This window comes from Pseudochaenichthys georgianus, chromosome 18, assembly GCF_902827115.2.
Source record: "Pseudochaenichthys georgianus chromosome 18, fPseGeo1.2, whole genome shotgun sequence".
Lineage (NCBI taxonomy): Eukaryota > Metazoa > Chordata > Actinopteri > Perciformes > Channichthyidae > Pseudochaenichthys > Pseudochaenichthys georgianus.
Genome location: NC_047520.1, coordinates 21,796,246 through 21,868,334, shown reverse-complemented (window position 1 = coordinate 21,868,334; position 72,089 = coordinate 21,796,246). Strand labels below are relative to the sequence as shown.

The 72,089-nt window shown below is 41.2% G+C and overlaps 4 protein-coding genes across 4 annotated transcripts in view; 3 read left to right on the top strand and 1 right to left on the bottom strand.

Moving 5' to 3' along the window:
* Positions 1-7,648: 7,648 nt before the first annotated feature.
* Positions 7,649-14,578, top strand: rwdd (RWD domain containing 4). The gene is made up of 6 exons (XM_071206491.1): positions 7,649-7,844; positions 12,318-12,398; positions 12,576-12,685; positions 13,223-13,373; positions 13,487-13,580; positions 13,783-14,578. The coding sequence occupies exons 1-6, from the start codon at positions 7,821-7,823 to the stop codon at positions 13,887-13,889; spliced, it is 567 nt and encodes a 188-aa protein (XP_071062592.1). The 5' UTR covers positions 7,649-7,820; the 3' UTR covers positions 13,890-14,578.
* Positions 14,579-36,712: 22,134 nt separating this feature from the next.
* Positions 36,713-40,133, bottom strand: ing2 (inhibitor of growth family, member 2). The gene is made up of 2 exons (XM_034106104.2): positions 39,865-40,133; positions 36,713-38,018 (listed from the first exon to the last, which is right to left on the bottom strand). Exons 1-2 carry the CDS (start codon positions 40,007-40,009, stop codon positions 37,318-37,320), a joined length of 846 nt encoding a protein of 281 aa, XP_033961995.1. The 5' UTR covers positions 40,010-40,133; the 3' UTR covers positions 36,713-37,317.
* Positions 40,134-44,301: 4,168 nt separating this feature from the next.
* LOC117463475 (macrosialin-like) lies at positions 44,302-50,529 on the top strand. Its single transcript, XM_071206610.1, has 7 exons — positions 44,302-44,443; positions 45,635-45,961; positions 46,100-46,287; positions 46,968-47,087; positions 47,939-48,002; positions 48,301-48,474; positions 49,505-50,529. Exons 1-7 carry the CDS (start codon positions 44,395-44,397, stop codon positions 49,642-49,644), a joined length of 1,062 nt encoding a protein of 353 aa, XP_071062711.1. The 5' UTR covers positions 44,302-44,394; the 3' UTR covers positions 49,645-50,529.
* A 19,001-nt stretch (positions 50,530-69,530) lies between these two features.
* LOC117464091 (membrane-spanning 4-domains subfamily A member 4A-like) overlaps positions 69,531-72,089 on the top strand; it is an 8,321-nt gene continuing 5,762 nt past the window's right edge. The window contains exons 1-4 of the mRNA XM_034106627.2: positions 69,531-69,678; positions 69,887-70,008; positions 70,580-70,690; positions 70,983-71,036. Of these exons, the coding sequence (XP_033962518.1) occupies positions 69,597-69,678; positions 69,887-70,008; positions 70,580-70,690; positions 70,983-71,036 (369 nt within the window). The 5' untranslated portion in view covers positions 69,531-69,596. The remainder of the gene's footprint in view (positions 69,679-69,886; positions 70,009-70,579; positions 70,691-70,982; positions 71,037-72,089) is intronic.

Below are 72,089 nucleotides of genomic sequence, written 5' to 3'. Positions count from 1 at the left end.
CTGCCCAATGAGTACAAGTACATTTTGCTGATAATACTTTATAACTTTTACTTAAGTAAGATTTTAAGTGCAAGACTTTTACTTGTAATGAAGTATTTTGAAGTATATTGGTATTTTTACTTTTAAGTAAAGCATCTGAATACTTCTTCCACCGCTGATGAAGACACAAACACATCTATACCTTCCTTTAAAATGAAGGTACCACCTTTCAAATACAATGCTGTCCATTACAAGAGCACCACAAGCTGCAGCCTCCAAAGTGACATTAGACTCAAATCAACCCGTCTGTTATAATGTGAAAAAGTCAGATTGCAATAAACAAAGTAGAGTGCATTATACCAGATGGAAAAACAGAGAAAAGCTTACGTTAATGTTAATCATTCATGTTAACATTATGGATCAACATTTTAATATGTTTTAATATTCTTTTAGTACACATTTTAATATTTGGGTGGGGTTTTTTTTCTTTCATTTTATTTGACCAGACTCTTCACTTTGGAAAGTGTTAAAAGAATCAGCATTTCATCAAGTTAAATATTAAAATGGGCGTAAAACTTCAGCTCTATTTTAAACCAAAGCTCACATATCCATGTGTTCATCTAAATATTGTTGGTTGATTTTCTTCTTCCTTTCTTGATTGTGCATTCAACGAGAGGCGTCAGAAGCTCAAGGTGAAAAATGAGGTTGATAACTTCTGTTAAGTCTCCCTCTGATGCTTCCATGAGGACTCTTAGGTCTCTATATTTTTATTATATTTGATCTAATTATTTGTGGGTGTTTCACAACCTTTAGGGATTACAACACTAAAACCCCATAGCAGATTTTGTTATGCAAATTCCTGTATTTTTTATAAATTGAAATGCCACTGCAATTACACCAGCAGAACTAAATGGAGCTTTAATCGCAATTACGATTTTGGCTTGCAACGATTATGAAAACAGTATAATCGAAATAAAACGATTATTATTATTTATTTATTTTTTGTTCTTTTTTTTTGTATTGGTTTTTCAGTTGAATTATACTTAAAGTTCAGGGTAACTATATAATACTCTATTTACATGTATAGACTCCTGCATTTATTTGTTCAATTAAAAGATTATCTGCAACATTTGGCTTATTGTATTTATTTTTTATTTTGACAGTTATATAGTTTACTTGATCCGCATTACTTGCACATTGGTCTTGAAGGATAATCCTGCACTATATAATTATTTTATTGTACTGTGTTTCTTCTTGCACTATTTTAATGTTTTTTAAATGTGTTTTATTTATGTCATATATATTTATGTTGCAATGTTGGAGGAGCATGGGACGTTACATTACCAGCACTAAACTGTAGCTACTGTGCATATGACAAAAAAGCTTTTAAATCTTGAATATGTCTGAGCTGTTTCTAAATATTCATACCTGCCTCAGGTTAGGGAAGTGGATTGAAAGCACATGAAAATGTATGAAAGGAACATTTTGGATTTGTGATCCTTTCATGTGATTTGCTGACAGTAAGAAACATTTAAAAGAAATGTTTTGTCCTTTAACTAACAATGATTTTGAGAAGAAAAAGTTCTACTCACCTTCAGGTTAGTTTGACCAACCTTTCCTTCTTATCACAAGAGTGCAATAGCTGAACCCACTTACCACTTAAAGCCAGAAGCCTCTCTGATCCTCCTCCTCCACCATGCTTCCTTCTTCACCTGAGGGGAGTCATTCAGAGGATCCACATAATCACAACTCAAACACCATGTGTCATTTTCAGCAGCACTATGGAAATGATCACTGCTTCCCCCACACTGAGTGCTGCTTGCATTTACCATTACAGCCTGCTGTTGGTTTAGTACTTCAAAGCTAATTCACTTTCCACTGTGTCTCTAATGAGGCAGACTTAGGCCCCATTTACACGGGAACGCAAACGAAACGCAAACGAACCAAATTCGATATAAAAAAAGTCTTCCGTTCACACGGATACGGCTCAATAAACGTGTCCCTTCATACCAGCGCCATATAGACTGAGAGTTACGTCATCTCCGTTCACTCCAATGGACCACTTTTTTACAGCAATGGCGGATCGTGGAGCCTCTCTATCGTTCCCCGGAAGTTAGCGCCAAGGCTAGCAGAGCTGTAGAGTTGCAGCATAATAGACCGTTCGTGACGGACTTTTAAAGGTAAGAAGAAGTTTAAAGATTTATATTGCGGATATTATCAGTACATCTGATTCTAATGAGCATGTGTATTAAAGGATGTCAGTGGATTATCCCTAAATTAGTAGATTTAGGGAACGTTTACAGATAACAGATTAAGCTAGGATACCGAATCAAGTTAGCAACACACGTTGAACAGCCTTTTAATTTTACATTCTGTTCTCTTAATGTCATTTCGTCCAACGTTGTTGAATTAGAGAAGAGGGGCTTCTAAACGGGATTGTATGCGGGGGTGGAGGGAGTTAAATATTAGATAAATATAACTTTGGTGCGTGTAAGAGTGAGTGTTTTTAGCAGAGCCATAGTGTGTCCTTGTGATTATGTTGATTATTACCTGTCTGTAAAATGTTGCAGCTCAGCTGATTTTGGATTGATGGCAAAGGGAGAGGGACTTAAGTGAGAGTGAAAACACAAGGTAAGTTTAATACTACTGTTTTATTTAAGTAAACACCTTATCTCCCCAAGGCATTTCCCATCCAATAGGTGTGCTGTGTGTGTATAACCCTTTCTCCTGTCTGTTACTCCCTCTTTCAGCACAAGAACCAGAGGGGGATTCAATGGAGCCTGAATACCTGCACTGAGACCCTCACCCTGCACCCTGAGTCTCAGTGTTTTTAAAGCCTTTCCCTGTTTTTGTTGTGTGGTGTTCGGGTCAAATTGACCCGATTTCCATTTTCAATGAATAAAAATATAAGGACACTTCATCAATACATTTTTCAGATATACTGTATTTTATGAATAGTGACTGTTAATTGTTTTTATTTGCTTTGTGTTTATATCTGTTCTATGTCATTTATATGGATGTTTTATTCCCTCTATATTTCACAGCCAAATACTTTTGGTTCTTGTGTTCCAATTGCTGATAAATTGCTTTATTTCCTTCAGGGCTTTGATTATTATATGACAGATTAAAAATAATAAACATTAATGAAAAAATGTTTAATTTAATTTGTCCTAGAAAAGCATGAGCAAAATGTAAACTTAGTTTTTATTACAGTGTATTTTTTATTTTAAATTACATTTTTATCACAAAAAACGATGGACACTTCCATTGTTACATTTGATCTAGCAAAGAGTATTTTCAAACACTAATCATATATTTCATTTATATTGTTGGGGAATGAGTTAAAGACAATATATATAAGGAATTGTGCATGTTGAATTTAGTTCTGTATTTTTTTTAAACCCTGAAATATGTCCCGGGTCAATTTGACCCGAACATTACCAAAGGGTGCGAAATGTGAACATAACACAAGGGTTAAACAAAACATTAAGCTTTCCCAATGGTGTGGTTTTCGTTTTGTGAAAAAGTGCAAATGTAGTGTTTGTATATAATTACATCACATGTTTTTTTGCTGTTGGTCGTGAAATTGCTCCTGCTGACTTGAGCTAGCCATTTTTTCCTCTGCTCCGTGTCAGTGGGGAAGCCGTCCATTCGTACTCCTTTCTCTGAGCGATTTGAGCATCCCCAGGCAGCACAGCAAACCATGGTGGCGACTAGGAGGCAGCACAGCAAACCAGGACAACACGGAGGAAAAGGCACGACAAACTGCATGATATGCTATTCAATGTTTATTGAATTCCATGTATTTGCAATGGATGTTCCTAAAACAACACATTTAACATCATCATCATCTTCATCATCATCATCATCATCATCATCATCATCATCATCATCATCATCATCATGCTGCTGCTGCTGCTAGTCCTTTGATAGTCACCTGTCGGTCTCCTGTCCTTTCTGAAAGCCATAAAGATGACATTAGTCATTTAGATAACTTGTGTCCTCAATTACCAAGGGATTACTGAAACTACCATGAATTTAAGAAAATGGTAGAAATGAATCCAATCTGAATTTTAAAGCATTACTTTAGATCCCTCCCTCTAAATGTATCAATAAACATTAGAAAGTGATGCTCCTGACTACCATACAAGTTTAAGAAGATAATATTGGTTTGAAAGAATTCAAAGCTATAAATAAACAGCAACAGGCTCTTTAACCAAGGCACTGTTAGTAAGATGTAAACTAGTTGTTCACTAGTTGTACTTTTTACAGTATTACGGCCAGGGCCGCCTTAATGCACGGGCTGACCTGGGCTGAAGCCCAGGGGCCTACGGAGATCAGGGGCCTATCATGAGCCAATAAAAAAGTTTTAAAAAAAAATGTAATTAAAAAAAAAAAAGTTTTTTATTTCGGATGTTTTTAAAAACATTTAAATAAACAAAGTCTTGGCTTTCAGAATATGAAACTTTTATTTCCAAAATCACACGATGAATACATTTTTGAAGCTTGTAAAGGGAAGATGACAGCTCTCACTCGCCACTCACTCCTCCTCCCTCCGGCTGACATTATGAATGTAGGCATAGTAATCATAGATAACACGGCAGGGTCCGTTACAGTTTGTTTTCATCTGGTTTCAAATAAACAAAGTCTTGGCTTTCAGAATATTAAAATTGTTTCGGCAAATTCAGATGATAAATACAACGTTGAAGCTTCGGCATAATTACAAGCGGAGAACGGAGTAACTTGACGTCACAGCGGGCATAACAACAGCCTGTGTTTCTCGTGAGTGTTTTCCCCGGGAAACAAACATAATACACACAAACGCAAAAATACACAAACACACACACTCGCGAGCTTCCCCCGAGACCAGTAATCCAAACGAAAATATCTTCCCTCCGTAGTATTTTGATCATTTGCTCCGCTAACCAATCAGATCGATGGATTCCAGAGATGACTCCGTAACGGGCACCACTTAACAGCCAATCAGAATGAGAATATGTTTCGCATGTGACTTATTCAAATTGCGAGTGATTGAGTGACAGATGAAGGATGTTTAGGAGAAAAAGTTTGAGAAGAAAAAGTTTGAGAGTGGCGCTCGGGAAAGGAAATTGTTGAGGGAAAAGGAGTTTCGAGACAAGCAGCTATTACAAAACATGCCGAAGCTTAAAGGTTATTTTAAACCTGTAGGCCGGATGAGGAGGAAGGACAGATGAGTTCTGTACCGAGCGGCAGCGGTGCCTCGGAGCCAAGTAGGCCGTCTGGTTCTGATAGCGATGGAGTGGCGGGAGAGGAAAAACAGACAGGAGGGACATTATCTGTTGGAGGAGATGGAGAGGACGACGAGGACTTGCTACGTGGAGGGGAGCCAACGGCAACCGGACAAATACATGAGGGAGGCCCGATACGTCACTCACCTGGAGGAGAGGACCAGGCGCGCGTAGAGCAGAGTGGAGAAGTGCGATCACAGAGCCTGCCGAGGCTATAAATGACTTTCATTTGTTGTTTAAATAGGGGGCCTACAAAACCTATCAGCCCCAGGAACTGATGGCAGGTTAAGGTGGGCCTGATTACGGCTTCTACAGATGACATTTTTTATGGATTTTTTGTCAAAGCACTTCAGATATTCATTGCTATCGGGATGTTAAGAGCATTCCATGGAATATAACAAAAAGTGTAACTCGAGCCGGTTTCTCAAACTTACCTACCCCACCTTTAATATTAGCAAATTTTATTTTTAAAAACATATTGATGTAAATACATACACATATCGATTTGTTGTATAAATATTGCAAATCAAAACCTTTATTCACTAATAATTACCAAAAATCATAGTTATATCTCCTGTTACGTGACGATAACCGTTTTTGGACTTCCGTTGTCGTAACTCTTCTATCTATATGGCGCTGCTTCATACGAGACCGCTCGACCCGCGGGAGACGCTGTAGTACATATGCCGGGCCTGTAAGTGGCGCTGTATTTCCACCAGAAAATACACCAAAAGCAGCGATGAAGACCCCCGAGCATGGTTGCCATGGTTGCCTGGTTGCCCTTCAGTTTATTCTCCGCGGTAGATTTAGCAGCATGTAGTTCATGTAGTTCTCCATGTCCACTTGTTGCTGATGGTTGTGGTAGAGGAGCTGTAGATTTTGTGTTAACACACAATGAATATATTTTATAGACATTACAGTGGAGGAAATTAGTATTTTATCCCTTGCTGATTTTATAAGTTTGCCCACTTACAAAGAAATGAACAGCCTATCATTGTAACGGTAGGTTTATTTGAACAGTGAGCGTAAGAATATTTTTTAAAAAATCCAGAAATTGAGATTATATAAAAGATAAAAATGTATTTGCAATAAACTGTGGGAAATAAGTATTTGATGCCCTTGCAAAACATGTGTTAGTACTTGGTGGAGAAACCCTAGTTGGACACACAGAGGTCAGGCGCTTCTTGTAGCTGGTCTCCAGGTCTGTGCACATCTCAGGAAGGATGTTGGTCCACTCCTCTCTGAAGACCCTCTCCAAAGCCTTCAGGTTTTGAGGCTGATGCTTGGCATCTTGAAGCTTCAGCTCCCTCCACAGATTGTCTATGGGATTAAGGTCTGGAGACTGGCTAGGCCACTTAGCAGAGAAACGCCCCAAAGCAGAATGCTTCCACCTCATGCTGACGGGGGGAATGGTGTTCTGTGGTTATAGTCAGCATCTCTCTTCCTCCAAACACGGCGTGTCGAGTTGATGCCAAAGATCTCGATGTTGGTCTCATCTGACCACATCCTCTCCTCCCAAGCCTTCTCTGAATCCTTCAGATGTTCGTTGTCAAACTTCAGACGGCCTCCCATGTTGTTCTTGAGCAGGGGGCCTTCAGGCGCTGCAGGGTTTGATCCATTATGGTGTAGTGTGTTACCAAGAAAACTATTGGTAACTTACCAATAGTTTTCTTGGTGCCTGAGGTCCCAGCTGCCTTGAGATCATGAACAAGTTCCTCCTGTGTAGTTCTGACCCCCATCTCACAAGTTGATATTAGGAGAACTTTTCTAAAGGAAGAGGACTTACAGTATGTAACCGGTCTGTGGGAGCCATAATTATTGTTTGTTGCAAGGGATCAAATACTTATTTCCCACAGTTAAATGCAAATTCTTTTTTCTTCAATTTCTGGATATTATTTTTGATATTCTGTCTCTCATTACTCAAATAAATATATATATAATATACCATTAAAATGATAGACTGTTAATTTGCTCCACTGTATACACAAAAAGTAAAGTACAGTGTTTATGAGATCACTGTTGTCCACTTCCTTTAATTTTAAAGAGCAACAATTACAACTACCGCCGGTAAGTACTATGTCCGACACAAAAGTAAATAAAGACAACCTTGAGAATATAACAAGTGAATATTATTGTTATAATTATTATGATAAGAAGAGAGAAAAATTAAATCAATGAGTAATATTAATGAATTAATCAGTAGAATAATAGTAACAATAACAATAACAGTAGTGTGAAAGGCTACTGAAAGAATCTATTCATTATCAGTCTTAAGTAGCTTGTCAATTTTTGTATTAATGTAATATTCAATAAAAACTATACTGCTACTTTGATATAGTACTTAATTATTAAATATAGTGTGCCTAAAACCACATCCACTGATGCTGTGGTTCAAAGTTCACGAAGAGCCCCGAACTGCGCATGCGTCTAATATGGTGGCACTGTCTGCATCAGCTGGGGAAGTTGTGTGCATTATTATCTTAGCAAAGTTTTAGATAGAGCAATGGGTTGTTAACTCTGAGCGATTCTAAACTGTACACAGAAAGTGTATCGTACAGCAGCTGAAGGAACATCATGACAGCTAACGAGGATCAGGAGGTAGGAGTGATGATGCAGTGCGAGGCTAGCTGCTGTTAGCTGCTAACTGCTAACTACATGACACGAGCGTCACTGCTAGCATATGAGTTTGTGTTGACGGGCTTATTCTACATCTTTGTGCTTGTTACATAGAAAACACGTCCACTTGTGAGATTGCATTCAGTATGCGGGAACTCAGGCCACAGTTTCAAAGGGTTGTCTAGCTGTTGAGCCCTGAGAAGCGTCGTTTATGAATGAGAACATGTCACTCCTAACGCCATTCAAATGTGTGTTAACTGTAGGGAGGAGTGCATGCCACATAATAAACCATTAGTCAAGACCCTTTGTAAATACAATACGTGTTATAATGTAACCGTGTATACACAACATATATTGCCATAAGTGGCAAGTTAGTAAGTGGCTAAAATATTGAATTGAGTTATAACCAGGTGATGCATTAAAGTGTTCATGCATGGTTGTTGAAAACAATAATCTCGTGAGGGACTTGAGTCTTTCTTACCTGCTTACCCTGTAATGTGTAATTTGCAGAGGTGGGAGAAGTACTCAGATCTTGTACTTAAAGAGCCTGTGACACGAGTTTCCCCCATCATCCAAATCATCAATTTGAGTACATATTGTCCCCTTGAAACCCGTTACTGAACTGATTTTGGATATTTGTACTTTGATAACAATTAATCTGTCCTTCAATGTTGACCATTTTCTGGATCTTCTCGGGGATTCTTCAAGTGCCGCCAAATGATGTGTGACGTCATTGCGGGCACAGCGCTCCAGCTGCACCGTTCAGGATCCCAGCTTCTGCATGTAAACGCACGACGGCGCACACAGCAGCAAGCACAGCGATGACAGTTTACTTTTGAACGCGTCTGAGAGCTCATATGAGGCTGAAGGATCGGTTTATGTTGTATCTGTTAGAAGTTTAGGAATGAGGTGCATCAATATGGGCGATCATATGGTCATGTAGCCAGTGGTGGACTGGGACTAAAAATCATCCCGGGACTCTCGACCGGCCCACTTCGGTACCGCTAGTAAATTGTCAACGGGGGGAGTGGGGGATGTCAGGGGCGGCGGGTGCTGTAGATAGTAAATGTAAATATTTGTGTCACTGCATCCTGGTAAAATACAAATATAATGTATAATGTCTGTGTCTTTGACATTAGCACTGCGAGCCACCTGTGCCCTGTACTACGAAGCCAGTTCAGCATACCCTGGATATGTTTGAGTAACAAACAAACTAACAACAACAAACTAACACACGAGATTTCGCTAAGCGGTCCTACGACGCTGGTTATCAACTCGGTAAATCAAGCCAGGGTTTCTCTCTCCAGCTGAGAGCGCGTTCACGTCTAAGACACGAGTGGGTCTGACTTTAATTACATTTGTCTCGAGTGTTTCGTCAACATAATGTGTTAAATAATACTTCTGCATCCAGTCTGTGACACTGTGAGTGTTGCACGGCCAGATGAGGCTGGAGAAGCTGACTCAGATAAGGAAATATATGATATATTATGATATTATATGATCGATGATCGACTGATTGATGATGTAATATGAATGATAAGTGCGACACGTCGGCGTCTTCTCTGCATATGGTAGTTTAAACTGTGTTTCCTTTATCCTGTAATATGACTTGAGAGATTTAAACTCCGCACACTGAGTGGATCTCTTTTCTATAGACGCCGGAGGCGGGCAGCGTCAGGTAAAAGAAGTTATTTAGCCTTCTCAAACCTGAGCCTCACGCGCCGCCTATGGGGGATGTGCTAGTTACTTATCCGACCGGCCCACTTCGGTACCGGCCCATCGGGATTCGTCCCGATGGCCAGTCCGCCACTGCACCCAGCCCACGTAAACTGTCAACGGGGGGAGCTTCGCTGCGGGGAAACGGTGGACCTAGTGTCCCGATCGGAGTGGGAATAATAATAATAATAATCTGTGCATTTTATCCATTAATTTCCCCAACATTGTGGTAAAAAACCACACGTTTAATCCACGTTGGTGTACTTACTACAACTACAAAAAGCATCGGTTTGTTTTCTCATCAGGAAATGCAGACCGGCTCAAACAAACGATTTTTACGATCATTTAATGTATCATATGTTCGCCGAATTGACATCAAAGCACTAGGGGTGTAACGGTACACGTACCCGTACCGAAATTATTCGGTACGGGCCCTTCGGTTCGGTACACGTGTGTACCGAAGTGTACCGAACGCATATAACTTTAAACGTAAAAAATTGAGAACGTGAACAACTTTTTGGAAGTAATCTCAGGTGCTGCGTCGCAGCATTCAGAGTAATTTGCACCCATTGTGATCAACACGTCATAGAGCGAGCAAGTCATTTCATTGGACGAGCTGGTCAGAGGGATGCGTTCAAATGTAATCAGTAATTTGAGGAACTGTCGAAATGGCGAACGCAGATAAAGTTGAGCTCGAAAATCCTCCAGCATCATTGAAGTCTCCGGTTTGGGAACATTTTGGTTTCGCAGTTACGTACAAGGATGACGGACAAAGACAGGTGGACCGAACCAAAGCTGTTTGTCGGCATTGTTCAACTAACATTGGTTACGCGGCTGGCAATGCATCAAACTTGCACACTCATTTGAAAAGGCATCACCCGAACGTGAATATCACCGGTACCAAAAGACTGAAGTGCAAACCCAACTCCCGCTAGCATTTAAGCCTCCACCACTCGCTAAAACTTCAGACCGAGCCAAAGCTATTACAAACGGCAAATATCCTTATGTTGCCATGGTAGCAAAGCGCTATCTGGCTGTATCTGCTACCTCTGTCCCTAGCGAGAGGGTTTTCTCCACAGCAGGAGACATTGCTAGTGCCAGCAGATCTGCCCTTTCGGCAAGCAATGTGGACAAGTTCATCTTTCTTTAAACAACATGAAAATACAATGACAAGCAAGTCATAATGTCAAACTGGCTGCTAGGTACTAGTACAGTAAAGTTCAGATACAGATTATTTCAGTTAATCGAAAAGCTGCACCTTAATGTTTATTTTATTATATTTTATATTTATTTGAGTGAATATTCATAGTTTAATAATAATTAAAAACCCTAAACTAATAGTTTATGTTTTGTGAGTACTAGTACAGTAAAGTTCAAATACAGATTATTTCAGTTCATCGAAATGCTGCACCTTAATGTTTATTTTATTATATTTTGTATTTATTTGAGTGAATACATTATTCACAGTTTAATAATAATTAAAAAAAAATATGTTATGTTTTGTGATAATTTTTTCTGCTGTACCGAAAACGTACCGAACCGAACCGTGACCTAAAAACCGAGGTACGTACCGAACCGAAATGTTTGTGAACCGTTACACCCCTACAAAGCACTAATAAATGTAGTTTCATCCACTTGAGTTTACAACTACAAAAATAATCGGTTTGTTTTTATATCACATCCCACGGGAGGAAATAGCAGCTCTCACTCCCGATTTGTAATCCTAATGTAATCATCATCTTCACCACGATCATTTATGTTTATGTTCGCCGAATTGACATGGAAGCACTGACACATATGAATATACTGTAGTCAACTTCATTAAAACGTTATTAACGTGCCTAATCTCAGTAATTCACAATTTCTACGCATGACAACACACTTTGTCCGTGTTTGGCTCTCGAAGCGTTCCCGCATTGACGTCACTTCCGGCTTCCCCCAAAACTTCAAAATGAGTCGATGGAATTTCCCCGCGATGTTCGAAATTATTGATATTTAACGGAACGGTATCGCTTTTTCTTTTTTAAACTGACGGTTCGAGATTACTAGTAGCCCAATATTTCATTGTAACAGTTGTTGGGATGCTGTCACAGGCTCTTTAAGTACAACTAGAAGTACCAGAGTGTATGAATACTCTGTTACAAGTAAAAGTACTGTATTCAAAATATTACTCAAGTATTGGCATCAACATATATAACATTGTAAAAGTAGTCGTTGTGCGGATTGGTCCATTTCAGAATAATATATATGATATGTTTTATAATGATTGATCATGAAAGTGTTCTCAAAGCTGGTGAAGGTGCAGCTAGTCTGAAGTACTTTGTAGACTGCAGGGTAGCTGGTGGATTTACTCCAGGTGGAACTAAAGTCTGATTCAACACTTGGTTAGATTTCACATCCTTCATCCAGATCTGTGAAGTAACTAAAGGAATTAAATACATGTAGTGGAGTAGAAGTACAACGTACTCGTAGAGGTCAAGTCCCTCAAAATTGTACTTAAGTACAGTACTTGAGTAAATGTGCTTAGTTACTTTACACCACTGGTCATTTGTCATATTACTATGTTATTTGGTGTGCAGTGACACGCTGCTGCTCATGTAATCCCCTCCTGGATCTGACCTCTTCCTGTACCCCCCCCTGGATCTGACCTCTTCCTGTACCCCCCCCTGGATCTGACCTCTTCCTGTACCCCCCCCTGGATCTGACCTCTTCCTGTACCCCCCCCTCTTCTACCCACAGATGGAGCTGGAGGCTCTTCTCTCAATCTATGAAGGGGATGAGTGTTTTAAGGGAATCAGTTCAAGTTCCTTCCAGTTTAGGGTGAGTACTGTCTAGTCCTGCTTTGAAAAAAGACCTTGTCATGTGCCTCCCCTACATCCTGTTTCAACAGGATGTACCTGGACATCACATTAAAGCAAGATCTTTAAATATGCCCTTTCACATGTAATTCATGACCTTAAACAAGCAGTTTTTGATCTTGTTATTGGTCAACACCAGATAGGAGACCTTGATGACACCAAAGCGTTCATCCTGGACGTCACATGGCCTGAGACGTACCCTGAGACGTCCCCCGAGATCACCCTCGATTCCTTTTTCAACAACAAGATGTAAGCACTGTGCTTTAATATTATTAATTAATTAATTAGTTGAAATTAGAAACACTGATTTCAGAATAGAAAATGACATAAACATCTGGAATCTCACTGAGTGCCTTTTGCATGGTTTTAATGCAACAACAGTTTACAGATACAGTTTTAAGGACCAGTAATATTGTATTTGGATGTAGCCACATCATTTAAGGTTTTTATATTATTTTCTTTTTGATTAGATCAATTTGACTTGGAAAAAATATAAAGGATTAATTATGATTTAGGAAAAACTGAAGCATACTGGAGAGAATCAGAAATACTGCCACAAGCCATTGACACAAAACAAGGTTTTAAAATATTCCTAAAATATTTAGTTAATTTAAATGGTATTTTTATTTGTAAATTGTATTTTTCAGCATGAAATACATTTTAATTCCTTTTAGATTTCATACTGGGGTAAACTGTCAAATTTAAATATATTGAGTCTGCTTTTCTAGCACAATTACTTTGTGTTATAGGTTTGTTTTTTCATTCCTTTTTTGGATTTGCTATCAGCTCTGCAGAGACGAAGCTGCTGATCCTGTCAAAGCTGGAGGAGCAGGTGGAGGCTAACCTGGGCACGGCCATGATGTACACTCTGTTTGAGTGGGCCAAGGAGAACAAGGTGGAACTCATGGAGAACCACAAGCCTGTCGTCATTGCTGTGGTCAGTATATCACATTCACGGGATACTTCATCCCAGAGAGTATTTGCCCATCAAACACTGTTAGCATTGTATGGCATCTTCTTCCTTGGATTGATCATTTTTTGTTGATGCAGACAACATCCATCGGTGACGGGAACACAGCCAAGAAGAAGGAGAGGAAGGAACAGCTGACTAAATCCCAGAAGAGGAAGATTGTCAACAAAACAGGTACATCACTTTAAGTTTCCACAGTGAAGTAGTATTGCATATAAGAGGATATATATTTGTTGTTTTAATCTGCTGCATCATGCATTGGACCGCTTGATACACATTTCTGAAACATTCAGGATCTCCAGTGGAAAATAAAGGCAGTAGTGATTGTGTTTTTAGTCAGAATAACAGTGCATATTGTAATGATTTCTACTTTCAGATCACAAAGGGGTATTGCCAAGAGGATGGGACTGGATCGACGTTGTCAAAGTAGGTGCAATTTATATTCTGTCCACAAGGGGGTGCATTAAGTTACGTCCTTTGTGAACCTGTCATTAATTTTTATTTTTATCCCTCATCCTCTCTTCTTGATGATCCAGCATGTAAGTAAAACCTTTAAACCAGAACCTTTTTGAAATCCTTCACAAGGTGCCAGGTCTTATTGTTGTCTTGTGTTTTTCTGTTGCAGCTGAGTAGAACAGGAGGGAGAGATGACGAGTAGCAGTGATCTGGTGCTGCTTTGTGCAGTGAAGTGTGAACTCCCTGCAGCCTGTGGATGCTGCTGCTCGTGTCTAGATGCCTTTACATCCTTCATCTTCAACATTTAACATGGCTGCTGTCGCCCTGACAACCAAAGCAGGCTGGGTAACCATTTAGGACACACACTTCCAGCTTCACTGAGACTTTGCACTGAGAAATATTTGAAGCCCTTGCTGTGTTTAATGTTTTTGTGGGTAAAGAGCAACACATCACTTGGCTTTGTGCCTCTTCCACAGTTTGCACTCAAATATTCTGCTGAGTCATCCATCAGGGCGGAGTGTGCTTCAGATACTCGCTGCCATGCACAGGAGCGTAAAGTGTGGTATTGTGGTTCCAGGTAGATGTGTCAAAGTGCAGGTACATTTTTAGCAACACTTACATTTCACCGTTTTCTTATTTGAGAGATGTTACTTTCCCCCTATGAATTGAAAAACTTCATTTTTATATATATATAAATAAAACCAAGTTTGGTCTACTATTGGTCTTATGTTGTTGTTTACTGTTGTGGGGTGGGGATATATGTCAGATGTAAGGGTGCTTGGTTTGTGTGAATAACTAGTTTTATCTTGCAGCAATGTTGTTTTTTGAACATCGCATGTTTTAAGGAGCTGCAAACTCTCCTACATTGATGTAAGAAATGGCAAAGCTCAACATCAACTCCATCATAAGTTTGGATTGATATTGTGCAACACAATTCACCTTTTTACTGTATTAAATATACAACAGTTGTGACTTTTCTCAGGCTTCATATGGACTAAATTGCTTTAATTGTGAAGTTACAACAGAGGACGTCAAAGTCATGTGCTCAAGTTAAAAAAAAAAAAAGCTATTACATCACAGCCTTTATATATACAGTCTATGGTCACAGCGTATACTTCAGCAGAATATCAAAACAACGGCCCGGGGTGCAAAACGCATCAATGAAAAACAACTCTACCACACAAAACAACACCTGTAGATAACCCAATTTGTGTTCTTTGAAATTGAAAAGGATATTGCATTGTGTTTGTTACTTTTGTTGCAGTTGTACAGATGTAGCGCTTCGTTTCAGACGCCTACCCGGGCGGGTCCGTGATCGGCACGGGGTGGGCCCCTGCTGAAAAGGAAAACCCCCCCGCAGGACTTGAAACGCCCCCTTGATAAATACATTTAATTATAATGAAACCAGCAGCAATGGATCATGGATCCACCAGGGGGAGCCGTGAAAAGCTGCCACACTGGAACTCATGTGAAATAAACAGCTGATCTACAGGGATCTGATATAGCGGATATTTGTTAAGATCCATATATGTCACGGATAGGATCACATTCTGTGCTTAAGTAAGAGACATGTAATCATTTACTAAACATCACCATGTTTTTATTTAACAAAATAATGTTTAATTCACGTTGGCGTAATTTACGCCGCGTAAGTACAAAACCATCGCTATGTTTTTAGATCAGGAAATGCATCCAGGGTCAAACAAACGATGTTCGATCGTGATCCTCGCGATCATTTAATGTATCATATTTCGCGAGTTGAAATGAATGCACTACATTTAATCCACGTGAGTTTACAACAACGACAATAATCGCTTTGTTTTTATATCACATCCGACGCAGCGGCTCTCTACCGATCATCCTAATCCCACGGGCAAACAATAATATGTACAGTGTTCATAGTTTACTGTATTATTAGTGTCTAATATTACTGCTATAATAATCACACATTGAGTTGTTGAAATCAGACCGTCGTTTTTTTTAAACGCTCTGAATGAAACGGCAGCTCTCAGGTGATCAGCTGTGTGTTTACACAATAAAATATGCATAGTAATTTAATACCTTCCAACACACATTGTAAGAACAGTTCTGTTTCATATGAGTGTTGAGAGCCGTATCCACAAATCTACTAATTTTGCCCTCAGTGCACCAGATTGATGCATTTAACTTCAATTTAAATAAAAACATCTTCTGTTGTAACAACAATAACATTATAAATAGTAACATAGCATGGTATTGCACATTTACTGTAGCTTTGAGTGTTACTGGCCTGAGATTTTTTTATGACATGAATGAAGGTGACTGAGGCTTTTTAATATAGACTTTTCAGTGTCCCACATTTTGCACAGAACTGTCCCACATTAGGAAAACAGATTGTCTGAGACCACTTGGCACTAAGAGTATATGTCTACCATTTCTTTTATGAGTTTAATATCTGCATGTTCTCTTTTGGTTTGATTAGGACACATCCTGGGGATTTCAGAATGTTACTGGATTTTGATTTATTGTATCGGCTTCATGTCGCAATATATTCCCGAAGTCTGAAATGCAAAAATGTTCCACATTAGGGCAATTCACCCTGCATTTAATCATTTTGTTTATTTTTAACGAAATAAATGTGCTTTAATCCATCATGAAATTAATGTAGGCTATTTACTTAGTACATATCTGACATTAACGATTAACACACTGTTCATACTGCTCACAGCTGATATCTAGTGTATTCATACCCCTCACTGTTTATTCATCATTCAATTCATTATATATTTTATTCTGTAGATTGTGAACATTACTTTTCACTTTACTGCTTGTTGCACCTGGTTAGAAGCTAAACTGCATTTCGTTGTCTCAGTACCTGTAATCTGTGCAATAACAATAAAGTTGAATCTAATCTTGAGCAGGAACTAATGTAGGCTATTTACTTAGTAGGCCTACATATCTGACATGAACGATTAAACACGTGTGTGCATTCTTTATGAATGCAAACCGAGTCATTTCGTTTATTTTTAACGAAATAAATGTGATTTAATCCACATAATTTACTGTGTTAATTGTTTACTTAGTATTGTTTAACTTGAATGTTCTTCACTTTTTAAATGCCTCTGTGATGTGCTGCTACCCATTTCCCCTCGGGGACTAATAAACGAATACTATGACATTAACGATTAAACACATGTGTGCATTCTTTATGAATGCAAACCGAGTCAAGCCGACTCTAATAAACGAATACTATATATTGAACGTCTATTGAATGGCCTTTGTATGTATACAGTACAGTATAGCCCAACCATTTACACCTTCCTTTTTTCCCGTCAAGAGTTTGAATTGGAGAAAGGTAATCGGTGGTGCTTTTATAGCCTATTGCATAATAACTGTGTGATTTATATTGCTTTTCAAATGCATATGGCCACCCATTTACACGGCTCTTCCCGTCAAGAATATGAATAGAACTTAGTTAGATCACTTTACATTTCTGCGAATGAATTTTTAATCACACACGTCTCCCCATCCCGAAAATAAAAAGAGGAAACAATTTTCAAGTTCAGTTTTCACCATTTTATTTAAAATAACTGACATACAGTAACAGACACATGCTGTAGGCCTATCTGCTGCGGAAACCAGGACGAGCGATTTCGGGATCTGTTTTTCTGGGGCTCCTCAGTCTCTCGTTTACCCGGCTCCTGATCTTATGCCACTGGTCAATGTTCAGATTTGGGAACCGATTGGAAACATAAGACTCAATCTGTTGCTTCACATTGAGGGGAAGAGGCATTTTCCCATTGGTCCCAGTCCAGTTGGTTATTTTCACCATTCTCCCATAGCCTATGTTACAAATGGCGTTATGGCCATGAACATATTAGCAGCATAGATCTCAGGGCGATGCTGTCCCTTAAAAAAGCTGTCCTGGTAAAAACTTTCCTCTCGTTCTGAGGAAACAGCCCTGGTGGGTTCATCAGGAGTGACCGCCGATACTGAGACAACGAAATGCAGTTTAGCTTCTAACCAGGAGCAACAAGCAGTAAAGTGAAAAGTAATGTTCACAATCTACAGAATAAAATATATAATTAATTGAATGATGAATAAACAGTGAGGGGTATGAATACACTAGATATCAGCCTGTGAGCAGTATGAACAGTGTGTATGAATATGCTAAGATATATAAAGTATGAAAACGGTAGGACCATACCGTTCTCCAGCCCCAACCCCCCCATGTTTCATATGTATGTTGGGGACCCTTTGTTTAAAACTAATTGGCCATCGGAATGTGTGGAGTCACATTTCACAGCTCTCCCCCCTCCTGTGATCCCCCGCACACAGAGAAAGAAATATCAAACATTTAATAAAAGTGAAAAACAATGAACAAGACTTAACGTATTCATCATAATTAATTATATTTATTTCGTTTGGATGTAGGTGATCTTCTACTATATGAACATTTTGGACCCAAAATCACAACATATATGTAAAAACAGATTTTGAAAATGATTTTATTTTTCACAACACAAACATACACAACGAAACCATTTAAAAGCTGGAAATATATACATGGGATGTGACTATGATAATGTGAAAGTTTGATTGAGGTAGCATGGGATTTCATTCTGATAAGGCAAAAGTGTTATTATAAATATAATACAAATATATATATATATATACACATTATGTACAAAAATCTGTTTTTTCTGTCTTTATCTGTGCCACGCTTCAAAGCGGTTTCTGTCAACTACGACACAGAGGGCAACATCACAGATTCCTCCTCCTCCATGTCAAAAAACAAGCTTAAAGCTTGACTCACGTTCAGAGTTCTCTTCATCATAGTTGAGTCTTCAAAACTCTAAATATATCTAACTATATCTACATTTTCAATGTTTGTTTGTCACTTTACTTCAATCGCAGTCTCCCGCAGCCTCTCTTCGTCTCCCGCAGCCTGTCTTCGTATATCTTCGTCTCTCTCCATTTCCCGCCGTCTCTCTTCGGTTCCCGCCGTCCCTCTTCGTCTCTTTTCGTCTCGTTTCGTATCACTCCATTTACCTGATTACCTCACCCCTTCCTGGTAAATACATCCTGTTGAGCAGAATCTACAGTTTCCAGTATTTTCCGTTTCGTAAAATGATAAAATACGGCGAAAATATTAAAATATGTGCTTCCATTATTCATACTTCTGAAATATATCTGTATTAACTTTATATCATCGTATGTCCGTGTTTATTGGGTATTTGTGCATGAAACAAAGACTGGCATATAGTTTCGAGCCAGTACTTTCGACAGAAATACACATATACATCCTGTTGAGCAGGATCTACAGTTTCCAGTATTTTCCGTTTCGTAAAATGATCAAATATGGCGAAGATATTCAAATATGTGCTTCCATATTTCATACTTTTGAAATGTATTAACTTTATATCACCGTATCTCCGTGTTTACTGGGTCTTTTTGCATGAATCAAAGACTGGGATATACAGTAGTTTCAAGCCAGCACTTTCGACAGAAACACACGGCAATGTTGTCCGGACTGTTGTTTTTATGCGGCACCGGCTTGAACAGGTCATGTGATCTGATCACGCCGGCGTGACGGTCGACTCCAAAGGGTTAATATTAAATACATATAAGTATTTTTACAACTTGTATTTAGAAATACTCTGTTGTAATTATTGATGCATACATGTGTTCATCCATTTAATGTGGTATCTGCTATAATGGGGTTAATGTATGATATTACTTAATAATACAATACATTATAATATTATGATAATTACATTTTAGTTTTATTCATTTCTTATTTCATAGTTTCTCATTATTATTATTATTTTGTATCACTCATCTTATTTTTGATTTTATTAATCTGTGTGAATCTGTGCTGTCCTGTTTTTCACTCTCACCCTGTTGCTGTTTGAACTACTGAATTTCCCCACGGGATTAATAAAGGTCCATCTTATCTTATCTTAATGTATAAGTTGATTTACTTCAATCTACTGTACAATATTACAGGAAATATACTGCATAAAGCAAACTATATACTTTATTTGATCTAAAATATTGATGTTTCTACAACACCCATTGTGTATTTTGTGAATGAAGCGCCATCTCATGGTTAAATCCTGTAATTGAACAAATGGGGAAATTGGGCAACGCCCACTAGCAATTTGGCAACACCCCCAGCCCCTGGCATCCGCTGGGCTTTTGACTGGGACACACCCTTTTGAGTCTGATCTGGAGTGCTACATCTGTATGTCTTGAGTGTGATTTGGCATGCTTTTATTTTGAAGGCGTGTTTACGCTGTTGACAGGAAGTTGTTGCTATGGAAACAAGAAAAGCTTCACAGCGGTCGGAACTTGTCATAAAGTCCGCGATAATAAAACCCACCCATTTAGAGGGAAGATATGATTGGTCAATTGTGCTGTCATTTCTCTCTCGTTCAGTTACTATAGCTGGCTCTCTGTGAATTACAGCAGGACGTCCAACAGCTCCTGTCTTCACCTGCAGAGACGAGCTTCTTTCATTTAACCCTTCACATTCAAACAAACTGAATAGGCAGATTCGAAGGATTTTTTTCTTTGGAAATGTTATTTTAAATACAATTAAATCAAGTTATTTTTGGTAAAACTAATGAGAAATATATTGATTTATTTTAAAATATATTTTTTAATGTTTTTATTAAATATTATTTTGTAGAATATCTTAGGTCCTCAGAGAGGTCGGCCCTGACGGCTCGCCACTGTTGAGTGTAATAATATATTTATTTTGTTAGCGCTTTTACAGGTGCTCAATCTCGCTTTACAAAGATAGTGAAAAGAACAACAAATAAATATAGTTACATTTAAATCAAGCAATACAAAAACAATCATAAAAGCCAGATTGAAGAGGTGAGTTTTTGTAAGTTTTTTTAAGGTGGTGAGGTCAGTGCAGTCTCTGATGTGTTGTGAGAGTGAGTTCCAGAGGGAGGGGGCAGCGACGGAGAAGGCTCTGTCCCCCCAGGTCCGATGTTTGGTGCGGGTGGGGATGGATAGGAGATTGGCTTCTGATGAGCGGAGGCAGCGGGAAGGGGTGTGGTGGTGCAGCAGCAGGTCTGTGAGGTAGGGGGGGGGGGGGGTGCCTGATTGTTGAGGGCTTTGTGCATTATGAGCAGGACTTTGAAGTTGAGTCTTTGACGGATGGGGAGCCAGTGTAGGTTCTGGAGGACGGGATCTGAAATCTGTAATGATCTGAAAACGTGTGAAAAATCTAAATTTTGTCGAGAAACATTAAGGCTGCCTCTGATAATGTTTAGAAGGCTACTTTCAATTCAGTGGAAGACAGCACTGAAACCACAACCCAGTCTCACGGCATTTCGTGTTATAGTCACGACATTTAATCTATTGATTTGTGTTCACCAACACGATTTCCCTCTTTTTTTTCGTGTCACACAGAACGATTTTAAAAGCAATGTATTTCTATTGGTAGAAATGCATTTGGTTTCGTGCCTGCACCACATGTTTTTGTCCGGTCGGGTCTTGGAAGACCGGAAGCTGTGTGGTTCATAACATTTTTTTATTACTCAATATGAATCCACGGTTATTGTTTTATTTTAAATCGTATAATGTCGGACTTTTTTTGCCATCTGTGAGGAAAAGAAATGGGGCTCAGAGCCTCAGAATTCTGAAATCTGTATTTTTTTAATATTTTTTTCCTTCTAATTTGTTATTCTTTTCTAAATAACACACTGTTATTTACTCAACAATAACACACAATTATCCTTGTTTTTATTTATTTGTTTAATTCTATAATCTCTTGCTTTTTTGTCGTCCGTCAGGAACTGAATTTCAAAATAAAATAACCGGAAACAGACGTAGGACTATAAGGGACATTTCGAGCATCATTGCGCTATATACACACCCACTGAACTGATTACCCAAGATCCTCAGCTATGGTTTAAGCTCGGTGATTGGATTGTTTAGCCGCAATGCACGTTGGGATATGGTGTTAATGCGATATGAAATCCAAAAAAATAAATAATTCTTTATTATTTTATTAAAAAAATTATACTTTTATTAAACTATACTGGAAGAACTGCCACCGATCACTCCTGCGTTCACTTGGTTGTCAGTGAATAAAATAAAATTGTACAAAAACATATAAACACCTAACCGATTACTGTTTGGGTTTGATACGGCGAAGCTACATGCTACATGCTACAAGCTAGAGATAGCTTTATCAGGAAAAACACAGCTAAATAAAAACGTACAGCTTCCAAATTGGATGCGGCCTCACTGGCCTGGTCCCGGATGGTTGGTATTGATCCCGGTTTTAGCCTTACTTTGGAGGCATATCCTTCTTTGACTTGAGTGAAGTTCATAAACATGTCCGTGGTAAAATGTTTAGAACACACAAGCAGAAATCTGCCGGAGTCTTCTGGCACATGTCCCTTGAAAATGAAGTCTAGCCACAGATTATTGTCTTTTTCCAGGGACTGCATTGCATGCAGTCCCTTGTCCCTGTCCCGATTCTTGCAGCCAACAACAGCACAATGTTTAACTCCCTTAGACAATCTTAAAGAGCCTGTGACACGGTTTTCCCCCATCATCCAAAACCCATCAATTTTAGTAAATATTGTCCCCTTGAAAACCGTTACTGAACTGATTTGAGATATTTGTACTTTGATAACCATTAATCTCCCCTTCAATGTTGACCATATTCTGGATCTTCTCAGGGATTCTTCAAATCCCACCAAATTATGTGTGACGTAATTGCGGTCCAAGAGCTCCGGCTGCACCGTTCCGGATCCCAGCATCTGCATGCAAACGCACGATGGCGCACACAGCAGCAAGCGATGACAGCGATAACAGTATAATTTTGAACGTGTCTGAGAGCTCATATGAGGCTGAAGGATCGGCAAGTGATAGTCATGACATCGTAGACGATATTGGCTATATGCCGTACAGATTCGAACCATATGCCTCTGAGTCTGAATCGGATGAAACAAACTCCGAGTCGGACAGTGGAGACAACAACCCACCCGACGATCAAGCGTTGTAGATCGAGAGGTAGCCACTAGGCTACCTCTCGATCTACAACGCTTGAACAATGTGGAATGGTTTGTAAACTATTTTATTTACGGAGTTTGACTAAATAACTATTCTGTTTTAAAATAATGGCAGTGGACACTAATCAGTTTATGTTTTATCTGTTAGAAGTTTACGAATTAGGTGCGTCAATATGGGCGATAATACGGTCATGTAGATGTAGCCAGTGGCGGACTGGGACTAAAAATCAGCCCGGGACTCTCGACCGGCCCACTTCGGTACCACTAGTAAATTGTCAACAGGGGGAGTGGGGGATGTGCTAGTGACTTATCCGACCGGCCCACTTCGGTACCGGCCCATCGGGATTCGTCCCGATGGCCAGTCCGCCACTGCACCCAGCCCAGCCCACGTAAACTGTCAACGGGGGGAGCCTCGCTGCAGGAAACGGTGGACCTAGTGTCCAGATCGTAGTGGAAATAATAATCATGATCATAACAAACATGATGACTAACAAAGAACTGCTAACAGAGCACTTATATACTAATAAAGGACTGGCTTATCTAAAGCCAGTTGAGTAGCACTTGAAATGATTGGCTCTATGAAACCTGATGTACTTTATGATTCTGTTTTCCTCAAGGTTGTGTCTTCCTGGTCGAATGTACTTATTGTAAGTCGCTTTGGATAAAAGCGTCAGCTAAATGCAATGTAATGTAATGTAATAAATCATAATCCGTGCATTTTATCCATTAATTTCCCCAACATTGTGGTAAAAAAAATATACGTTTAATCCACGTTGGTGTACTACAACCACAAAAAGCATCGGTTTGTTTTTTCATCAGGAAATGCAGACCGTCTCAAACAAACGATTTGTAATCATCATCCTCACGATCATTTAATGTATCATATGTTCGCCGAATTGACTTGAAAGCACTAATAAATGTAGTTTAATCCACTTGAGTTTACAACTACAAATATAATCGGTTTGTTTTTATATCACATCCGACGGGAGGAAATTCAGCATTTCTGGTCCAGGCTCTCGTCATCTCACGCCTAGACTACTGCAACTCCCTCCTGGCTGGTCTACCTGCATGTGCCATCCGACCTCTGCAGCTCATCCAGAATGCAGCGGCTCGTCTGGTCTTCAACCTTCCTAAATGTTCCCACACCACGCCGCTCCCTCCACTGGCTTCCGGTAACTGCTAGAATCCACTTCAAGACACTGGTACTTGCGTACCATGCTGCGAATGGATCTGGCCCTTCCTACATCCAGGACATGGTTAAACCGTACACCCCAACATGTGCACTCCGCTCTGCATCAGCCAAACGGCTCGCTGCACCATCGCTGCGAGGGGGACCCAAGTTCCCATCAGCAAAAACACGTGGGTTTGCTATCCTGGCTCCAAGATGGTGGAATGAGCTCCCCATTGACATCAGGACAGCAGAAAGCTTACACACCTTCCGGCGCAGACTGAAAACTCATCTCTTTCGACTCCACCTCGAGCGATAGAATTACTAACAAAGAACTGCTAACAAAGCACTTATATACTAATAAAGGACTGGCTTATCTATAGCCAGTTAAGTAGCACTTGAAATGCTTGGCTCTGTGAAACCTGCTGTACTTATATGATTCTGTTTTCTTCAAGGTTGTGTCTTCCTGGTCGAATGTACTTATTGTAAGTCGCTTTGGATAAAAGTGTCAGCTAAATGTAATGTAATGTAATGTTTTTGGTAATGATGTCAGAGAAGAAAGACTGTCGTGCGTTTTTCAATTCCAAATTATAAAGGCCAAGTCTCTCTTTATAGATTTCAAAGTGAACCTGGAGATTTGTTTTTCGCCACCTACGTTCAGCTTTCCGACACTCTCTCTTCTCACGGTCATGGCCTTTCTCCATGGAGATATTTTCTTCCCAGTCACTTCCTTTACCTTAGTTGGAGCAATGGCATCTATAACATTTTTAATTTTTGAATTAAAATGATCTACTAGCTCATTTACTGAGATGTTAGCAGGGGCAAGTGTGGAAGAAAAATTCTGAGTAAACATTTCCCTAGTATTTTCAGTTAAATATCGCTTTGTGGTTACCTCTTTTTGAACATAGTACAACTCTATAGACTAATACCTCCTCAGTGGAGATGAACAGGTACACAGTAAACGAGCAATGCGCAGTACAACGGCAGAAACACACACCAAATCCACATTTCATTGACAAGGATAGCTTTGTGTTTTTTGAGGGAAATAAAATGCAATCGTGTTCCAACTATGACAACACGTTAAGTAGTTTGAGGTCTTATTCATTTTTATAATATTGGCAGCATTGCTGGCAGAATCATATTGCTGTATAAACACTTTAGGATTATTGTCTTCATTGCATGAAGTTTCATGAAATGTTTCAGTAGTTGCTGAATAACTGACATTCCACACCTTTGTTCTGCAGGTGGTGGTGTGCTCCTAATTTGCTCACCACGTCAATGTGTTCAGCATGACTTCTCAGGAACACCTCCACACCCTGGAGGATGAGACCTCTCCGCTGAGCCTCCACCCGGCAGCCCTCACCTCCACCTGGTGACCAGCAGCTACACCCAGGAGCAGAGGGGCCCCCACTCTGCCTGTGGGACCTGCACAGAGGAACGGTGGGCGCTTTGCTCCCATTAGGACTGTGCCCTTAAGGTTTCTGTTTTATCTTCTGGATGATTTGATCTCATATCGACCAAAGGTTATGCTTTGTACAAATGATTTTAGGTGATGAGCAGACTAAGGAATGAGGCTGGAGTTTGCTGCGTAGCTATAACAGACAACGCAGACAGTTGTCTTTGGGGCTGTAGGAAGCACATGTCTTCATCTTTCATAAGTGACATAATAATAATCATAATAGTGCATTTTCTTTATATAGGCGCGTTTCAAGGCTTTCAAGGTCGCCACACAAGACACAAAAACACAAAGCAAACACAAAACACCAGCAGAAAAACAAGACAGTATAATCAATAAGAACAGAGGATGTGTGATGAGCAGTGATCATGGCGGATATGCCAGTGTGAAGAGATACGTTTTGAGATGTGATTTGAAAATGGAGAGAGTCAATATTAGAAGACCTACCACGCCGGCAATGGACCACACTAAACCGCCTACGAACTGGAGTCGGTCGCTTCAAAACATCGATGAAGAAGTGGGGCCTGGCAGACAGTGCTGCATGCGAGTGCGGTGACCCTGAACAGACTGCCGAACACATAATCACCACCTGCCCTTTATATAGACCACCCTCGGAAGCCAGCCTCTTCGACGTAGGACCAGAGATGCGGGCATGGCTACACGACACCGAGTTGGACCTCTGACGTTGCACGAAAGAAGAAGAAGACCTAAGAGTGCGGGTGGGTGTGTTGTTGTTCAGGAAGTCGGAGCGGTACGGAGGAGGGAGGCTGTGGATAGCCTTAAAGGTGAGGTGTCAGGGTTCTGGTGAGGATGCGGGCAGCAGAGTTCTGGACCAGTTGAAGTTTGTGGATGGACTTGAGAGGGAGACCACAGAGAAGAGAGTGGCAGTAGTGGATGTGTGGAGTGACCAGGGTGTGAACAAGGATGGAGGTGCTGTTCGCCGTGAGGGGGGGCGGAGGCAGGGGATGTTACGAAGACGAAAATAAGCAGACCGAATGACATCACTGATGTGAGTTGTGTGTGCTGTCGAGGATGACACCCAGACTCTTCACCGGAGGGGAGGTGAGACTGAAGTGGAGAAAGTGTCAGGTTGGTTTGGGTGGATTTGGTCCCAATGAGGACAGAGGCCTGTTATTCCCTGCAATGCTGCTGAACAGTTGAGATGAAACATCGAACACGTCAACTAACTTCAAACGTTCACAATTGTACAAGTTTTCACTTTTAACAGCAAAACAAGCCGGTTCTCTTTAGATCCTTAGAATCCTTTCGCCACACACATACCAAGCTGTGTTCATTGGATAACTCGTGCTGCTTATGGTTTACTAAAATAATGGAGGTTATTCTTACATTTCAAATCTTGGGGATGTGTTTTTCTTTAGTTATTTTAATTCATTTAACACTTTAGTTGGTAATATAGTGGATATGAGCAATATATTACAATGTTATCAACCTATGGCTGAGCAATAAAGGGAGGGTTTTAGGTTCATCGATTCCTGCCGTCAGTCTTCAAAATAAACACTGTTGTCTGACATGATCATGATGCTAATCGTGCTAGCATTGGGCTGCATTAGCTTTTTGCTGGCATAAGCAATCAAACAGTGATTTCTGCACTCAGCTTTGAATGTGAAGATGTGAAAATACTTCCACCTTCTCATCATTGCCGTTTTCCCCATTGCTCTGACAGACTGAGGTGTGGGACCCCTTCCAGGGAAACGACAGGAGCATCTGTGGCTATGGAAAGCTGATGATTGAGTAAGCTTTACGTGACAGAGGGAGGATCTGGAGCCACCCTGCTGTCAGGTGGGCTGATAATAAGAGCTCCTATAGATACAAAGAATGAAGTATTTATAAGGTCTCCAGTCATGTGACTGATGTGTGTGTTTGTTTTCACACTACGGTGCTAAAAACTAACTGTTTCCTCAAGGCTCTTTCACATTAAGGTGTCACATTACAGCATGTTTTCACACTTTCATGCAAGTGAAATCAGTGCAGTGTGAGGTGGATAAGAGTTGGATTAAAAGACACTGATATATAAAGTATTTTTGTAATTAAAAGGTTCATTCACCAACATTTGAAAACAAAGATGAATGGTAAGAGCTAAAGTGACTTCTAAATGTATGACCATGTGTGTGAACTGACTCTTTAGAGCTAAAAGGATTACACAAATAGTTACAAAGAAAGTATTAATCTCTCTCTGATTGTTATTCAGAGAGCTCTGGCCAACATGTCTCTACACTTCTGATCTGATTAGAAATTGGTAAAGGGACCCTATTATGCTTTTACAATGTTATTACGACAGCCCTAAACATGTCCAATCACAACAGATTACTACAGATTACCAGCTAACCAATCAGAGCAGACTGGACTCTGGTTTCAGACAGAGGGTGGGAGCAGTATGAGAAAAATAAAGAGCTTTTTGAACATTAAAGCATGAAGACATGTCCCAGTAGAGACACTACATACTGATATACACCTGAACATCAGCAGGAGAGGACTCTTTAAAGTAGAGACACTACATACTGATATACACCTGAACATCAGCAGGAGAGGACTCTTTAAAGTAGAGACACTACATACTGATATACACCTGAACATCAGCAGGAGAGGACTCTTTAAAGTAGAGACACTACATACTGATATACACCTGAACATCAGCAGGAGAGGACTCTTTAAAGTAGAGACACTACATCCTGATATACACCTGAACATCAGCAGGAGAGGACTCTTTAAAGTAGAGACACTACATACTGATATACACCTGAACATCATCAGAAGAGGACTCTTTAAAGTAGAGACACTACATACTGATATACACCTGAACATCAGCAGGAGAGGACTCTTTAAAGTAGAGACACTACATACTGATATACACCTGAACATCAGCAGGAGAGGACTCTTTAAGGTAGAGACACTACATACTGATATACACCTGAACATCAGCAGGAGAGGACTCTTTAAAGTAGAGACACTACATACTGATATACACCTGAACATCAGCAGGAGAGGACTCTTTAAAGTAGAGACACTACGTACTGATATACACCTGAACATCAGCAGGAGAGGACTCTTTAAAGCAGAGACACTACATACTGATATACACCTGAACATCAGCAGGAGAGGACTCTTTAAAGTAGAGACACTACATACTGATATACACCTTAACATCAGCAGGAGAGGACTCTTTAAAGTAGAGACACTACGTACTGATATACACCTGAACATCAGCAGGAGAGGACTCTTTAAAGTAGAGACACTACATACTGATATACACCTGAACATCAGCAGGAGAGGACTCTTTAAAGTAGAGACACTACATACTGATATACACCTGAACATCAGCAGGAGAGGACTCTTTAAAGTAGAGACACTACATACTGATATACACCTGAACATCAGCAGGAGAGGACTCTTTAAAGTAGAGACACTACATCCTGATATACACCTGAACATCAGCAGGAGAGGACTCTTTAAAGTAGAGACACTACATACTGATATACACCTGAACATCATCAGAAGAGGACTCTTTAAAGTAGAGACACTACATACTGATATACACCTGAACATCAGCAGGAGAGGACTCTTTAAAGTAGAGACACTACATACTGATATACACCTGAACATCAGCAGGAGAGGACTCTTTAAGGTAGAGACACTACATACTGATATACACCTGAACATCAGCAGGAGAGGACTCTTTAAAGTAGAGACACTACATACTGATATACACCTGAACATCAGCAGGAGAGGACTCTTTAAAGTAGAGACACTACGTACTGATATACACCTGAACATCATCAGAAGAGGACTCTTTAAAGTAGAGACACTACATACTGATATACACCTGAACATCAGCAGGAGAGGACTCTTTAAAGTAGAGACACTACATACTGATATACACCTGAACATCAGCAGGAGAGGACTCTTTAAGGTAGAGACACTACATACTGATATACACCTGAACATCAGCAGGAGAGGACTCTTTAAAGTAGAGACACTACATACTGATATACACCTGAACATCAGCAGGAGAGGACTCTTTAAAGTAGAGACACTACAGTACTGATATACACCTGAACATCAGCAGGAGAGGACTCTTTAAAGCAGAGACACTACATACTGATATACACCTGAACATCAGCAGGAGAGGACTCTTTAAAGTAGAGACACTACATACTGATATACACCTTAACATCAGCAGGAGAGGACTCTTTAAAGTAGAGACACTACATACTGATATACACCTGAACATCAGCAGGAGAGGACTCTTTAAAGTAGAGACACTACATACTGATATACACCTGAACATCAGCAGGAGAGGACTCTTTAAAGTAGAGACACTACATACTGATATACACCTGAACATCAGCAGGAGAGGACTCTTTAAAGTAGAGACACTACATACTGATATACACCTGAACATCAGCAGGAGAGGACTCTTTAAAGTAGAGACACTACATACTGATATACACCTGAACATCAGCAGGAGAGGACTCTTTAAAGTAGAGACACTACATACTGATATACACCTGAACATCAGCAGGAGAGGACTCTTTAAAGTAGAGACACTACATACTGATATACACCTGAACATCAGCAGGAGAGGACTCTTTAAAGTAGAGACACTACATACTGATATACACCTGAACATCAGCAGGAGAGGACTCTTTAAAGTAGAGACACTACATACTGATATACACCTGAACATCAGCAGGAGAGGACTCTTTAAAGTAGAGACACTACATACTGATATACACCTGAACATCAGCAGGAGAGGACTCTTTAAAGTAGAGACACTACATACTGATATACACCTGAACATCAGCAGGAGAGGACTCTTTAAAGTAGAGACACTACATACTGATATACACCTGAACATCAGCAGGAGAGGACTCTTTAAAGTAGAGACACTACATACTGATATACACCTGAACATCAGCAGGAGAGGACTCTTTAAAGTAGAGACACTACATACTGATATACACCTGAACATCAGCAGGAGAGGACTCTTTAAAGTAGAGACACTACATACTGATATACACCTGAACATCAGCAGGAGAGGACTCTTTAAAGTAGAGACACTACATACTGATATACACCTGAACATCAGCAGGAGAGGACTCTTTAAAGTAGAGACACTACATACTGATATACACCTGAACATCAGCAGGAGAGGACTCTTTAAAGTAGAGACACTACATACTGATATACACCTGAACATCAGCAGGAGAGGACTCTTTAAAGTAGAGACACTACATACTGATATACACCTGAACATCAGCAGGAGAGGACTCTTTAAAGTAGAGACACTACATACTGATATACACCTGAACATCAGCAGGAGAGGACTCTTTAAAGTAGAGACACTACATACTGATATACACCTGAACATCAGCAGGAGAGGACTCTTTAAAGTAGAGACACTACATACTGATATACACCTGAACATCAGCAGGAGAGGACTCTTTAAAGTAGAGACACTACATACTGATATACACCTGAACATCAGCAGGAGAGGACTCTTTAAAGTAGAGACACTACATACTGATATACACCTGAACATCAGCAGGAGAGGACTCTTTAAAGTAGAGACACTACATACTGATATACACCTGAACATCAGCAGGAGAGGACTCTTTAAAGTAGAGACACTACATACTGATATACACCTGAACATCAGCAGGAGAGGACTCTTTAAAGTAGAGACACTACATACTGATATACACCTGAACATCAGCAGGAGAGGACTCTTTAAAGTAGAGACACTACATACTGATATACACCTGAACATCAGCAGGAGAGGACTCTTTAAAGTAGAGACACTACATACTGATATACACCTGAACATCAGCAGGAGAGGACTCTTTAAAGTAGAGACACTACATACTGATATACACCTGAACATCAGCAGGAGAGGACTCTTTAAAGTAGAGACACTACATACTGATATACACCTGAACATCAGCAGGAGAGGACTCTTTAAAGTAGAGACACTACATACTGATATACACCTGAACATCAGCAGGAGAGGACTCTTTAAAGTAGAGACACTACATACTGATATACACCTGAACATCAGCAGGAGAGGACTCTTTAAAGTAGAGACACTACATACTGATATACACCTGAACATCAGCAGGAGAGGACTCTTTAAAATAGAGACACTACATACTGATATACACCTGAACATCAGCAGGAGAGGACTCTTTCAAGTAGAGACACTACATACTGATATACACCTGAACATCAGCAGGAGAGGACTCTTTAAAGTAGAGACACTACGTACTGATATACACCTGAACATCAGCAGGAGAGGACTCTTTAAAGCAGAGACACTACGTACTGATATACACCTGAACATCAGCAGGAGGGGACTCTTTAAAGTAGAGACACTACACATTGATATACACCTGAACATCAGCAGGAGAGGACTCTTTAAAGTAGAGACACTACATACTGATATACACCTGAACATCAGCAGGAGAGCACTCTTTAAAGCAGAGACACTACATACTGATATACACCTGAACATCAGCAGGAGAGGACTCTTTAAAGTAGAGACACTACATACTGATATACACCTGAACATCAGCAGGAGAGGACTCTTTAAAATAGAGACACTACATACTGATATACACCTGAACATCAGCAGGAGAGGACTCTTTCAAGTAGAGACACTACATACTGATATACACCTGAACATCAGCAGGAGAGGACTCTTTAAAGTAGAGACACTACATACTGATATACACCTGAACATCAGCAGGAGAGGACTCTTTAAAGTAGAGACACTACATACTGATATACACCTGAACATCAGCAGGAGAGGACTCTTTAAAGTAGAGACACTACATACTGATATACACCTGAACATCAGCAGGAGAGGACTCTTTAAAGTAGAGACACTACATAATGATATACACCTGAACATCAGCAGGAGAGGACTCTTTAAAGTAGAGACACTACATACTGATATACACCTGAACATCAGCAGGAGAGGACTCTTTAAAGTAGAGACACTACATACTGATATACACCTGAACATCAGCAGGAGAGGACTCTTTAAAGTAGAGACACTACATACTGATATACACCTGAACATCAGCAGGAGAGGACTCTTTAAAGTAGAGACACTACATACTGATATACACCTGAACATCAGCAGGAGAGGACTCTTTAAAGTAGAAACACTACATACTGATGTACACCTGAACATCAGCAGGAGATAACTCTTTAAAGTAGAGACACTACATACTGATATACACCTTTACATCAGCAGGAGAGGACTCTTTAAAGTAGAGACACTACATACTGATATACACCTGAAGATCAGCAGGAGAGGACTCTTTAAAGTAGAGACACTACATACTGATATACACCTGAACATCAGCAGGAGAGGACTCTTTAAAGTAGAGACACTACATACTGATATACACCTGAACATCAGCAGGAGAGGACTCTTTAAAGTAGAGACACTACATACTGATATACACCTGAACATCAGCAGGAGAGGACTCTTTAAAGTAGAGACACTACATACTGATATACACCTGAACATCAGCAGGAGAGGACTCTTTAAGGTAGAGACACTACATACTGATATACACCTGAACATCAGCAGGAGAGGACTCTTTAAAGTAGAGACACTACATACTGATATACACCTGAACATCAGCAGGAGAGGACTCTTTAAAGCAGAGACACTACGTACTGATATACACCTGAACATCAGCAGGAGAGGACTCTTTAAAGCAGAGACACTACGTACTGATATACACCTGAACATCAGCAGGAGGGGACTCTTTAAAGTAGAGACACTACACATTGATATACACCTGAACATCAGCAGGAGAGGACTCTTTAAAGTAGAGACACTACATACTGATATACACCTGAACATCAGCAGGAGAGGACTCTTTAAAGTAGAGACACTACACACTGATATACACCTGAACATCAGCAGGAGAGGACTCTTTAAAGTAGAGACACTACATACTGATATACACCTGAACATCAGCAGGAGAGGACTCTTTAAAGTAGAGACACTACACACTGATATACACCTGAACATCAGCAGGAGAGGACTCTTTAAAGTAGAGACACTACATACTGATATACACCTGAACATCAGCAGGAGAGGACTCTTTAAAGTAGAGACACTACATACTGATATACACCTGAAGATCAGCAGGAGAGGACTCTTTAAAGTAGAGACACTACATACTGATATACACCTGAAGATCAGCAGGAGAGGACTCTTTAAAGTAGAGACACTACATACTGATATACACCTGAAGATCAGCAGGAGAGGACTCTTTAAAGTAGAGACACTACATACTGATATACACCTGAAGATCAGCAGGAGAGGACTCTTTAAAGTAGAGACACTACATACTGATATACACCTGAAGATCAGCAGGGGAGGACTCTTTAAAGTAGAGAGACTACATACTGATATACACCTGAACACCAGCAGGAGAGGACTCTTTAAAGTAGAGAGACTACATACTGATATACACCTGAACACCAGCAGGAGAGGACTCTTTAAAGTAGAGACACTACATACTGATATACACCTGAACACCAGCAGGAGAGGACTCTTTAAAGTAGAGACACTACATACTGATATACACCTGAACATCAGCAGGAGAGGACTCTTTAAAGTAGAGACACTACATACTGATATACACCTGAACATCAGCAGGAGAGGACTCTTTAAAGTAGAGACACTACATACTGATATACACCTGAACACCAGCAGGAGAGGACTCTTTAAACCCATGTACAGTTGTCAGGAACAGGGATTAGCTACAGAGACAAAACATTTTTTTTGTGTGAGGCTGAAAATATTTAACGTTAGCTTTTAAGATTTGTATTTGAAACATGTATACAGTCAATCGTTTTGCATCCAACCTTAAGTGGCCAATGGAGTCATGGCAGTTATGGTACTTCACCGTTGGATTCATTTTGTAGCCCCGGAGCTAGTCACTATAAAATCGACACTATAGCATTTTAACATATCACCTCAAAAATGTGATGCTAATAATTCAGCCTATTTTCTGGTGCTTTAACAACAGGACAGCTGAGCCTGTGGGACCTGCAGGCCGGCAGCGTCCTGGATCAGGCTCATTCCTGGACACCAGACTAGCATCCTGCTGGGCCTCAGCCACAGCCCGGCACTCCTCAGCGTCAGGGTCACATCCAGGACTGTCAGATCAGCTGTCTCTCATGATGAAGACCTGTTCGGAGAGTCCAGCAGCAGCGAGGAAGAGGAGGGGGACGCATGAACATTCTGCATTTCACAGTTCTTTCTTCATAACGATACAGAGGTGTTTTTGGGCCAGTGGATGTCACCTGACCTGCAAAGTTCTATCTCATCTACAACAATGATATCCAGGCACCGTCAATATATTAGCAGGAGCTTTAGATACGGGACCTGGGATTGTTGTAACAAAGGAATGGTTGTAACAGCATGTGAGTCATGTGATCACCTTCAAGTATGACCACTTCCCTTCTGATCTAGCATGTGACATTTTGTAGCTGAGCAAAGAAGTTTACCAGAAGGCTTATCCTTTTTCCATTCAGTCTATATTCTGATTGGTACTAATACTGTTGAAATTAGTACATTACATTACATTGCATTTAGCTGACTTACAATAAGTACACTCGAACAGGAAGACACAACCTTGAAGAAAAAAAGTAACTATACTTATTAAATAAGTGAGTAATCTCTTTGGTAAACTGCAGTATTTTCATTGTATGCTACTTTATACTTCTACTCCACTACATTTTAGAAGCCAATGGTGTACATTTTACTCCACTAGATGTTTCAGCTGGAGTTACTTTACAGATTCATATTATTAGCTAATACACAATATAAATCAACTACAAAATGATGTATGACATCAAATGATGGGTCAAAATATCCCACAGCAGCAAAGTAATATAGATTAGCTCCACCATTCCACGTTTGATGAACACGTGATTATATCAATCATCATGATCCAGTAATTAAATATATATATGATTCTGAAATTGGCAATTCATCATAAAGAATTATTTTACTCTTGGTACTTAAAGATATTGTGATGCCAATATGTTTGGGCTTTAACTTGCAACAGAGTACTGCTGCCCTGACTACGGTATACAGTACTTCTTCCACCACTGGTGAAATGTGCATTTCATCCATTCTCAGTTAAAATTGCCATCCTGATAGCTAGCTAAACAATAGGGACAGGGTGAGATAAAGATGTTTTGGAATTGTGTAGCTATAAAAAAATTGAAGAATTTGATATCGATTAATTATGTGATATAGTTGGCGAATATCAAAAAATTTCTATTTGTATTTGACAAATGAATATGCGTTAAGCCAAACTTCCAAAGCCCCCTCACAAAGATGCAGTGAGTGTTCAGTGCTGAGACAAAAAGCGTGACAACCACCTCTTGACTTTTTAAAGTGTCCACCAAAAAGTCGCCTTGGTTTTTAGCCTCTGAATCAGAGTATGTTAAAATCTATGTGAAACTATGTCAAGATAGTAAGAGGCTTTTGGCAGTAATTACATTTGTAAGAAACATGTCGGTGCTTATTAAAGCTTTTTAAAAAAGGTTAGGAGCAGCACTTCAAATATTTACATAACACTGTAACGCCTTGTTTAAGGACCCTATGGTATAATACATCTGGTTAGAGTTCTTCAACATTATGCAGTGAGACTAGAAGAACTAGAAGAGGTGACTGAAGAACTCAGATGTTATACTTAAGCAAAAGTAGAAGTACCAGAGTGTGGGAATACAAGTAAAAGTCCTGCATTCAATACTCAAGTGAAAGTAGAAAAGTATCAGCATCAAAATATAGTGAAAGTAGCGACAGTAAAAGTAGTCGTTGTGCAGATTGGTCCATTTCAGAATAATATATATGATATGTTTTATAATGATTGATCATGAAAGTGTTCTCAGAGCTGGTGAAGGTGCAGCTAGTCTGAAGTACTTTGTAGACTGCAGGGTAGCTGGTGGATTTACTCCAGGTGGAACTAAAGTCTGATTCAACACTTGGTTAGATTTACCATCATTCATCCACATCTGTGAAGTAACTAAAGTATTAAATACATGTAGTGGAGACCAAACATTAACATGGTAACATGTCCACTCCCATGCCAGCATGTCAGGCTGTGCTTCATGATGAAGGACCGAAGAAAAGGGAATAGTAACAGCATGACTATACTTTGTTTTAATGAATATAAAAAGACATTTACACAATAGTGATAGTGAACCAGTGAAAACAATATGACGTCCTATTCCAGTGTCCCATCAACAATCATCTCCTCACTTAAATATCAATCTCTTATAAACATATAGCATGTGTAAGTTATCCTCTACTGGTGATTATTGTATAGAGACAGACACTGATTTCAAATAATTGCTTGCAAATAGGGAAATAAAAATAAAAAAGAATAGTTTGTTTGGCCATAAATGATGATCATTAGCAGGCACACCTTATTTTTAATGAGGACCTCGTCCACAATGAAATGTGATAGTGAACCAAACATGCTTTCATTTCTTTCTTGGGAGTCAAAGTCTCACAAACCCACAGGTGAGGAAGATGGCAGCTTCAGGTTGTCTACAGACTGCAGTACAGTCAGAGCCAGCGGACCAATCAGCACCAGCTCATCACAACGTGTCCTTGATTAATAAGCGGCGCTACTAGTGGTGTTGGATTGTGCTCTTACAACATCACGAGTACGGTTATCAACTACGGCTGATAGTCCTCAGGCTTAACACATCTTCCAGAGGAATGGGGGGGGGGGGGGGGGGGGGTCACTACCTGGACCTGCGGTCTTTTCTGTTTTTGTCTAGGCTTTTGTCCATGGTCTTTTCGTTGTCCCCTCTGCACTTGGGGCAGTACCACTTGCCCTTGGGCTTGTAGGTCAGGCCCACGCAGGAGAAGTGGAACCACTCGATGGGGCACTGGTCGTTGTCGCAGCCGATCATCTCCCCGTATGACACCTGCTCACAGAGGCAGTAGGTGGGCTCGTTGGGGTCGATGGCGAAGTCCACCGGGGACGTGTCTCGCTCCTGTTTGGACTTGCGCTTTTTCTTCTTGGCAGACTTGGACTTCTTCTCTCGGGGCGGGGGGATGGACAGCTCCTCCACCTGGTCGTCCACCAGAGAGCCGTTGGCTGACGGGTGGCTGGAGTCCCGGCTCTCGCTGTTGCGCTGGCGTCGAGGGCGGCGTGCCGAGGTGCGTTCAGGGGCCGGCAGCTCTTGTATGCTGGTACGGCGCTCTGTGGGAAGCCGCTCCGCCTCGCTGGGCTCCTGCAGGCAGAGGGAGTGGGAGTCCATCTGGCGGGATCGGTTCTCCACCAGCTCCGTCATCTGGGTCACCACGTGGATCTTCTCGTCGCCCAGCTCCTGGCTGCTGATGAGCGCTCGCTGCAGCTGGACCTGCAGCCGCTTCCTCTGAGCGCCATCCTGCTCACGTTTGTACTTCTCAAACACTTCATCCACCTCCCTGAGGACCTCTAGAGAAGGGCATAAAGACAAAGAGTTTCATGATTAATGACAGAATACAGAGAGGAGATACTGAACGCATTTTAGTTTGGAAACTTGAAGCTTCTGGTCACAATTACTGAAAACTGACTTGTCATAGTAAACGTTGACAATAAAAATGTGTGGGTGACAATGAGGGTGTAAAAGTAGAGCAATTAGATGTTTGTATAGCTCTAAAAAACAATCTTGGGTTATCTGAGAATATCGGCCAATTTGAGCTTAACACATATATATCAGTGTACTCTGATTAAACATTTCAATAATGAAATGTCAAAGATATTGACTGGGTCATTAAGATACAGTATCTCCATTTAGCCGACCAGAGCATTGACTCGTTTCTTTCCCCTTCCCTTTTGTAAAATGTCCCGCTTTATAACAAATAGGCGTATATCAGCCACGTGAGTTTATTTCTTTAAATCGTGCTGCATGTTTTCTGCATACAATGCAAACTTTTGTTGAGGTGAAAGTAAGTTGCACATATGAAGCAGCTGACCCTCGAGGAGGAGGAATATATTGACTATTTACAGATTCTTTCTGATGGATGAAAGGATCCACAAACAGATGCTACAGTGTCTGCAGAACAAACAAGAAAGAGGTAAAGATAAGGGCAACTAACAGGATAGTATCAGACTGAGATTTGGACACAGCAACATTAATAATACAGACAAGTCATGATAACACGATTATTGACAAAAAGGTGAGGCCACTGCATAGAGTATATTAGAGTTGAGAGACTATGTGGAGGGGAGGACATGGCTATTTGGATTTATGGTAGCAACTGGACAAATTATAGGACTTTTTAAATGTTACATTGAGGAAGACTTTTTCCTGAAAGGAGGAAGAGGGCTGAGTTGCAGTGAGTCCCGCCCACAGGAAGTGACGCAGTCCGATGTTTAGAGGGGTTGCCTAGAAGAGAAGCTCTCCGGCTGTGAGACTCTCACTCGACGGACGGACGGAGCACAGTGGAAACACTACGAGCTCTGAGAATATGTACACTGACTAAAAAACAATCCAAATGTAATGCCTCGATGTTTCTATCGGGGTTTGTTACTATCTGGCGATAATGTCGAGGAAATTAGCGATACAAGGCTGTGTGTTTGCCGCCGTATCAACAAACAGCATCCAATGGTTGTTGGTACATTTAAAAAAACGGCAGTGTATGCTCACCATGGAGCAGGGGTTCACACCTGAATGAACACAGTTTATTATCTTCCGCTCATCTCCACTCTGGGCTTCGGCACACATTAAAAACAACACGCAGCGTTTCATTCCTAAATGACCGGGTTTATTCATTGTTTAGCCTGCTTTCACATAATAATCATCCGCGGAAACACCGTGGTGGGCGGCATACCTACTGAAAAAGTTGAGATTTTATTACTTCACAGTGCTAGTTTTTAGATTATATTATTGCCGAATTTGCTATTGGACCCCAATTATTCACTACAGATCTCGTACTAAGTCACATTGCATGTACACCTTTACTGAGAGGAGAAAATATCAAATTTAACAATTTTCTCATTGAGTTTGGTGTCACACAAAACAACACGAAGAGTATCCGGGATATGCTAACTGACGGCTGGCTGACTCGTTTTAATTTACAATTGGCTCGTCAATGTGTTATCCTTATTTCCACTGGGCATATTACTGTGTTTCGCAGTATCGTCAGACACGAACAAGGGGTACTCGATTTTTGCAAAAAGGGAACATTCGGCTCGCGCCTGCTCCACCATTTCAACACAAGCTCTCGGATTGCAGTTAATGTTGACCAAATGTATACACGAACATGTGATGATGGATAGACACATATAATCACAATACCTTGATACTTTGCATCAATTTCCCGGAGCAGAGAAACATTTCTTTGTATGTCCAAAGGCAGGGACTCCACACATTCCAGATAATCCTCCACATAGTTGACCAGTTGTTGCGACTTGTCGGCATTTTGATAATGATGGCCCAACATCGTCTCGACGATGCATAGAGGCACGAAAAGATTAAGGAGGAATTGTGAAGAATATACTGTTAAAATCAAATGCTTGGCGACTTTGCAGCTTGTAGGGCAGTCCCAGACAGCAGTTCACTTCAAACAAAACTAGAGCCACTGCGCATGCGGGAGTATTTTCCTTTTATGGTATTGTACAGTTTCCTCTCATTTATCGTCATCGAAGGCGGGCCCAAGTGTGCAGAGAGAACTCATTATCATAAGATTTTCCCGGGAAATTAAACCAATGGGGAAATTGAAAACAGAGAGCTGCCTTAGTTTTAAACCACGGTTCAGACGGTGACTATTCCCACTAGTATTTATTGTCATCATGTGTTTATATCCAGTCAGAATCTAAAATATAAACCTGTGTTACTTCACTTTTTACATGTAAATATATATATATATATATATGTTCCTTTTAAACACAAACTATAACAACAATAAACCCTCTATATGTTTGAATACGTATTCAATTATCGATTTAATATTACATCCTCATAGCATTGAGGGATTCTAACAAATTAGAGGAGTGAATTGAAAGCAGCAGAGGCTGAGATATTCTGTTTATTGGTTACGCTCCATAAAAACCTTCAATCTACACTTACTATAATTCAACAGTATGGTGCCTTTCGTAGTTACCACCTGCCTCCTAAATGTCTTAAAGGTCACCTATTATGCAAAATCCACTTGTTCATGTCTTTTCTACATAAACATGTGTCCCCTCTGTGTTAAGAGATTCTGAAAGTTTTAGGAAAAAAGATTCTCTCACTTTTTGTCCTGATCCATTTATATAAAAACCTGTCTGAAAATGAGCTGATCAGATTTTGGCCACTTTATGATGTCATAACGATTTTTTGGCCTGTGTATTAGCCAATAACCCAAAGCACTTAAGATATTCATTGCTATCGGGATGTTAAGAGCATTCCATGGAATATAACAAAAAGTGTATCTCGAGCCGGTTTCTGAAACTTACCTACCCCACCTTTAATTACGCTTTCATCCTCCTTTAACAAAATACTTCACATTCATCCAGTTTGTGACAGTAGTTGTTGCATTTGTGAGACTATTAAACTTTAATTACCGCTGTTGCGCTTGTGTGTGTGGGGGGGGGGGGGGGGTGCGCAACTTCCAACAGTAGTCATTTGGGGGGGCTCTTGGGAAACTCTGAAAGAACACGCCCATTGGCCACAAATCAATATATGATTGGTTGATCAAACTGTCAGTCCAAACGTACGCTCTCATTCAGTGCAACGGCCAGGGCATTCGATCAAGGATGTAGAATACCTTGGTGAAGGATATTCTACCCAGAGACCCAGAACTAGATCTGATTGGTTGCTTTCTTTTCTAACACAAAACCACTGAAATGCGTAGTGCATGGTCCGAGAAGGACAAACAAATCAACGTAACACTGTAATATTACAGATCAACAACACAAATACCATTCTCATTTATTAACTTTATATACATTTCATTACATTTCATTACATTTCATTTATATAATTAAATCGATGTTTTGTTTGTTTTATCTGAATGTTCCAGGGTATTCTCTGAATACCTTGAAGGCCCTGACGGTTCACCACTGATTGTATACCTGTGGTGTTTATTTTTTATTATTTTCTTTGCTTTGTAATGCCTGTTGTAAAATGCCATTATATAATGTGTTTTTACTGTATTTATTCCTAAAAAGTCTTTTAATTTGTTTTGTAAAGCACTTTGAATTATCGCATACAGAAAAGTGCTATATAAACTTGCCTTGTCTGCCCTGCCCTGCCCTGCCCTGCCCTGCCCTGCCCTGCCCTGCCCTGCCCTGCCCTGCCCTGCCCTGCCCTGCCCTGCACTGCCCTGCACTGCCCTGCACTGCCCTGCACTGCCCTGCCCTGCACTGCCCTGCACTGCCCTTAACCCCAGTGAGAATTTAGATTTGGTGATGTCTATATGTAAGTTGGATCTTGTGATCTTCTGAAAATGAAACTATGAACAATAAAACAAAAAGCTTGTCTGAGCACATTCAAAGCATTCGTCTGCTCAGTCATGAGGTTCAGGTGAGGTGAAGTGCATGTGGCTATTTGGGAAACGTCTCATTTCCTCTTTCTGTGTCCATCACATGATGTCAGGAAATGTCCTCTGTGGTCTGTATATTAAGCAATATTAAGCCTAATCATATTACTACATTATACAGTATGTATAGGCTGCCTGTTACTGCCAATGTATTGCATTTATTGTCCACTGTTAAAAATGGGCCTTATGTATACGGAGTAATTTAAATTGCAGTACTTTAAATGTATTTTGATAGGTAATACACAATAATTGTATCTAAAAAACATTTAAATGCAGAACTTGTACTTGTAACAGAGTATTTTACACTGTATATGTCATATAAATATTCCTGCATGTAATACTGATACAGCTATTATTAATACTGATACTATAATTGTTACTTTAACTAATAGTGTATGACCATCACAAATACTGCTACAATAAAACTACTTGCACATGTATGTCAGTTCCACTAGGCTACCATTACAAACTACTAAAGTACTGCAACTGTTACTATTAACTGCTATTACTAGAATTACAATGATAACTCTACTTCCTTTAGGCCTGTTATACTCAGTGGTGGAAGAAGTATTTTGTTACTTGAGTAAAAGTAGCAATACTCGATAGTAAAAATACTCTGATACAAGTAAAATTCCTACATGCAAATTGTACTTAAGAAGTACAAAACTATTAGCATCAAAATATTCTTAAAGTATACCAAAAGTAGCAAAAGTACTTGGGTAGCGTAATGGCCCTTTTTAGAATCATATTTGCAGTTGTTACTGCCGCAGATATTTATTTAATGCATTATTGATGCATGTATGTGTTCATTACAGCTGGTAAAGGTGGAGCTCATTTATATTACTTAATATACTGCTGATGGATATCTTAACCTATATTTAGATGTCAAATTGTATTTAATAATTGATTTACTTTTTGTATTCAGCAGTTGAAGTGTATTCCCATACATTTGACAGAGAAACCTGAAGCCACAGTGTTGTTTCAGTATGATGTAGGTTCAGAGGTCTCAAGTGCTGTACTTAATACCTTTAGTTACTTCACAGATGAATGATGTGAAATATAATCAAGTGTTGAATCAGACTTTAGTTCCACCTGGAGTAAATCCACCAGCTACCCTGCAGTCTACAAAGCCATTCAGACTAGCTGCACCTTCACCAGCTTTGAGAACACTTTCATGATCAATCATTATAAAACATATCATATATATTATTCTGAAAGTAGTGATTGTGCAGATTGGTATCTGCACAATCACTACTTTTACTGTCGCTACTTTAACTATATTTTGATGGTAATACTTCAGTACTTTCTGCGGGTTTCGTTTCACTCGAATGGAAAAGTGTGTAACGAGTGTTATCCCCTCCCCCCCGCGCAGCCACATTACTTTCGTTTCCTGAATATTGCTAAAAGTTGTCAATAGTAAAAGCAGCATCAGCATCTAAGAATCTAGACCAGCGCTTCCGGTTAGTGCTTTCAAAATAAATCCCTATTTCGCCCTGTACTGCCTACTCTCTCACTCATACACAAACTGTTAGAAGGCAACATCCTGGTTTAGAAAAGGACATTACGAATCTATATGTCAATAAAATAACGTAGGATTTGTAGAGAATGTGAATGTGTCCTTTAATTCAAACATAAAGGTACAATCATTGAAATCACCTTCATGCACTCTGAACAATTATCAAAGCCCCGTAATATATTACTGAACTTGCAATGTACAGTTTGAAAGCATTTGTTCAATATAAGGTTCTTAGAAGGTACAATTAAGTGGATACTTGTTGTTTCACTTTGACCAATTTAAGGTGTTTTATACCCCTTGTGCACCGTAATCCATGCATTGAAAACCTTTTCAAATATTACAATATTTTAGACGTTTAGAAAAACCTACCTGAACACAGAATAAGAATACATAACGATTGGGGCACTATTTTATAAAAAGATTTCACACCACCAGATTAAAACAATTTCTTAATAAGCACATGAATAATAAGAATGACTTAGGAACCCCCAACGTTTGGTGTTGAATCCCAAAAAACATTATTGTTTTGAATCAAAAATATAATTGACTGAATTATTATTAAATGCATTAGTGATACAATGTCTTTCAGTCCGTGGTCCCCGTTTATTAAAATCTAGGTTTTTTCTTAGAGAGATGGATTATTTTACTTTGTATTGAAACAGTTTCCGGTGTGTGTGTGCGTGTACTGTGAGCGTGTATTTATGTGCGGAGACGCAGCGCGGTGCCGCACATTGCGCTCAGCTCAGGACGGAACAGCAGAGACCAGATCGCACCAACAGAACCTGTCAACATGAAGAAGGCTGCTGTGTTCACCTTCGTAGTCTGCTGGGCTGTCTCAGGTAACACTCTTTATTTAACTTAATCAGAATAAAAATAAGAGTAAATCAATATTAATGAAGTGTGTTGTCATGCATGTGGGTTGCAGCACGCAGTCAATACTTGGGTGTCCGTGTTATACTTTATAGCATGCAGCCATTATGTTGGGCTATTGTTTTTATCACACTATGAGAGTGGTTTGATGATTTCTTTATTTGGAGTAGAAGTATTTATCCCGACCACGGATAAGCGGGAGAAGATGACCTTTCTGTGACTTCCGGCATTGTTTAGAGAACAGAGATTTCCGCAGTCTTTGGTTCAGGTCTGAGTCACATGTCAGCTGGCAGAGCAGGGCTGTTTTTTTCAGAAGTATCCGTCTGCGAGTTTATGTTTATGGGGTCTACCTATTAGTAGATGCAATGCAATTAAGTCAAATCATTTAAAAAATATGAAACCATATGGTCTAGAAATGTGTTTTTCGAAAAAGAATATCCCTTTTGTTCACTTAATGCTCATAAGTGACTTGAGCTCATATTTATTATTTTATGCCTGCTTGAATCTATATTCATCATCAATGTTCAAGCTCCGCACAATTGTTATAATGAAAGTTAAAATCTAACACTTTTTAAAAGCATCGATCTGTGTTTCCTAGTCTCCTGTTCTATCTGAATCCTACAATTGGACAATTCAATGACCATGGCCTAACGTGTTATTAGTGTGTAGTGTTCTTCATTCTGCCGATACCAGATGTTATCAAATGTCAGTCTGCTGGTTTTAGTATGTTTGTTTAAAGAAATAAGCTGCTCACAGTTCAAAGATCAGTATCTACTCAACAACTAATAGATATTCATTTGGGTTTAATTTACCCACTTCCTGCTCAGCAACAAACAGCAGAGAGATGCAGTCCACAAGTAGCTGGTGAAACATATGTGGCAGCTAAAGAGGCAAGGGTTCTTCTTCCGAGTTGGTGGACACCAGAATAAAGCTAAAAGGAGAACATTGGACTCATTTAGTGGCTTGACTTCAAATGATTTATTATGTTGCTCTGAGCCTGCTAGATGTGCAAATAGGTATTTGCTAGATTACCCTTGCCAAGCCATACTAACTTGTATTAAAGCTTAAAGCATGTTGGATAGATGATGTGTTTTCAGCTTATTCTTAACTTGTTTAAAATAATAAATTAATGACGTTTGTCTCTGCCTTTTTGTCTGAAGCGCTGTCATTGGCTGAAGTTGGAATTAATCCCATACCGGCAGCAACGGTGTCCCATTCACATGAGTTTGATAACCGCACAACAACCACAAAACCAACCACCACAACAACCACAAAACCAACCACCACAACAACCACAAAACCAACCACAACAACAACAACCACAACAACAACCACCACAACAACCACAACAACAACCACAACAACAACAACCACAACAACAACCACCACAACAACCACAACAACAACCACCACAACAACCACAACAACAACCACCACAACAACAACCACAACAACAACCACCACAACAACCACAACAACAACCACAACAACAACAACCACAACAACAACCACCACAACAACCACAACAACCACCACAACAACCACAACAACAACCACAACAACAACAACCACAACAACAACCACCACAACAACCACAACAACAATCACCACAACAACCACAAAACCAACCACCACAACAACCACAAAACCAACCACAACCACACCAACAACCACCACGACTACCACCCCAGCTCCTCCTAAACCCACTCCTCCCCCCACCAACTTGACTGTAGGCAACTACAACCTGACAGACAAATCTGGCATGTGCCTGAGAGCTCAGATGGCAGTACTGATCCGACTGGCTACACCAAAGGTACAGTTCATTAGTCACCATAGACACAACAAGAGCCCCGGAGTACACTGAAAAAACTGAACCGTTGACTTTAATTACATGTATTATGTCAACAAATTTGACATAATACATTTAAGTGACATAATTGATTTGAATCGTGATTAAAGCACTGAAGCTGTTGAGCAGACAGTACCAGTGAAAGCCATAATATTAAGTAGTACCTATTTAAACGTAATACTTTTGCTTTCAACTAACCTCATACAGTTATGTGAAATCTGTTGACAGAATATATTTCATCAAGTCAACATTTCAGTTTTTTCAATGTAGTTAGTTTAAAGGCCTCATTTTCTTTTAGTAGATTGTAATTGTTCACCATGCAATCAAGATTTGTTAAGCCTTTAAGAATTTGTCAACATGGATAGAAGTTTCTTGCGGATCCCCTGACTCAGCCGTTAGCGATGAAATTGTCAGCATCTTATTTTCAGGAGTTAAGAAAATGTTGCCCTGAAAACGTTTTGATTTCCTCATTATAGTGCAATTGAGGAAAGGTTAGATGTGACTCATCTTTGTGTCATATGACAATTGTTAATTCAACATGACAATGAAATGTTGTTTCCCAAAAGATAACTCCAGTTCATCTGGAACACTGCCCCACAAGGTGCTCCTTCCATTGCCTGATTGTTCTCTTGTTTATCTGTCAGGCCAATGGAACCTTCATCGTTCAACCAAAAATGACCAAAGCAACTGGAAGTTGTTTGGCAAAATACGCAACTCTGAACCTGACCTTCACAGAGGGCTTCATCTACTTCAGGTTCAACAAGGTACTTTAGTGGATTTGAACAAATGTAGTGGATTTGTCATAAACATGGAAGTATAATGCTGTGAGCTGTCAATATGGAGGAAACAATGTAAGAACCATATGCTGTAATTTAATTTGTCCACACTGATTTGGCAAGCTTACTCAAAATCTTCAGCATATAAATACTGTTTAATCTTTGATGAATAACAAGGGGATTCACAGGTACATTTTAAGAACTGAAATCTGAGAAATGTTTTTTAAAAAAAGGAAGTATGTTCACAGGCTTGTTCTGGGAGCTTGTGACAGGGCGCGCCTCACTCGCTCACTCCTCAGTGATTCAGTCAAAGATTTTCCAGTCGACTAAAAATATTTAAATACCACCAATTACGCTTTCTCAGAGTTCAAGGTCAGTTATCCTAAAAGTTGATTCATTTTCAGTAATTGATTTATCATCGAGTCGTTTAGCTGATGTGCTCATATGTATTTACGTTTAACTCTGAACAATTGTCCGCTATTTAAAGTTATGAACTTAAAAACTTTCATTTTTTGGCACACAATTAAATGTATTATGTAAAAAGATTACACATAGTGTAATGAAGTCAGTAAAAATAATTTTTTATTTAAACCTAATATTAGTTTACTAATAAAGTCAACCTTCAAATTGTGTCAGTGAATTCATAGAACTACAGTAAGTACAGTACAGCAGTCTGAAGCAACCTTCCTCTGCCTGTTTTGAGCATCCTGTAAAAGAACCCAGCCCCACACACATGTCAACATGCTTGCACTCTAGATAAAGTGCAGCACAGAACACAATAGAGCCTGCCAAAAAAGGATCATCCCGTTTGTTCATAAACACGTCTTTTCTTTCCTCAGAGTGCTGCTGAGGTCTTCGTCGATGAACTGTCTTTCAGCCTCTACTACCCCTTCGCCAAAGACGGTGAGTTGGGAATACTCCGTAACTGTCAGGTCACTGCATGTACGCTGGGGGTTGTGAAAGGCTGGCAAATATGAACCAGAGCCAACAACTCCCTTGTTTGCACGGCGTCTGCTCAACTAGATACGGATATTGTCTTTGTAATTATTTTAAGCATGTGATTCTGGTAACAACCAACGTACTTTCAGCACAATGCAGGCAAACAAGTTTGGCTCCATATCTGAACATCGGCGTTTGTTTTTGTTAAATAGTTTTTATTGACTGAATGCATCTGAGAACTGTTTTTCTCTTCCTGTTGCAGATAAAACCGCGTACACTGCCAGTAACAAGTCGCTGCGTCTCTTCCCTGCCAAGATCGGACACTCCTACTCCTGCAAGAATGAATCAATCTACCTGGGGAGTGGGCTGTCCCTGGAGGTCAATCAAGACCGGATGCAGGCCTACAATCTGACCAAGAGCAGCGATTTTGGCCTGCGTAAGTGTCTTATCAATACAACGTGTTGCCCACTTGTCATGGCTCCATAACCACATCGGTAGCCGAGCACAGCGGTTCCCAACCTGCAATCATTTGCAAAACATTCTGGTTTGTGTAAAAACATTCCATTATTAAGATTCTTTTTATTTATTTGAGCCTCTTTTCCTTTCTCTTTCTCGATCCTCCTTAGCAACGGTCGTTACAGTCCCTGACAGCGGTCTGTTCTACTGGATTAACAACATGTCACATGTTCTGAATCGACCAATCAGAACTTTATTTAGCCTCCGTATAGTTTATGGTTGAATGTGGGACACAAAACCTTTTTTGATTCTTAAGTGGGCCCTGAGGTGAAACCGGTTGGGAGCCGCTGGCCTCGCATCTAATTCATGCTGCAACGTTTCACATGCAATGCCCAATCGCTCTCAGCATGTACTTCCAGTCATTTAGAGTGAACAGTATCAAACAACATCAACTCATATTGATTGTGTTCTACTCTTGCTAAGCTTATGGAAGTCTGGGGGCGGCAATATCTACATCAAATAATCTTAATACATTAATTATATTTTAATTACTATTGTGTGCATTTAACTTGAACACTGTGGACACATATTTGTCAGTGTACTCTTGAGCATAACACTACCATAATGTAAAGACTTTGTACACTTTGCAAACTAAACTTAAAAAGGAAATTGCAAACAGCCTTTTTCGTTGATTTGAGCAATCAAATTAAAATTGCATATTTATGGTCATTTTCATCATGTTTGACTTTGAAACATCTCACAAAAGTGCATTGTGATTTGTTTTTAAATATAAGCGTTTATTCTCAATTTGATTTTGTTATTATTTCCAAACATCAAAAGAAAATTTTGATTCAAGCATTTCAAGATTTGTGGTATGATTTCATTATGTTGGCAGTGTTAGTAAAGTACACAATTTAAGACTTCATTGATTGACTGACTTCTCATGGTGTGTGTGTGTGTGTGTGTGTGTGTGTGTGTGGGTGTGTGGTGTGTGTGTGTGTGTGTTCCAGCCGACCCCTGTGCTGCTGACAAGTCTGACTACCGCGTTGCCATCGCTGTGGGGGTGACATTGCTGATTCTCATCATCATCGTGTTGGTGGCCTACCTGCTGGGCCGCAGGAGGAAGACTGGTGGCTACCAGCCTCTGTGAGGAGGCACTTCTGTCAGAGGTCACTCAGAGGTCACTCCCGTTATAGACAAAAGTCAGTGAGGCTGGGGTCTTTGTGAAGGGGATAAAGAGCACTTCCACTAAAGCGGGTCATTATTCAGTTATGTTATGTCTTGGTTTAGCGTATTTACAGTTAACAACAGTGCTTTAACTAAAGTCCTGAGTACGGAGGCTGGGGTGTGTCACGGCAATAATTGTAGACTTATTTTCTATCAAACTCATACAATCAAAGTAAAATAAACACTTAAAAAAGGGAATTTACTAAATAATCCATCTTTAAAGTTTTCAAATCTTAAAACACATTTGAATTCAGGTCAGTAATTCAAATACAATGAAATACATAAATACGATGCTAATAATGACTCATCGATACCTTCATACAGACTGACCACAGTCCCATTCAATCAGCTCAGGCCACGCCCCCGCAGACAGCAGGTGTGCCAGCGGCCGCACTGGGTAATGATGTCACTCTTCATCAGACTACACACTTTGAAGGGACATCGACAAATAGGTCGGATGTTATCTTATCTTCTCTCTCAAACTAATTAGCTTGCTTCACACGAGGAAACACACGATAACGTTCATTTGTATTCATTTGTTAAGGTTTATTTGGAAATATTTTGTCATTCCTTTGTTTGTTTTTTTAAATCAGGGACTAAATGTTTCTAAAGGGAAGTGCTCAATCATTTACGTCACGTGGTTATACTGACTGCTTCATAGGCACAAAGGGAAATTAGAGGGATGTTTACCAGGAATGTTTTAACCCCATAATAATTGCACTAATTACTGTCACAACTTGATTGCTTTGATTTCATACAATATGTAGCTGATGCTGTCTTTTTTATATAAATGCGTGGATGGATGGTCTGTGTGGTGAAGTAATGAGTCTGTCTTTTGAAGTGCACACTCATCATTCATCACATCTCTGGAAGCCAGTCCACTTCTACACACCAGCCTGCCTCAGAGGAATAGTTTGACTGTTGGGAAATAGGCTTATCGCTTCTCTGATATTCCAGACGTGATGCTACGCTAAGCTAATGTTCACTTGTGGTCTCGCTCCACATACATATGTACAGACATGAGAGTCTTCTAAATCGTGTCATGTGACTCCCAATGAAAAGAGCAAATAAGCATAATGTCCACCGGATGCTTTAAATTTGCAGAACTGACAACAACAAAAATGATACTGCTGAGAAAACAATCCCACCACAATGTGCGTGTAGTTGCTGACATGGAGCTTTCTTCTTGTCACATGATCTTCTTCCTTTTTACTTCAAACACAAACATCTACAATTCAGTGACAACACGGCAAACTCCATCTGCAGATGAAGGTCATGTGATGTGATCAGAAGCCCAGAGCAGGTACTAAATAATCCTTATGGTAAGATGATGTTCTGTATCGTCTCCAAGATCAACAGTTAAGTATTATGATGCAGAATTGCAATGTGCACAGGTGTAATACAATCCCCACATTGGAATCACTAAGTCTAAGCTTCATGTTAAAGGACAATTCATCCATATAATAAGGGCCTTTTCCTCCCTTCCTCTGTCTACCGATAGCCAGGTGGTTTCAGGTGAAAGCACTCAAGTCTTGAGATGTTTGCTTCTAAAACGTCTGCTTCCAATTGAACACAATGAAGGTAAACAGCATGTCTCTGGCGTGCCTCGAAGCACTGGAAGGGACATTTGAAGAGTGAGTAGTGGCTCATGTGTTTCCAGAATCTGGATTACATAGCGTGACCAGGACATTGCAACCGGTACGTTTCTCAAATGTCATTTTTCAATGCTGTGTTATTCTGGAGTGGAAGCAGACATTTCAGAGGCAGCTTTCTCAAAACCGGGATACAAAAAACGAAAAGTATCTGGTCAGATGAGAACATGTTTGACCCTTAAATGTTACTAAAAGTAGGCCAAGCTTATTTGAATAATACTTTGGAAAGGAGCAGAGGCTTGGCGGCTGTGGTGTCCGTCCCTGTGTTCATATCTCAGTCACGGTCAGCTTCAGACAGCAGAGACCGGATGAAGATCTGATGCTCACGGCTGCAGTTCCAGGTTTGCCCATCAGGTGATGCTCTGAAGACGGGATGAGAACTGAAATGAGGGACGCGGCTGCACGTAGTTTATCCACAGTATGTGAGCACTTTTACCTGTTGTTAACTTCCTGTGCCAATAAATACTGATGTATGTAAGTGTGTGTGTTTTCTGTAAGTCTTTGCCACTTTGTATAGTACATACACCAACCCTCTTTCCTCAGCAGATGCCTTCTGCTTTTTACTCTTTAGATAATTCACTCTGCTACCTTCTTAAAGTATTTGTCGTTGGTTATGAATAGAGATGGATAGAAACGTTACTTTGACATGGGGGTGAGTTGTCAAGAAAAGTGTTACAATTGCTTTGCTAGTGACTGGTTGTCATACATATATGAAAATGACCGTACAGAAACACAAAGTGACTAAAGCAGACCAAAGCAACAGATGCTAAACAAACCGAACAAGACACACAATGACTGAGGAGACACAACACAGGTACACACAGAACAAAACAGGACAGAATAACCACACTGAGACACAACCCAACTGGGAGACACAAAACCACAGAGAGATGAAAAGAAGAACGGAAAGACGCAAAACACCTGCCTGTGTGTCTTGCTCTACGAAGGACAGAGGATGGGCTTTTGAGCATGAGACATACATAAAAGCTATACGGTCTGTGCCCAGGAACCCAGTGTACCTGCCAACAAAGGTCTGAGATTTATTTTATTATTTGAAAAATTCACATCCAGTTTTTACAAAAATAAATTACAAATCAGAAACAGATAAGACATAAAATAAACAATAATAAAACATTATATTAAAGGGCTAGGGCTTTTTATGTCAATCATATTCTTCTATTATAATGAGCAATTTAGCTGCTAACACATTTATCATATTAAGGATTTTTATAAAGGTAAGAAAGTCATTATGAAATACACAACACTTAAGGATAAAGATAGTGTTAACTAAAAACTAACCTTTGCAACTGTCCAAGAAAAGAGATAAATAATTCGAATAGGTTTGCTGTCCAAAACCCTTTGGGTATAGCCAGTGAATATAGCCACGTGAAGCCGTGAATCATTTGGAATGCATTCATCAGAAAAAAGGTGATACATTTTTATAAAAACTCAGGTAAGTACTTTAGTAAACAAGCTGTGTTTGATTGACAGCTTTGGGGAGACCTGGAGAGCCAGACGAGGGGCGGGATTCTAAAAACCGCGGTGAAGTTAGTTTGAGGTTGGATATTCGACAGACATCTCCTCCTGCAGTTTAAGATGAGATAAGATGAGATAGTAGCATACTTTATTGATCCCAATTTGGACATTTTTGTGTTGCAGCAGCATACAAAGACATGGCATTATACAAGACAAATTAAAAGACAAGAAATAAATAGTAAAAAATATAAATGTTGAATTTACAAATGAACAATAACAAGATACAGCAAGATATTATATATACATAAGTATTTGACAGATGGAATATTAAATATTAAACTGAATATATAAATGTAAATGTACAGCGAAGAGAACAACTATGGAGCAGATTGTCCTCTTCCAGCCAGAGGTGATCTATTGTACAGAGTAATTTAGGAATGCAGGAATGTTGTCCTGTATCGGTCCTTGTGACAGCGGAGCTGCAGCAGTCTGTTGGAGAAGGAGCTCCGCTAACTGTCCACCTGCAGGTGGAGAGGGGGGTGGGGTTATCTGTCTGTCCACCTGCAGGTGGAGAGGGGGAGGGGTTATCTGTCTGTCTGGCTGCAGGTGGAGAGGGGTTATCTGTCTGTCTGGCTGCAGGTGGAGAGGGGGGGGGGGTTATCTGTCTGTCCAGCTGCAAGTGGAGAGGGGGGTGGGGTTATCTGTCTGTCCAGCTGCAGGTGGAGAGGGGGGTGGGGTTATCTGTCTGTCTAGCTGCAGGTGGAGAGTGGGGGGGGGGGTTATCTGTCTGTCTAGCTGCAGGTGGAGAGGGGGGTGGGGTTATCTGTCTGTCTGGCTGCAGGTGGAGAGGGGGAGGGGTTATCTGTCTGTCCAGCTGCAAGTGGAGAGGGGGGGGGGTTATCTGTCTGTCTAGCTGCAGGTGGAGAGGGGGGTGGGGTTATCTGTCTGTCCAGCTGCAGGTGGAGAGGGGGGTGGGGTTATCTGTCTGTCTAGCTGCAGGTGGAGAGGGGGGGGGGGTTATCTGTCTGTCTAGCTGCAGGTGGAGAGGGGGGGGGGGTTATCTGTCTGTCCAGCTGCAGGTGGAGAGGGGGGGGGGGTTATCTGTCTGTCCAGCTGCAGGTGGAGAGGGGGGTGGGGTTATCTGTCTGTCTAGCTGCAGGTGGAGAGGGGGGGGGGGTTATCTGTCTGTCCAGCTGCAGGTGGAGAGGGGGGTGGGGTTATCTGTCTGTCCAGCTGCAGGTGGAGAGGGGGGTGGGGTTATCTGTCTGTCTAGCTGCAGGTGGAGAGGGGGGGGGGGGTTATCTGTCTGTCCAGCTGCAGGTGGAGAGGGGGGTGGGGTTATCTGTCTGTCTAGCTGCAGGTGGAGAGGGGGGGTGGGGTTATCTGTCTGTCCAGCTGCAGGTGGAGAGGGGGGTGGGGTTATCTGTCTGTCTAGCTGCAGGTGGAGAGGGGGGTGGGGTTATCTGTCTGTCCAGCTGCAGGTGGAGAGGGGGGTGGGGTTATCTGTCTGTCTAGCTGCAGGTGGAGAGGGGGGTGGGGGTTATCTGTCTGTCCAGCTGCAGGTGGAGAGGGGGGTGGGGTTATCTGTCTGTCCAGCTGCAGGTGGAGAGGGGGGTGGGGTTATCTGTCTGTCCAGCTGCAGGTGGAGAGGGGGGTGGGGTTATCTGTCTGTCCAGCTGCAGGTGGAGAGGGGGGTGGGGTTATCTGTCTGTCTAGCTGCAGGTGGAGAGGGGGGTGGGGGTATCTGTCTGTCCAGCTGCAGGTGGAGAGGGGGGGGGGGGTTATCTGTCTGTCCAGCTGCAGGTGGAGAGGGGGGTGGGGTTATCTGTCTGTCCAGCTGCAGGTGGAGAGGGGGGGGGGGTTATCTGTCTGTCCAGCTGCAGGTGGAGAGGGGGGTGGGGTTATCTGTCTGTCTAGCTGCAGGTGGAGAGGGGGGGGGGGTTATCTGTCTGTCCAGCTGCAGGTGGAGAGGGGGGGTGGGGTTATCTGTCTGTCCAGCTGCAGGTGGAGAGGGGGGGTGGGGTTATCTGTCTGTCTAGCTGCAGGTGGAGAGGGGGGGGGGGGGGTTATCTGTCTGTTCAATAGATGTCATGTGGCCTCATAACTTCAGATCACTTTGTCGCAGATTGATCAAAGTGTTTCTTATAAACTGTCGTGGCAGGGGAAAGGTTACGGCATGTGGTTTAGATTGAAAATGAAATGAAATGTATGATACATGTGTATTATCCTTCTTCTTCTTCTTCTCTTGATTTTGGCGGATTGCAAACAACTTAAAAAGGTGCATGCCGCCACCTACTGTACATGAGTGTGAATCATCACATCATTCCAACTCTTTAACTGATGCTCTAATCAAAATTAAATTAAAATAAATCAATAAAACCATGAAATAAATAAAACAAAAAACAAATCTATGTTCTTTCCTGACCTAATGTTAAATTATTTGTCCTACCCCAGTTTCACTCAAGAATGTAAACAGTGCCTTTCTGGTAGCTCTCACTCCCTCTCCTTTTGTTCCCTAACCCAACCACACTCCACTCGCTCTCTGCCTCTAGACTTCAGCCTTCAGTTGCTCTCTTTCAGCTTTATAGATGACACGATGTAACAATATATGTTCTACATCTTCTTTTTCTGCACAGTTCGCACACTTGGTACTGTCACTTTCCCCATGACATGCAGCGTACTATTCAATGTGTGAGTTATTCTGAGTCTAGCCATCATGATTTCCTCCCTTCTGTTTCTTTCTTTCTTTATGAATATTAATTGTAATTGTCTTTTGTACTTTGCGATAGTCCTTGCCTTTCTGGTCTTCCTCCCACCTCTTCTGCCAGATCTCCATCCCTTTTCTTAATGACTGCTTTTCCTTCTCCTTCTCCAAGTGGAACTGGTAATGCTATTTGCTTTTGTAGTGCACTTTATGCTCATTTATCAGCACACTCGTTCCCTTTCCCCCCCTCATGTGCACTCGTTCCCTTTCCCCCCCTCATGTGCACTCGTTCCCTTTCCCCCCCTCATGTGCACTCGTTCCCTCCCCCCCCTCATGTGCACTCGTTCCCTTTCACCCCCTCATGCGCACTCGTTCCCTCCCCCCCCCTCATGTGCACTCGTTCCCTTTCCCCCCCTCATGTGCACTCATTCCCTTCCCCCCCCTCATGTGCACTCATTCCCTTCCCCCCCCTCATGTGCACTCGTTCCCTTTCACCCCCTCATGTGCACTCGTTCCCTTTCCCCCCCTCATGTGCACTCGTTCCCTTTCCCCCCCTCATGTGCACTCATTCCCTTCCCCCCCCTCATGTGCACTCGTTCCCTTTCACCCCCTCATGTGCACTCGTTCCCTTTCCCCCCCTCATGTGCACTCGTTCCCTTTCCCCCCCTCATGTGCACTCGTTCCCTTCCCCCCCCCTCATGTGCACTCGTTCCCTTTCACCCCCTCATGCGCACTCGTTCCCTTCCCCCCCCCTCATGTGCAGGCACCCAGCAGAACTGTAGATCTGTGCAGTCTTAACAGGCTATGATTCAGCTCTATGAGAATGTCTTCTCTAGTTGTTGTTGTTGTTGTTGTTGTTGATTGTATGCTTTGTAGTATGGACAATGAATCTGTGCACATCACCACCCCATCTGGTCTGACCTCTTCAACCCACTGCAATCCTATTATTACAGCAAGCATTTCTGCTGTGTGCACTGATAGTTGACCAGATGCTCTTTTTAAAATAGATATTTTAAAGTCTGGGATGTATATGCCAACTAACCATCTGTATACATTTGTAGGAAATTGTAGTACTTTTCGTTCAGATACTTGTTTTAATTCCCACTTCATTTATTTGCCACTCTTTTCTCTACAATACTCATCTATGTTAGCTTCTGGGGAAGCCATGGGGGAACACGGCTAAATGGGCTTGCTTTGGCAAACGTGATGGTCTCCACTCCACATGCCCTCGTTCTCTCCTCACTCGTCCAGCCAAACCCACGCCCCTGGAACTTTGCATATTCCAGCAATCCTGCAGTATTCTGTTTGTGATATGTTCCTCTCCACTTCCTTGTAGCCTGACCCAGTGTGACAGAGCAAGTCTCTCTCTTCTGATCTCCAGAGGCGTCTCTCCTGCTTCTATCAGAACTGCATTGATAGGGGATGACTTTATCGCTCCAATAGCCGCAATGCTTCATATTGTATTCTATCTATTCTTAAAAGTGATGTTTTTGCTGCTGCTCCATACGCTACACAACTCATCATTGATCTGTAAATGTCTACTAATGCTTGTTTGTCTGCGCTCCAGCTACAGCTCGCAATACATTTAATACTTTTTAGCATTTTGTTTCCACTTGATTAATATGCATGTTCCATGTGTTTTTGCTATCAACCCACAGTCCTAGGTATTTGAACTCATTCACCTTTGTCGTTGGACGATCATAGAGTGTTGGCTGTTGGCCATCAATCTTGCGTTTGTTTGTAAATACCATGTAGCATGACTTGCTTTCTGACATTTTGAATCCAGTTATATGACCACCTCTCCACTTTATAGTCGCTCTAGCTTCTCCATTACGTATGGGGCACGTCTTCCCCTCATCCACAGAGCCATCCTCTGCGTACAGAGCCCATTGGATGTATGAGTCTAAGCATGTCAACATGTCATTAATCATGATGTTAATAATATTGGCCTGACTGCACTCCCTTGGGGGATACCATTTTATATTTCTAAATAATTGGAAATATCTGCTCCAACCTTTCCTCTAAATGTCCTGTCTGTTCAAAAGGCCCTTACCCAATACCCATTCTCCTCCATGTGATCAGTAGCCCCTCCTCCACACAGAGTCATACGCCTTTCAATGTCAAAGTACACTATTGCCATTATCTCTTTCATTTTCAATGTTTTTTCCACATCGTTACTCACCATCTTTGAGATGTGAGAAACATGCACACCCTCCACCATTTTGATTATTAGCTCTGTCATGCCTTATACAGCTAAATCAACCTGATCTCACCAGAATGCGTGACTCCACCACGACTCCTTAACACCACAATGCGTGGTGGAGTCACGAACTTTGTTACATTTGCGTGTCGGCACCACGCAAACAACCCCAATGTAAAGTAATGAGGCTCCTTTGTCGTGGTGCACACACGCATTTCTACAACGTGCATTGTGTGTAATGCAACTGTTAATTTTATTAAATTAGTTTGTTTTTAAGGAAGGCCAGAGCTTCAGCTGTGTCAAATAGATTGTTCCCTTTAGTTAACGTTATTTAAAAGATAATGATCATGTCTTGTATTACGAGCGTCCATTCCCATTGGATAACGGAGAATTTTACACCCGGAAGTAAGTAGCCTATTCTCCTTATTGTCGATTGATTTTACAGTGATATCTGCACTACTCATCGACTAAAAAACACCAAATTGTCCATTACACAACATTGATTGGTTTGAATTGTGAACAATGCTTTTGTATTTCCCCCCTTCGATTCGGAGAAACAAATATTTTTTCGGAGTTTTTGGACGGCAGAAGACACTACACTACCCAGAATCCTCAGCTATCGTTTGGGACTACACCATGAACCCCGTGATCAGTCCTCAAGTTCTTTGATTGGTTGACCTCCAACTGCATTCCATATGAAAAAAAAACGTTTCGTAAAAGAGAAAATCATACTTTATTCAGCAGTGCTTGCTTTACTCTTTGATAGTCATCACATGAATGCATTGTAATAAATGGTTTGGCTGCATTAAATATTACACATCTATCGTAGTTCTTTATTTATCTACAGAGATCGGGCATCAGAATACACCGGAAACTATTCTTTTACCGTTCTGTTTTAATTTCACAATAAAGTTAGTAGTAATATTTTGTTTTGATATTATTGTTTTTTATTAACTACTAGACGACTGGGTCATCTTTTTTTGGTTGCTATGGGTTTTTTCCATCGCTTTTGTGTTACAAATATCAAAACAATAACAAAATAATATTCGTCGTAAACTAAACCGGAAACAGCAGTATATTTTATTTTGTTAACACTGTAAACTTGACAGCCTTTTAACCTATGCTTTTAACCCAAACCACCTACTGGTTAAAGCACGTTATTACACGTTTAGAGTAATTGCAATGCAGGAAGATTGTGTTGCTTTTTAATGACTGTTTAAAATGCCTTTTTCTTAATGTCTTTCATTTTTGTAACGCACTTTGAATGTGTTATATTTTATGAAAACATTCAAATATTAAGAGTACATACAAAATAGTGGGAAAGTAGAAGGTCAATTATATAAATATAGAATAGAAAATATCAAGAAGATACTCAAATGATATCTAGAGTAAAACAGTTTAGTGCCTGATAGGAGGATGTGCTAACTAATAAGGCTTTATTTAAAGAAATGTGCAGAATACGACAGTGTAATGGTGGAAGTATACACACATTGATAGATGTCTTGTAATGCACTGTTGATGAACCTGTGACCCAAGTTGTTCATTCATTGCATAACTACACTGTTGTGTATATGATATGTCAATAAACCTTAGAAAATCTTGAAATCTTGAAAGGGATGTGCAAAATAGCAATTATATACAGTCTTTAATGAACTATTAGAGAATAACGAGTAATGAATATGCTTTAAACGGATCTGCAGATAAATATTTAGTCTTCTCAAGCACCAACTATCAAATATCTCGCCTGATTGTTGGCACTTGACAATCACCTTCACTGAATTTCATTCAGGTGTAACTAAAGTCTGATTTAAGGGTTGTTTATATTTCACATCATTAATCCAAATCTGTAAAGTAACTAAAATAAATGTAGTGGATTAAAAATATCAGGTTAACCTTAAAGAAAGCCCTCAGGATTATAAAAGACCCCCATCACCCCAGCCACAAACGGTTCTGTCTGCTGCAGTCTGGCAGGCGGTACCACAGCATTCGGACTAAAACCACCAGACACAGAGACAGCTTCATCCCACAGGCCAGAAGACTATTAAACACCTGAACTTAGAAATAACATTCATCTGGCTGCTACTTAGAAATTATTTATCTAATATATCATATTCCAATCACTTGTATATAGACTCTTATTGCACTATTTCATTATTTTTTCTGTGCATCTGTTTTATTGCGTAGCACTGTTGGAGGAGCCTGTGACCTAAGGGGGCGAGGGGGGTAGGACACGTTCGATTCCTGTTTTGAATAGTGTGCCGTAGATGGGTTTCATTCCATTTCAAAGTCCTTTTGGACGCTCTGTGTAAACGTCGCGCATCCAATCACAGAGGTTGAGGACTAATCACGGGGTTTGTCAAGCTAAGCACATGGTGTCGTCCCAAACGATAGCTGAGGATTCTGGGTAGTGTAGTGTCTTCTGCCGTCCAAAAACTCCGAAAATATATTTGTTTCTCCGAATCGAAGGGGGAAAATACAAAAGCATTGTACACAATTCAAACCAATCAATGTTGTGTAATTAACAAGGACAATTTGGTGTTTTTTAGTCGATGAGTAGTGCAGATATCACTGTAAAATCAATCGACAGTAAGGGGAATAGGCTACTTACTTCCGGGTGTAAAATTCTCCGTTATCCAATGGGAATGGACGCTCGTAATACAATACAGGGGACATGATCATTATCTTTTAAATAACGTTAACTGAAGGGAACAATCTATTTGACACAGCTGAAGCTCTGGCCTTCCTTAAAAACTAACTAATTTAATAAAAATAACAGTTGCATTACACACAATGCACGTTGTAGAAATGCGTGTGTGCACCACGACAAAGGAGCCTCATTCACTTTACATTGGGGTTGTTTGCATGGTACCGACATGCAAATGTAACAAAGTTCGTGACTCCACCACGCATTGTAGTGTTAAGGTGTCGTGGTGGAGTCACGCATTCTGGTGAGATCAGGTTGAGCTAAATCCTGGAATGACAAAGTCTAATTGAGGTCGTAACCAGGTTTCTTGCACACATATTACCTCAGGGACTACCTCTAGCTCATATATATATTTCTTGAATTCCTGACCATTGGCTATGAGGCTCCGTGCATTCCACTGTAGTGTGCAGCACCATGATCAAGGATCTAACCCTCATCCTGATTTTCATTTCCCCAGCTCCATGTATAGCTAGCTTTCCATGTTTCTGATTTGCTTTCATATCTTTCATGTCTAGGAGTTTCCCAGCTGCCTCCACAATGGCTTTGATTCTATCACTTTTCTTTTTTAGCTATAATGCAACATTTACAGTATGGCATATGAATACCACAACATTCACCTTTTTCACTGCTAGAACACCATCACCCTCTTTCCTCTTGGTGGCGCTGTGGGGTTGTATTTGAAGATTACTTTTTGGTGTGTTCCTGCCATTTTGTATTGTAATGCTCCGCTCCATTCCACTAGGGGTCTTATTGGTTGTTATTGTTCCCCTTATTTTCTTTATTGCTTATGCGTATGAAACTTTGTTTGTAATCTTAACCCTCTGCACCTCTCTGGCCTCTCTGCACCTCTCTGGCCTCTCTCTGCACCTCTCTGGCCTCTCTCTGGCCTCTCTCTGGCCTCTCTCTGGCCTCTCTCTGCACCTCTCTGGCCTCTCTGGCCTCTCTCTGGCCTCTCTCTGGCCTCTCTCTGCACCTCTCTGGCCTCTCTCTGCACCTCTCTGGCCTCTCTCTGGCCTCTCTCTGCACCTCTCTGCACCTCTCTGGCCTCTTTCTGCACCTCTCTGCACCTCTCTGGCCTCTCTCTGGCCTCTCTCTGCACCTCTCTGCACCTCTCTGGCCTCTCTCTGGCCTCTCTCTGCACTTCTCTGGCCTCTCTCTGCACCTCTCTGGCACCTCTCTGGCCTCTCCTTGGCCTCTCTGCACCTCTCTGCCTCTCTCTGCACCTCTCTGGCCTCTCTCTGGCCTCTCTCTGCACCTCTCTGCACCTCTCTGGCCTCTCTCTGGCCTCTCTGCACCTCTCTGCCTCTCTCTGCACCTCTCTGGCACCTCTCTGGCCTCTCTGCACCTCTCTGGCCTCTCTCTGCACCTCTCTGGCCTCTCTCTGCACCTCTCTGGCCTCTCTCTGCACCTCTCTGCACCTCTCTAGCCTCTCTCTGCACTTCTCTGGCCTCTCTCTGCACCTCTCTGGCCTCTCTCTGGCCTCTCTGCACCTCTCTGGCCTCTCTCTGCACCTCTCTGGCCTCTCTGCACTTCTCTGGCCTCTCTCTGCACCTCTCTGGCCTCTCTCTGCACCTCTCTGCACCTCTCTGGCCTCTCTCTGCACCTCTCTGCACCTCTCTGGCCTCTCTCTGCACCTCTCTGGCCTCTCTCTGGCCTCTCTGGCCTCTCTTCACCTCTCTGGCCTCTCTCTGGCCTCTCTCTGGCCTCTCTCTGGCCTCTCTGCACCTCTCTGGCCTCTCTCTGGCCTCTCTCTGCACCTCTCTGGCCTCTCTCTGGCCTCTCTCTGGCCTCTCTCTGGCCTCTCTCTGCACCTCTCTGGCCTCTCTCTGGCCTCTCTCTGGCCTCTCTCTGGCCTCTCTCTGCACTTCTCTGGCCTCTCTCTGCACCTCTCTGGCCTCTCTCTGGCCTCTCTCTGGCCTCTCTCTGGCCTCTCTCTGCACCTCTCTGGCCTCTCTCTGCACCTCTCTGGCCTCTCTCTGCACCTCTCTGGCCTCTCTCTGGCCTCTCTCTGCACCTCTCTGGCCTCTCTCTGCACTTCACATCCTCCAAACGCAGCACTGTGATCTCCTCCGCAGTTACAACATTTAACCTTTGCATCCTTTTCACATTTCCCATCCTCATGTTCTGCTCCGCATCTCGCACCCCTTAGCTGCCCTTTACACGGCTGCGCTGTGTGCCCCATGCGTTGACATGCGTAGCACCTGAGAGGCTTGGGGATGTACTCCCTAACCATGACGTTCAGATATCCCAGTTGTACTGCCTTAGTAAGCTTCTCTCAAACTGAATGAGAACTGATCATGTTTCTTTGAGTGTGCCATCCCGTTTGCTTTTAAGCCTTGTGACTTCCACTACTTTGCCTCCTTTTATTCACTTTGAGCATCTCCCACTGACATGTCCAATGACTCCTGAGATGACTCCTCTCAGTTTAGCCAGTGCTCCTGGGACATGCGCCTTCCTTTTCTCCCCATTCAGTGAGTTCATTCCCAGAATCTCTTCCTGCTGCTGTTTGTTATTGCCTTGTATCAAAACCCGCTTGTTGTTCATGAATTTAGCAAATTAAATTTTTCCAATCTCTTTTTCAATTGCTTTGGTAAGTTTAATCGGGTGGTAAGGCCCACCATCCTGAATTCTATTACAACTTTCCACTCGTGTTCTAGTTCTTTATTCAACATTGCTTGGCTGACACTTTGACTGATTTTAGATTGTTTGCTTTGATTAGCCTTGTCTGCTTCACCCGACCAATCCGACCAACTTCGAGCTCTTACTGAACTATCTCTTTCTCTCAAATATCGTTTCTTCCTCGCAGCTAGATATCACCCATTCCATATCGTCTTTTTGCTACCATCTGAGCTGGTTGACATGATGAAACAGTCAATGTACAGTTTATGCAAATCCACCAAAAAGAACAATCCAATGCTACCGTTTCTGTATGTATCCGAGTTTTCCGATTCTCTCTGAGCTTTCTGTCACGCGTCTCCGACTTCACTTCCTTCCGGCGTCCCGGCTCCTGCTCGAGCCCCTCATCTCGGTCATGTGTATTATCCTCACAACTACAGTTGTTAAATGTCCACTTTCATGTACTGTTAGGTTTGAGGGTGTGGTTCTGCAAGCCTCATTTACATATTCACCTGTCGCGGTGTGCCCAGAGGCTTTTTAGTGGGCGCGTCAACAGGATGCCGGGGGGTGGTTCTCACGGGAGGAGGAAGGCTGTGTGTGGTGAATGGGGTATTCAGCGGGATAGTTACGTTTTCTCAGCATGTATATATGTTAAAATGCAATGGGGAAGTAACTGAAAGTAACCGTATGTGGATATTGCATCGACCGACCTGGAAGCAAGTCTCCTTGGAGAGGACGCGCACAGATAGAGAGAGGTTCTCTCCGACACAGGAGCCTCATCCCAATACCCCTCCTCGACTCCTCCTTTCCCTCACTCGCGTCCTTTCCTTGCATCTTAGCTCCGCCTCCGTAAGATGCGAGCGAGAGACATGAGGAGGTGACGCGAGGACAGAGGAGTCCTCAGGTATTGATTGGGATGTCCTCGTTCACTCAAACGTCACTCTTAAACGACGTCTGTTAATGATGACATGTGCACAGCTGTACCCCCTCTCATCGGGCTTAACTGAATAACCCCTTAGAACCGGCCCATTTGTTGTTAAATATTTATTTAAATGATGAATCGTTCTCTTGTTAGTCAAGGAATTCAATGTATGATGGTTGAAAGCCTTTTAGAAATGAATTGCACATAATAATTCCCACGGAGCTGTGAGCACAAATACATTTCTGTGACGCTTTTCCACTCATCTTCCAGTTGTCGGTTTTCCTCTGTTGAAATGGACCAGCTGTGAAGGTGGGGGCAGGGCTTTTCTACGCGAGTAGGGAAAACACTTCCGCGTAGTCTGCTCGCGTGTATCCCATGGATGTATAATAAGAACTGGATACAGCGTGGGAGGCGGGGCCTCATTCATTCCTATGAGAGTTGCTCATTAGCGCATGAGGACAAAATGGCCCAACATTTGAGAGAGTGAAACGTCACAGATTACCCGGCATGCCTGAGAAGTACCCGTATGTGCGCTCATAGCGCATGCGCAACTTTAACCAAAATGCTCGTTCACATCAAGCACGTCAATTTGCGTAGACGTAACCGTGCGTTCATGAAAGCATAGTAATGATTTGTTATTATGATGGATTTTATATTAACGAGGCGGCAGTTAGCAGCTAGCGGCTAGCTAGTAATTATGCTAATGTACACATCAATCGTTATGTACTTATATTATGCTGTAACAGGATCTAGTGATATCCAAGCAACAGAGCTTCATTTAGCATGATAGAATGATTGCACTGTGTATATATATATATATATATATATGACGTCATTATAATGTAATTAAGAGGTGGATTTATTCAGGTAGGAAACTACTGAAGGCCTAAGTGTGAAATGCACAGCCCGCTGCACATGACGGATAAGCTATTGAATTAAACAATAACTGTTAGTGAAAATAACAGCAATTCATTGATGGTCCCTAAAGGACTATTGGTAAGTGCGATGGCTGGAAATGGCAAGAGGTCGTTCGATGTGGACTGTCGATCCAACCTCAAACTAATTTCACCGTGGGTATTTTCAGCACCATCACAAAATACACCTTTTTTCAGTAAAAACTCAGATACGTGCTTTATTATACAAGCGTTGTTTGATTGAAAGCTTTGTGAACGTGGAAGTTAATTAACCTCCTCTCAGCCAATCACGATCTCGGACAGGGCCGGCCCTTGGCACTGGCGAACTAGGCGGTCGCCTAGGGCGCCAGATCTGGAGGGGCGCTGTGCTGGGAGACAAAAAAATTCTGCCTCATTTTCTGCCTTTGCTATAATACATTTACATTAATAATTGAATAAAGTAAACACCCTTTGCACCCCGGGCCGGGCAGCAACATTTTGCATTTGCCCTGTACGATGGCGCTGTAAGTGATGAAAGTGGGGGATGTTGACTTATCAGGTGCCCGCAGCTCACAGCCAAAGTGTGAGCGAGCCTCCGAGCGAGCAAGAGAGAGAGAGAGAGAGAGAGAGAGAGAGAGAGAGAGAGGGCGTGCATCGGTACCGCGGATTGTTTTTGGATTGATTGATTGATAACTACAGATCAGTGGTAAAGGACTCTTGATGGTGAATGATCTGTCGCCATGGCAACGGCATTTGATGACACCCCATAATACGCTTAGATGTGTTGATGGCTGCATTTGAACTGAAGTTGTGAGAAAACCGTGTTTCATAGTCAGCATTGTGTTGCAAAGGCAACGGCATTTGAAGAAATCTTAAAACTGTCAAATAGATGTCTTCACGGCAGGACTGATACGGCTCCTACACACGGCGGCGTGCGTTGCCGCTTCAACGCTTCTGCCCATTCACTTTGAATGGGGTGATGTCACGATTCGCCGAACTGCATTGTTGGAGCAAAGCGTAGCTTCTCTCGCGGTGCTCACTGCAAAAGTAGAGCAATGTTCTACTTTTGCCGCCTCGACGGAGGTGTTAGCCAATCAAATCCCGCGTATGCAAATCTGACAGTACAAGCACTAGCCAATCAAACCGTGTGTATGTTGGGATAGCCAGACCGCAGTTATTTCCCATATTTCAAAAAATGGAGGAGAAAATGATCGTGGCGGTAGGGAATCACCCGATACTATATGACCAGTCCCTCTTTACATACAGGGCAGGGTTTCCGTTAGCCGGTAATTACCGGTTTTTAGCTGGTAACATTTATTAAAAACCGGTAAATTCAAAACCTGCCGGTCAAAATATCTGGTAATAATTAGGGAGGCTCCGATCGATCGGCCGCCGGTCATTATCGGCCGATATTCACTATTAATAGTTTGATCGGTGCTCTCTATAAAGGCCGATCAGGAGAGCTGGATCTGATCGATATGGACATAAACGCGAGTGAAGTATAACCGGACGCGAGAGAGAGATCAGATCAGCTGCTGAGTCTGACCGAGACACGCAGCTCTGCATAATCACCTGAAGCCCCGCCCTCTGTTTAACGCTGCAGGAGTTGCATGAGAAACTGACGGGCTGTCAGGAGAGAGAGAGGGGAAAAGAGAGGATCCGTTTCTCCCGTGTTATTATTCAAATGTAATGTAAACTTTTGAATAATGTACGTCATCTACTACAAGTAGTTTGTTTGAATGTAATAATTATGTTGTTTGTTGTTTGTGGAATAATTTATTAAAAAATGAATCTGAATTGTTCGATCTGTTCGATTATAAACTGAAGCAATATAAAAATGAGCCCCGTGAACTGAGTTTTAAACTGAAGCATATCTGCTCATAGTCCGGTAATTACCTGCTAACGGAAACTCTGCTACACAACTCTTATTATTATTATTATTGAAATATGACCGGTAAGTTTCAAATTTGTCCGGTAAAATAAATTCTGCCCGGACATTTGACCGGCGAGAAAACATCCTAGCGAAAACCCTGATACAGGGATACAAACCAGAGGAGCCAGACATGGGGGGAGGTGGCAGAGACAGTGGGTGAAACTGGTAGGTTTTCGCCTGTTTTGGGGAGTTTGAATTGACAGCTAGCAAGCATAGACAGTATATTTAGCCAGCATGGATGTAGCATGAATGCTTTGCTTTGTATGTCCGGGGCGGGACATTCATGTGATTGGTTGTTGGTCACGTTGCTTGCGTTGACTCCCCAAGCTCAAGACACGCCCCACCGCCAAGCGGCAACGCACGCCGTCGTGTGTAGGCTCCGTTAGCACACATGTGAAGTTTGAGCACTTTTTGTCAATTTTCATAGGAGTAACGGCCCGTTCACACTACAGCTTCAAAGAAAGCTTGGAGCTGGGCGTGTCTGAAGCTCGACCAACAACCAATCACATGAATCTCCCGCCCCTGATACACAAGCAGCGGTTTGATTGGCTAGAGCTTGTACTGGCATATGATTTGATTGGCTGACGCTTCCACCGAAAGCTTCAGAAGCTTCAAAAGTTGAACATTGCTCAACTTTTGCAGCCTGAAACGCCAGGAAAGCTCTGCTCTGCTTCCCACAATGCAGTTCGGCGAAAAGTGACGTCACTCCATTCAAAGTGAATGGGCAGACGCGTTGGAAACCGTTTTTGAAGCTGTCAAAGCTGTATTGTGGACGGGCCGTTATAGTAATATCGTGTTTTACGGCGAGGGATGCGTTGCCATGGCAACAGCTTTTGAGGAAAACTCACTAATGGCACATAGATATGTTGAAGGCTTGACCATTAACCATTATCTGAAGTCTGGTGCTGTTTTGACCCTTTTCATAGGTGTTACCACAACATCGTGTTTTATGGCGAGGGATGCGTTTCCATGGAAACAGCCTATGGTGAGATCTCAGATTTGGCGTAAAGCTGTTGAGGCATGGACCGGTGATATACAAGCGAAGTTTGGGGGACGATCGGACCGTGTCCATTGGAGCTACAGCAACATCGTGTTTTATGGTGAGGGATGTGTTTCCATGGAAACAGCATATGATGACACTCCATAATTGACGTAGAGCTGTTGAGGGCAGGACCATTAACCATTATCTGAAGTCTGCTGCTCTGGCATGTCAGTTGGAGTTATGACATCATCGTGTTCCATGACACAGGTGTTTATATTTGAGCTAACGACGTGTCCAGAGATCAAAGGTTTCCATGGTGATGTGCAGTAATCAGTGAGAGGAGAGCATTTGCATTGTTCTGAATGAGAGATAAACCTCTTACATGTGAACGTTTTGTTGAAGAACCGTAACAGATATCGGTGAAATTTCAAAGCGTGAAGCATGTCAAGGAACTTGAGCATCTGAAGTATACTTTTTGTGTACTTTCGGGTTAATGATGTGGCCTTTTTGGCAGATTAACTAAAGGTGTGCGGCTGCTGTGGTGGGGAAAGATGAGGCTGAACATACAATGGGCTTTAATGGAGACATGTTCAAAGTTGTTGTCACTTCTTGCCCTCAAGAGGCATTTTGTTTAATTATTTTGCTTAATTTGTTTTTATCTTTTAAGCTACGAGATATTTTCTTACGTTTGTCATGAAGAATGATGTCTCAGGAATGTAGGGTTTGGAAATTATGGCAGTTTTAAAAGAAAATATGAAGGCAAAATTAATCTGTCCTCCACTCTAGCTGTGACATCACGCACTCTAAAATCAGAATCAGATTTAAAAGTTGTGTTACACGAATAATGTCAGAAAGATGTGTAACAGTTTCATTTCATTTCATTTCAAACCTTTATTTATCCAGGTTTTAAAGTTGGAATGAGGGTTCTAAGTGAAAGTATGAATGAACAGTTAGCAGTTGAAGTTGCATGAAGATTGTTCAAGTCTGAAGAGTTTCTCCATTGACTTCCATGTTAAAAATATGATGAATTATGGGATGTATCTCTGGAAATATGAAAGTTATGAATGAGAAAAGTAATAGCCATCAATTCCCAACTGAGCTGAACGTTTTGATGTTTGAATAATAATATATATAATAACCAGGCGGAATAATAATAATAAATAATTGTGTGCGTAGCATAACAGATGGTGGGAATGCTGATAGCATTCCCACTGAAATATCATTTAAAACTGGAGATATTAAAAAATATGCATAAATAAATGTTAACTCGGTAAAAATTATCAACAAAAATAAAATAAGTTACATTTATTTGTTATTGGCTATGGTAGGTTGTTGGTTATGTTCACATACTTATTTGATTATTAAAATGTAAACCGATCTTTTTCATATGGGTGTTTTAGAGTTGTACCCCCTAGATCTAGTCTCTAGTCATTCTACTCAAAGTGCACCAGATTGAAGCATTTTACTTTAAAATGTTAAAACATTAAAGCATGTTCATATAATAATGAATACATTTGAAACCTTCTTTATGTACATAACCAACATGTCAATACGTTTCAGTGTTTGTAGTGTATTGGTCTTTTGTAGAGATTTTTCGTTTATTTTTTATATATTCTATTGTGTATTGCTTGGGGGGGGCACCAAATAATAATCTCGCCTAGGGCACCAAAGTGTCTAGGGCCGGCTCTGATCCCGGATATAATCAGCTGATATGTGTCTGAGGGGAATATTGATGCAGAGCCAGACGCGTGGAGGGAGGGACTCGAACTCCCAAAAAGCATCAGTCCGAGTTGATGAAAACGTCCGATCTGCAGCCTGGAACTTCGAAAACACGTTTAAAAGTGGAAGTGAAGGTGGATACCAGGACCATGGCCGGTAAAAGCACGCTTTCTGTTCTCACATTATTTACTGGCGTTTAGCTAACAAGGAGGAAAGACCGTTATTGTGTTTGTGATGCAATCCAGATGCTTTCTGCTTTTAATACTGCGGCTCACGCAACAGACGCACTTCTTCTGCTTCCCGCCCTATTTTTTCTGCACTTTGTTACTTTATAAGGAGAGTAAGATACCTGTGTCTTTTTCAGAGAAAGCATCAGTTGTGGAGGAGGGTCTCCCCCCCTCTCAGACTCCCCTGGTGTCAGTCAGCTTCGAGAGGAACGTCAACTGGAAACAGAAGTACCTGGAGGCTGAGCCCAAAGCTCTGGGGGTACAGTGTGTGTGTGTGTGTGTGTGTGTGTGTGTGTGTGTGTGTGTGTGTGTGTGTGTGTGTGTGTGTGTGTGTGTGTGCGTGCGTGCGTGCGTGTGTGTGTGTGTGTTTCAGAAGTACCATTACATTATTGTCAAAATACTTAATTACTAGTAAAAGTTCTGCATTCAAAATCAAACTTAAGTAAGCAAAGTGTACTTACGGTTTAAAAAGTAAAAGTATTCATTATGCAAAATACAGCATTTTACTGTTGTAGACTAACACAGTTCTGATTGACTTTTTCGAAAATATTTTAATAATTTGACTTAAAAAGTTAGTCTACTAGTTTAATGTTTAGAGATGCATTGTTAAAAGTACCTAAAGCTGTTAAATAAATGTAGTGGAGTAAAATGACAGTATTTACCTCTTAAATGTATTCGAGGTATTAAGTAGCATGAAATGGAAATACTCAAGTAAAGTACCTCAAAATTGTACTTAAGTACAGTTCCTAAGTAATTGTACTTAGTTACTTCCCACCTCTGCTCTCCAGAGCCTGAGCTTGTCATCTTGAGATGTTCTCTCTGTTCTCCAGATCACTCAGATCGGCCTCAGTCTGTTTCAGATCATCAGCACGGTGCTGTTCATGTCCAAAGGCCTGAGAGATACTCCCACTGGCATACCGGTCATCATCTTATCTCTACTGGTAAGCATATCCAGAACTTTTAGTATTCATTCCTCATTAGCGGAACACAAGATGGAGCAGTTATTACTTATTATTTGATTTGTCTTTGTCGTGGCTTGTTCATGACTGTAAATGTATTTGAAGTGATTTTCTAAAATATTTTTGTTGCGTTAGTTGTCTTTTGTAAAGCCCATTGAATTCCACCATGTTGTTTTACATGTTCTATGTGTAGGGGGCCTAAGGTGCCAATTCTAACACTGCCGCAGAGTGATTGAAGGTTAGCGTGCTCACATGAGTCCTGTTCTGTTCACAGGTGTTAATAGCTGGGAGTTTGACCGTAGCAGCACAGAACCTGCATCTCCCAACGGTGAGTTACCGGCTGGACACTAACATCTCTCAAATCTCACAGGATCACCAATGATATATGAGCCACGTAATAACTAGCACCAAACACAAATATACAGGCGTACTTGCTTTAATATACAATGGAACATGTCAACATGTCTTGTCATAGGAATTTAGGATTAGTTTGCACTTTTATACAATCCACAAAAACAGAACTGATCAGTCACTTCCTCTATAGGAGCAGTTGGATTTGTCAGCCATTTTGCTCCTTCAACTGGTCGCACGCAGTGGAAGAAGGAACCATGTATTAAAGGATCAGTGCAGGGAAGCTAAACACCAGAGTGGCTGTGACTTAAAGGGGATGTGTAATGAACATTTTCTGGTTCATACTTACAGTATATTTTGGGTTTCTAGTTGAACATTCTTTTTCTCACGTCTGGAACGCTCCGTTTTAGCGCCCGTCTCTTTAAAGGAATGGTCCACTCATTAGATAATTAATCAAAACTTCAGTATTTAGTGAAACGTTATGTTTAAAACATACCCTGAAGAAATCAGCGATATTCCCTGGTAAATAATGATTTTATAGCTCTTTTTTATCAAGACCTGTATATTCCGTCTGGCCGCCGCCATGTTTGCCATTTTCAGTAGTCACGTGATGGTCGTGACGTCATCCATGCGTTCACTTTGTCAACACACGGAAACATGGCGGAGTATTTCAGTTCGGACTCGTCAGCAGAGGAACAAGTTTTGACCAATGTGAAGAGATTGGATGGGGGAATTCAGCCATACATATCAGTATGACAATACGACACCCTCTGTCCTAAGACCCTCACATCGTACAAGGAAACACTTCCGAAGAAAACCCCCAGTTTAAAGGGAACATGGGAGAAACCTCAGGGAGAGCAACAGAGGAGGGATCCCTCTCCCAGGACGGACAGACGTGCAATAGATGCCGTGTGTAAATTGAAAAGATAATACATTTGCAACATAGGTAGTCCAGATGTTTGGAAATGCATGTGTGTATAATAGGAAGATGATATAAGATACTATATGTATGCATGTAGTACCACCCTTG

Excerpts from the sequence above, each read along its gene's own strand:
- rwdd (XM_071206491.1), top strand. The coding sequence starts at position 7,821 with ATGACAGCTAACGAGGATCAGGAG. Across the intron at positions 12,686-13,222 it reads TCCTTTTTCAACAACAAGAT|CTCTGCAGAGACGAAGCTGC; the intron begins GTAAGCACTGTG and ends ATTTGCTATCAG. Across the intron at positions 13,581-13,782 it reads GAAGATTGTCAACAAAACAG|ATCACAAAGGGGTATTGCCA; the intron begins GTACATCACTTT and ends TTCTACTTTCAG.
- LOC117463475 (XM_071206610.1), top strand. The coding sequence starts at position 44,395 with ATGAAGAAGGCTGCTGTGTTCACCTTCGTAGTCTGCTGGGCTGTCTCA. Across the intron at positions 44,444-45,634 it reads AGTCTGCTGGGCTGTCTCAG|CGCTGTCATTGGCTGAAGTT; the intron begins GTAACACTCTTT and ends TTTTGTCTGAAG. Across the intron at positions 48,475-49,504 it reads GAGCAGCGATTTTGGCCTGC|CCGACCCCTGTGCTGCTGAC; the intron begins GTAAGTGTCTTA and ends TGTGTGTTCCAG.
- ing2 (XM_034106104.2), bottom strand. The coding sequence starts at position 40,009 with ATGTTGGGCCATCATTATCAAAATGCCGACAAGTCGCAACAACTGGTC. Across the intron at positions 38,019-39,864 it reads AATTGATGCAAAGTATCAAG|AGGTCCTCAGGGAGGTGGAT; the intron begins GTATTGTGATTA and ends GCCCTTCTCTAG.